This window comes from Populus alba, chromosome 17, assembly GCF_005239225.2.
Source record: "Populus alba chromosome 17, ASM523922v2, whole genome shotgun sequence".
Lineage (NCBI taxonomy): Eukaryota > Viridiplantae > Streptophyta > Magnoliopsida > Malpighiales > Salicaceae > Populus > Populus alba.
Window position 1 is genome coordinate 20,566,778 of NC_133300.1, and position 72,089 is coordinate 20,638,866.

General features: G+C 33.1%; 6 protein-coding genes across 8 annotated transcripts; 2 read left to right on the plus strand and 4 right to left on the minus strand.

Moving 5' to 3' along the window:
• Positions 1–25,248: 25,248 nt before the first annotated feature.
• Positions 25,249–29,059, plus strand: LOC118037149 (probable receptor-like protein kinase At5g24010). 2 transcript variants are annotated; one of them, XR_012168533.1, is made up of 2 exons: positions 25,249–28,017; positions 28,192–29,059. XR_012168533.1 is itself a non-coding variant. In XM_073405969.1 (1 exon), exon 1 carries the CDS (start codon positions 25,407–25,409, stop codon positions 27,909–27,911), a length of 2,505 nt encoding a protein of 834 aa, XP_073262070.1. In that variant the 5' UTR covers positions 25,250–25,406; the 3' UTR covers positions 27,912–28,125. The 2 variants fall into 2 exon arrangements, 1 of the variants encoding a protein (XP_073262070.1); XM_073405969.1 differs by lacking the exon at positions 28,192–29,059 and having other exon boundaries at positions 25,250–28,125.
• A 1,581-nt stretch (positions 29,060–30,640) lies between these two features.
• Positions 30,641–34,131, plus strand: LOC118037148 (uncharacterized). The gene is made up of 4 exons (XM_035043052.2): positions 30,641–31,068; positions 31,994–32,255; positions 32,943–33,010; positions 33,678–34,131. Exons 1-4 carry the CDS (start codon positions 30,934–30,936, stop codon positions 33,999–34,001), a joined length of 789 nt encoding a protein of 262 aa, XP_034898943.1. The 5' UTR covers positions 30,641–30,933; the 3' UTR covers positions 34,002–34,131.
• A 2,373-nt stretch (positions 34,132–36,504) lies between these two features.
• LOC118037147 (uncharacterized) lies at positions 36,505–37,570 on the minus strand. The gene has a single exon (XM_035043051.2). It carries the CDS (start codon positions 37,379–37,381, stop codon positions 36,740–36,742), a length of 642 nt encoding a protein of 213 aa, XP_034898942.1. The 5' UTR covers positions 37,382–37,570; the 3' UTR covers positions 36,505–36,739.
• A 12,788-nt stretch (positions 37,571–50,358) lies between these two features.
• LOC140954838 (disease resistance protein RGA2-like) lies at positions 50,359–53,588 on the minus strand. 2 transcript variants are annotated; one of them, XM_073405687.1, is made up of 3 exons: positions 50,834–53,588; positions 50,666–50,715; positions 50,359–50,566 (listed from the first exon to the last, which is right to left on the minus strand). In XM_073405687.1, the coding sequence occupies exon 1, from the start codon at positions 53,478–53,480 to the stop codon at positions 52,428–52,430; it is 1,053 nt and encodes a 350-aa protein (XP_073261788.1). In that variant the 5' UTR covers positions 53,481–53,588; the 3' UTR covers positions 50,359–50,566; positions 50,666–50,715; positions 50,834–52,427. The 2 variants fall into 2 exon arrangements, with proteins under 2 accessions (XP_073261788.1, XP_073261787.1); XM_073405686.1 differs by having other exon boundaries at positions 50,666–50,721.
• Positions 51,712–52,395, minus strand: LOC118037208 (disease resistance protein RGA2). The gene has a single exon (XM_035043126.2). It carries the CDS (start codon positions 52,393–52,395, stop codon positions 51,712–51,714), a length of 684 nt encoding a protein of 227 aa, XP_034899017.2.
• Positions 53,589–68,169: 14,581 nt separating the features above from the next.
• LOC140954852 (putative disease resistance protein RGA3) lies at positions 68,170–71,380 on the minus strand. Its single transcript, XM_073405753.1, has 3 exons — positions 68,807–71,380; positions 68,608–68,651; positions 68,170–68,364 (listed from the first exon to the last, which is right to left on the minus strand). The coding sequence occupies exon 1, from the start codon at positions 70,996–70,998 to the stop codon at positions 69,445–69,447; it is 1,554 nt and encodes a 517-aa protein (XP_073261854.1). The 5' UTR covers positions 70,999–71,380; the 3' UTR covers positions 68,170–68,364; positions 68,608–68,651; positions 68,807–69,444.
• Positions 71,381–72,089: the final 709 nt, after the last annotated feature.

Here is a 72,089-nt window from a genome sequence, read left to right on the forward strand (position 1 = left end):
TAAATTATTCATGTAAACATGGTAGAATTTTGCAGTAACAATTAATCTCACACAGGTCTAATGATGCTCATTATTGTGATTAATAACAGCAACACCTCTTGGCGAAGGATACAAGGGGGAATGATAATGCGCAAGAACAATAAGAATACACAGCAAGCTGTTACTCCCAAAACAAAGAAAATAAAAAATTCCAAAAAAATTCCAAAAATGTAAGCAATAATGGCAGGAGCAACCAAAGAACTCCACCCTTTAGCATTGGCCATTCCAGATGCGGTTGTCGGGCCTCCAATATTAGCATTTGATGCAATCAGCAACGGCTTTTGGTCGAATCGAAATAGCTTTCCAAGTCCGAGGATCGCAACAAGATGAATGGCAACCTGAACAAGAACAGATATCAAAATGCTGGGCCACAGGGGCTCTTTTAGCCGTTAGGGACCTTTTGTGATTACTTGACGCAGTTTGTTTTTAGGATTATAAAATATATTTGATGTATTCTTGAGATTATTTCGAAAGTTCTTCAAACCGCACTGTTTCAATTACAGTGAAACTTTTTTTTATATGTAATTGTTTTTGTTTTTCTGTTGTGATTAATAATCCTATCAGGTTGAGTGATCCTATGATCAACGGGTGATGCAAATGAACTAACTAAGTAGAAATCCTGTAAATCTCAGCTCACCTGCGTCAGAATCATAGCCAAAGCCTCACCAGATGGTGCAAGGAGATTGAACTGGGTTGGAAATGCAGTTGCTATAGCCACGCTATCCAGAATCGGTACCATCATACAGGCCAATAGTGTTCAGTGGCGGAGCCACGTGGGGACAAAAGGGAGCAATTGCCCCTTAATTTTTTTTTTTTTTAATATTAATATATTAGTTTACAAAATATTTTGCTGCAGGAATGAAAAAGAAAAGCTGTCAATTGTTTATAATTGTTGACTTGTAATATAATATAATATAATATATATACATAGCTCATTGCATAATTTTTTTCTTTTTTCCTTTTGTTTCCCTATTAAATTGAGGGTACCGGTTTTAAAATATAGAATCCCTAACTATCAAAAATTATTTTTTGTTTCCTATTTTTGCCACGTTATTTTTTTCATGAGTTGCTCTGCCGTTTTGTTTTTTTCATGAGTTGTTTGTTTTCTACCTCTCTCGTATGCAAATTTCTCATCAAGTATAGGTAATCAAATTAATCTTTTTTGTCTTTTGCTTTATATTTTAGGTAATTTTTTTTTATTTTTTCTATTTATTTCATTGTTTAATTTTAATTTTATTCTTTTATAATTAGTTATAAAAAATATTTGGGTTTATGATAATTTATAGATTTTGATATAAATATGTTCAAAATAAATGTTTAAATTTACTAATTTAATCAATTAAATATTTCTTTTCTTATTATAAAGGAATAGATTAATATTCATGTAAAACCACTATTATTGACATTTCTTGTATTGGCAGAGTAGTTTATTGAAATTTAATATTTTCATATGACTTGTTTGTAAGTAAAATATCAAGTAGAAAACATGTTTTTCAAGAATTGTTTCTTTTACACATACACTAGGCATTGCTCCTCAATTAAATATCTAGAAATAATTAAGTATAATTCAATCAACATACTTATTATATGTATATAGATATGAATTGAAATAGGTTTTGATTTTGATGAATTGATATGTATTTTGCTATGAATTTCATATGGAAGATTTAGAATTATTGTGTAACTCAACTGATTTTTATTTAACAGTGAATTATTATGTAGTTGTGTTAATTATTATGTAGACACTAATCATGAGAATAATTATAATGTAAGTTCTTTCATTTTGAAAGTATTTTTAAATTAATTTTACTTGATATGAATTAGTATATATGCTTTGAATTGATTTCTAATGTATATCTATATAATTTAGTATTTGTTAATAATTTGCCCCCTCATTAAAAAAACTCTGGCTCCACCATTCTAACTATTTTTCCAACTGCCACGCAACAAACCCCTCAAAACCCATCTTCTAATCAGATAACATAGAAAACCCGCAAACAAATTCCCATTTCAGAATCAAACCCAATAGTTTTTTAGCTGATTTTCATACTAAAAAAAAATCTGATTTTTACCTGTTCCTATCAAGAAAGCCAGAAGAAATATCCCAGTAGACGTAAACACGCGACGCAAATCAGCTCTAAACAGCAATAGTGGAATTGTCAATGGAAACAGGAACTCCAATTGGATAGAATAAGCAGGAGATTCAAAAGAAATAATCCCCAGACTACTAGCTGCTAGCCCAAGTAAAGCACTCACTGATGCACCATTCAATGCACTTCCACTTCCAATCTTGGTCCCTTCTGACCTGAAAAGAAACAAGAATTTAGACCAGATCTGAAGCATCCGATACTTTTGACAACAAAGCATCATCAACAGAGATTGGATCCACAGAACATTCAGATTGAAGGAAGTACGTGCTAGAAAAGACCATAAACCTGCCTTGCTTGGATTGGCAAGCCAGACGCCGAAAGCTCCAGTGGCGAAAAGAACAGTCCAGGAGCCCCATTGATCAGTACCTCAAGATATAATCTCGATCTAACACTCGCAGATCGAATTAGTGAACTGGTCAGCCTTTTGCTTTTAGTGACCGTGGACAGAAAGCATTGGTTCTAGCTTCTGTTGTTTGCTAATAATAATGTTTGTCTGGTACGGTTGTTGGTGGTTCGTGAGATTTCTGTAATAGCAATATTTTGGCGGGAAATGAATTTGGACCATTGGGTTTCTGGTGATGGTGCAACCGGAAAGTGGAGAATTTTTTTTTTTATATACTAAATTACTTGACTGGAGCAGTAAAAAATGTTGGTGTATAAAAAAGAAATTCATGGATTTGATTTACATAAAATGAAAGTCGGAATATCAATAGAGTTTTTGAAGGACAACTGATATATCACAGAAAAATTGATAAAAGGTAAATTGAAGCATTAGATTGAAAATTTTTTAAAAAAATCAGTGTGCTCAAAATGAAACAAAATTAGAATTCATATACTCGAATCGAGGAAAAATATAAAATTGATGCCCTAAGTGCAATTATCCCCATAACATAATAGGTGAAAGAAGTTAATTAAGACTAAAAACTAAACCCCCCAAAGAAAACCAACATGGGAGTAGATGATGCGCTCGAGTTTACAGAGACCGAATGTTTTGAGTATTCAGGTGAGAATTGTATACTATGAGATGAGAATTTGACTCAACAAAACTATGTAAATAGCTTAATACATGTTTGTTATGTATCAGTAAATATGTCTAGGTCTAAGAGTAAATCTAATCATTCTAAATTATATATACATTTTAAAACTGACATAATGAAAAGTTTAATAATTAGATCGAGCTTCAAATTTTCTAAGTAAATTTACAAATAATTTTCCCTACTTGTTTATTAGGCCGTTGAATCTTTTGAAATTAGGCCTATAAATTATCATTTGAGCCAATTTTATTATTTTCATAGGAGTTTTTAGATTATTTTTTAGTAGAGATAGATTTTTCTAGCTTATTTAAATGCTTGTAAAGCTCTAGAAAATCCGCCACCATTTATTTAAATTAAAAAAATAAAATTACATATTTATAATTATAACCTTTTTTGTCCATTAATTTTTTTTCATGTAATTGTTGTCTTATTAACTTCCGCATTTATTATTAATTGGGTTTTTAAAGTTGTGGTGCCCTTTTTACTATGCTTCTCTCTGTTTTTTCTTTTTAATTATTATTATTACAGTAAAATATTGATACCGTTCTCTTATGTGGAGATGAATAGTTTGGCTTCAGGTGGATTTTGTTTAAAATTCTTAACAATCCGGTACTGAAAACGACCATATTATTTTTATGGATAATATTTTTAACGAGATTGATTTTTATTTTGTTCCTAACTTTATTTTCCAGCAAGTTAATTTCTTATCGGCCATTCAAGTCACAATCTTCTAAATAACTATCTTTAAATTATCACACTTAATCATTATAAAAAAGAAAAAGAAAAAAGAGAAGAAGTTATTATCATCAGATGATCAGATCAATAGCAGAAGCTCTCGCAGATTTTTGCAAGTATGTTAAAGTTTAAATCTAATTCGTTTATAAGCTCAATATATATCAAGCTACGCAACATAAACGAGCTTAGTTCAAACATATTAAAACGTGACTCGAGTCATTTGCAGCACAATATGTCCATATCCAACGCGAGAGAGGAACCTCCCCATGCATGGCGATATCTAATGAAATAGTTCAAAGGCTTTTTTATTTCTTATTTCACACTTAACTAGTTAATACATCGGCGATAACAAGCACATGTCATGAAACTCCACACTTAACAAGCCACAGCACTTGAAGGGAAAAAAAGAAGAAAAAAGGCACACACAACTAGAAGAAGAAGAAAGCACAGACCACGAGAAACACAACAGCGCATCCCACCATGTTTCTTAAACCTTCACCACCCATCTTCTTCACCCTTTTTTTCTGGTACACAGACATTATCTTGTTGTTTTTGTACGCAAACGAAATTAGCACAACAAGCCTTTCTATCGCATCGTTGGCCATCATGGAGACAGCGTTCATTGATTTCATCAGCAAACATGATGTTTAAGAGTGGAACTTGCCTCGCAGCAACCGTGGAATGAGGAACAGTGGCCACTACGAGCAAGGCCACCATGAGAAGCAAACCAACCTTCTTGCACTCCATGATCTCTCCACTCTCAATCAATTAAAGTATCTGTATCTGTATGTAGTTATATATTATTGCATGGATGATACCTCTTGGAGAGCCTGCGTTTTATAGTGGTTGGAATCATGCAAAGACCCTATCTTTCTCATTAATAATTGCAAGGTCACTTGTGGTGGGAAAAAGACCACATCTTTGGCTTCTCACTAGAAAAGTCATGCTGAGGGCCAAGTCAAATTTATTTCAACATAAAAGAAATATTCATGTGATCAAGGTTGTTAAAATCTCGATTTTAACACGGCACGGAAAGCCTTACACAAACTCGGATCGTAAAATCGTAAGGAATTTTAAAATACATTAAAAAAATTCATGTTTCAAATAAAAAATTCATACATAGTTCAAGCACCTTAAAACACATGCTTCAAATAAAAATTCATACATATTTCAAGCCTTCAAATAAAAATTTAGATTATTTTAATTAATGAAATCAAGAGTTTAATTGAAGAATTAATGAGTTTGAGGACTAAATTAAACTTTGATTTAATTAATTAAAGGAATCAGGGGTGTAATTGAAAAAATACCAAAGTTTGGAGCTGATTCAAGGAAAAATTACTTGAAAATTAAAATTCAATGACCAAATTGAATAGTCCAAAAACCCAAGACTGTTGTGTAAATATCGCTATAACTCAAGGATTCAATTGAATTTAATCCAAGGGCACAATTAGAAATCAATTATTTCTGATTAGGGTCCCAATTGTTAAGTTTAAACTGTCTAGGGACTAAAGTGAAAAACAGCCATGCCCAAGGACACAACGACGCCGTTTTGGTTCATCGTCTCCTACGCTTGCGCCATCGTCATCGTCTTCGTAACAGAGGAGCAAGGGGAAGGAACAGGGAAGAACAACCCAGAACACAGAAGAAACAAAACCAGGGAGGAAACATAGATGAAAAACCAGAAGAATACAGGGGAAAAAGAACAAACAGCAGTAAAAAAAACAAAAACAAAAGGGAGCATGCAGCAGAGACAGCAACAGAGAAGGAGAGAAGTTAGCTTTGGCCAATCAACACATCTCCGCCATTTTCTTCGTCATCAAGCTCCAGCACCAGGCAAAAGCAGAGAGGAGACGAACGAACAGGAGGAGGAAGGAGAGACTGGAGTCACTGGACAAAGGAGAAGAGAACAACCCGCCACATTAAGTTAATTGCCTTCGATCTGTTAGAGCCAATAGGAGGGAGACACGTGGCAGAAACATTGAATTAAAATTTCCTGCGGGCAAACTCGTTCAATCGGTAGTGAAATCGCGATTTTATGCGATTTTACCCGATTTTAACGATTTTACCCGATTTTGACCCGATTTTACTCATTTCCGAGTTTTATGTACGATTTAGCACGTAAAGCCTATATTAACTCGTAAAAACGTACGATTTTACGAGTTGAATCGCGATTTTAACAACCTTGCATGTGATGATATTATGAATCAGCCCGAGATAATATTATTAATAAGCAATCTGGGATAAAATATTGAGATAAGAGCAAAAAAAAAAAAAAAGTGAGAAAAACCAGAAAACACAAGACAAGATTCAATAATTTAATATCAAATAATAAAATTTAAAAATATCAATTTAAAAAAAAAACAAAAAAAACACATTAGTCAACCCAGATACATTTAAATAACCCGCTAAACATGAAATGAGATTAAGATAAAAAAATTAAAATTAAAAAAAAATCAAAGTTAAATAAATTTAAAAAATGATAAAAAAAAAAAAATTCAAGTCTATCCAGGTTAACTTGACTAATTTTAACCCTAGATAACTTCATAGAAAAAAAAGTGAAAAAACTACATAACTCAATGATCAATAATTTAATGTCAAAGTATGAAAGTTAAAAAAATCAATTTTAAAGAAAATATTGAGAGAAAAATCTGAGTCAACATAAGTTAAATCAAAACCTATTACCCGAGACATGAGATAAGGATAACCCCATAAAAAAAAAAAGGACAAATCACGAAGTTCAATTCCAAGAATCCAATATCAAAAAATGAAAATAAAAATAATAAAAAAATCAATTCATAAAAAAAAACCTAAAAGAAGACCAAATTTAAACTGGGCTAATATTCAAAACCAATTACTCGAGTCATGAGACCAAGATTAACACGTAGCAGGCAAACATTAAAAAATAACAAAATAAAATTCCTAAACATAAAAATTAAAAAGCCAAACAAATAGCAATAAAAACAATGAGGGGTCAAATTTGATATGAAAACTAATTGAAAGAAAATAATTAGGAAATAAATTGAAAAACAAAAAAAATAAAAAAAAAAAAATGAAATTTACAATAAAAAAATGATGACCAAAATTGGATGCAAAAATAAAATAAAATGTTGGGTGGAAAAATAAAAATAATAATAATAAGAGGATAAAAAACAACAGTATATAAAAGAATAAGGACTCATTTGGAAACAAAAAACAAATGAAATAAAATAAACAGGGATGAAATTGAAAAAATAAACTTAAAAAGCATAAAAATCAATATGAATAGCAATCAAAATAATGAGTGCTAAAAATAAAATAAATACAAATTAAAGAGTATGTATTTTATTCTTTAAGTCATTTAAAAAAATGAAAAGACCATAAGGCCTTTATTAGCTATGTAATTCATTTTTTATTCTAAGAGTAAATTAGAAATTTCATTACACAATAAAAATATAAAAAGAATAATTTATTCAATTCAATTTGAAACACACAAATTGAACGATGTGAAAAAATTATTTTTTTTCATTAATTTTGTTATTTCTTAGAGGTCTACATGAAGGGTAAAAAAATTACAATTTATAATATAATAAGTTTTGTTCTATAGTGAAACCCTAGGCCCTTTAATTTGTTTTAATAATTATCTATCATGTAAAACAATACTACATGAACATTTTTGTTAGAATATAAGTGTGTTTAGTTATGCATGCATGGTGTTTTTGTTAAAGTATCTTTTAATTAAAATGATATTTTTTAGTTTTTTTTTATTTTAGATATAAGGATATATATTAAAATCATAAAAAAAATCTAAATATATCAATTTAATTGATTTACAATAAAAAATAATTTAAAAAACACTTAAAAAATGAATTTAACAACGTCGTTAGCCAACCTCACTTGTATTTATTGGAATTATACGAGGATACCGAGTAAATATAGCTTTCCACTAATAATAATAACAATTGCAAGCAAGATTGCATGTGATGGAACATTATCGCCATTTACATTTAGAGGAATATTTCAAGACATTTTTACAAATTGATTTCAACTGTTTTTTTTTTTTTTTTAAGTTTTGATTAAGAAAATAAAAATATAATTAAGCACGTTTAGGAACTATAAAACTCAAAATCCTCTCATATCATTAAAAAAAAAATTAAAAAAATCCACGTAAGAGCTGAATTTATTAGATGATTAATTATATTTCATAACATTAACATAATATCAATAGTAAATTTGATAGATCATCCCCTATTTTAATAGCAATTTAATTTATCCACCCATCCTTGAAAATCTTCACGAACTTTCCTCTCTTTAAGTCTTTTAGTAAATTCGTCAGAACTTGTTCTCTATTTTCCTAACCAGCTGAAAACCTCCTCCCCTCTCCTCTCCTCCCTTTCCATTTCTTTTACTTGTCGTTAATGTCCATGGCCAAGGCTGCTTACGCTGTCCATCAACAATGCACGATCGAGGGATCACAACTCAGTGGAGGGTCACAAACATCTTTTATAAAGTGTGCAGTATACTGTCTTGCGATTGGTTGTCAATCAGAGCTCGTCTTCTTCGATCCAACCATCTGCAGACCCAACCATCTGCTCGTGAAAAATGAACACCCTTCTAGATCAATAATTGTCGAACACCCTTCTAGATATTCAATAATTGGCCACAATAGTGATAATTTAATTCGAAATCGATAGTTTTTCATTACTCGTGCGAGATAATTATATATAAAAAAATCATCTATTTATGTCGGGTGTGTGTATATATGTATATATTATTTTTTTATTGAATATTAAATAATAGTTGAATAATTGATATTTATATGGATACTCAAAACTCAATAAATATAATATAAATATCTAATTTTTTTTTTATCTAATAAATAAAATATAAATCTAGAAAAACCCAAATCATGATGCCATTGCCATCGCTAATTGGCTGTAGTGGATAGCGAGAGCATTTCTTTGGCGGTCCCTTTTGTTAGTAGTTTCAAGTAAGCATGTGTAAGAAAATTTACAATCGTTGGTATTATAATTATATATCCTTTTCCAATAGAATTTACATATTAGATTAATATAATAACGAGTATTGTTTCACTTATAATAACCTGTATTTGTCATTAATCTTACAGTACTATTAATTAAGTTTGAATCTAAAATATTATTTATATTATTTTTAAATATACTAGCATCGGCCAACCCCCTCACGGCGGGCCTTTCCTTTGCCGGGGGTACGTAGTATGCCGCAGCGCTGGCTCTGTCAGTTTCGACAGAGCCAACGCCCGAGGTGAGCAGCACGAGAGCATATATATACCGTCTAGCATCGGCCGCCCCCCTCGCGGCAGGCCTTTCCTTTGCCGGGGGTAGCATGCTGCAGCGGTGGCTCCTCCAGTTTCGACAGAGCCAACACACAAGGTGAGCAGCGCGAGCGCGTCTTCTGTGAACGGAAGTTTTCTTTTTTTTTTAGTTTGAGGCAAGCTCTTGAATAGTAAGTTGGCCATCAATCCACCCAAGGGGACGAACATTATCTCGTTAGTGACGTCCTTTATCATCTTTTTAGAGTTAGTGTTATTGAATACCTTTATAAAGAGCTGAAAGGTAGACCTTTCCATTGATGATTGCAAGCCTGTCCTGTACAAGTATTCCATCTTTTCAATATCATATAATTCGATTCCGAACTATTAATATATAATATAAAATCATTTTCAAAAACCTTCTTAATAATTTAATTTTTTGTTAAAATAGTTATTTAATATGATATAAAAGTTTTATTAATCACGAATCCTTCCTATCATACAAATTAATACCAAGCAAGGATGGGTTTGACCAATTTTTAAATCTTTACTTTAAGGGATACGCCGAAGAATAGATTAAAATTATGATTAAAACTGCACTTAATATTATAATTTTCTAAGTTGAGAGGATTCTTTGGTAAATATAATAACCGAGTAATATGGTCAAGATAAGTCATAATAAATACTTTTATTTTCTACACAAAATCAAGTCAAGAAAGAAAAAAATAAAAAAAAAAATATCCAACAAATGTACAAAACATTTCAAAACAATAAAAAAATAAAGTTTTTTTTCCTAAAAAAAAAATTACTAGAACATTGTTTTCATGCCAGAAGTCTCTAATGAATTAAAAAGATTACTTTCATGCCATAAGTCTCTAAAGAATTTAAAAGATTCAAATATAGTCTCACTGTGGATGATATATAAACAGTTTAAGATTAGAATTTTTTTCTGGAAATGGGGTAATGATTACCCTATTAATTAACAATTAAATTTACGCTTAAATCCAATCCTCATAAACCTTTATTTGAGTTTTTATTCAAACAATAGAAGAAAAGTGGTTATCATTTTTTATGGGAAATTTTGTGTGAAGAACTCAAGCTAGCTAGATATATCGTAGCAATTGATCATAAATTCATCTTAAAATGATTATTTAGACGAGCCAAAGCAAAGCTCTCTGGAAGAGCCTTTGGGCCATGCCACCCTAAACTTTAAAAAAGTTTATGTTTTAGTCTAGCAACCTTTTGAATTAGACCATTCAAATCATGGATTCTTTAATCATGTTGCCACTCCACCGTCGCTACTCGGCCCCTTGACCAGTAGATAACATAGAAATAGAGCAGTAAGCACCCATGGCTAGGATTTAAAAAAAAAAAAAAAATAGAAAGTGAGCTAGCAGTTTAACTAACAATGAGGAGATGATTAGGAGGAAAAGATATTTCTAGTTTGCATATATATTACTACTTGTATTTTCTATCCTAGAAATGTGTAATCTACTAGTTAGATTAGTTAATTAGAATCCTAGTTGGTTTGAGGTTATAAACATAAAGGTCAAAATATGCAAATTGAAGATGATTTAATCAATCTATAAAATCTCAAGAGATTAAATATTTGAGTGTTTAGTGCTTTTAATAATTGGTATATATCAAAGTTTAGATACTTGAGACAGCAAGGAAAAAAAAAAATCATATGCAGCAGCAAAAACAGTAGACGAAGACGCAACATCCGTCTCACTGCAGTAGCAGCGACATAAATAGAAGCACTCTCCCATCAGCAGCAGCAACTTCCTTTCGTGTTTCTCCAAAAGCAGCTATGGCACTTGTTTCACAGAAAAAACAAATCAACGGTGTTGTAACCTATTTTTGGTGGAACATTTTCACCGCGACGCCGCATTAATGCGACAAGCGACGGTAAGCACCTCAAACTGACACAACAGTCGCTTCAAACAGCTGTAGCCAACGCAACAATACACACGAGCAGCAACAGAAATCAAGAAGCAACAGCTTAGTCTCTTATTCGCAACAGAAGCAGCACTGCAATAAATGGTTTCAACAGCAGCTAACAGTAGACTTCCACAACAATTTAGAGAAGCAGCAGTTGTGTAGTATCGTAGATTAGCGAAGCAAACGTAGGCTCTTTTGACACTGTTTTTAAACCTTTTTTTTTAATTTTAAATTTTTTTTAGTGTTTTTTAATCATTTTAATATAATGAAATCAAAAATAAAAAAATATTTTAATATATTTCTAAATAAAAAATATTTTAAAAAACAATCTCCACTATATTATTAAACAGTCTCATCAAAACAGAAATAACAACACAACCATAAACACATAAGCCTTCATGTAAACCTCAAACAAAAATTATATGGCATTTAGAAAATGGATGTAACAATTATACAAGTGAAGACAAGTTAGTCTTTTCTAATTTAAATGAATCTTATTAAGATTTTTATAATGTTTAATAACAAGTCTAAAATTTTTGTTGCGGAAAAAAAAATGATAGCAATTTAAATCAAGAAGAATACTATCCATACCATCTTTGATGGTTTTTTTTTTGTTACATAATTAAAAATAAATTTACTTAGCAATAATGGAATTCAAGAAAAGAGGTATATATGGAGTTTATATATAAAAAAAAAATAGAGTAAAATTGAAAATGACAGATTAGGCTTAATTTTTAAAGTTAACATGAGAATGAATCAATTGTTTCTTCTATATCTTCAAAACATTACTCGTTCACATTTTTCTATGAGGTTAAAGGAGGAAGCATGGCAACGACATTTTCGCTATGATCATTTTAATTTTGACGGATTGAAAATTCAGTGTTTTCTAACCCCATAACTCCCCGTTTCCATTTTCTTTTCTTCTTGTCGTTAATGTCCATGGCCAGGGCTTCTTAGCTTGCCCATAATCAAAGCTCAATCGAGGGATCACAAACATCTTTTATAAAGTGCGCAATATCCAGTCTTGCTATTGGGTGGCTCGCTATTGGCGCTTGTCAATCAGAGTTGGGCCTCTTCCCTTTCACTCAATCCGCAGACCCTACCATCTGTTCGGGAAAATGCCCCGCCGAACACAAACTGAATCTATCTATTTATATTTATTTTTATGTTTTAAAAATATTTTTAAAAAAATTAATTTTTTTATAATTTTGGATCATGTGATAATATCAAAAATAAATTTTAAAAACTAAAAAAACTTATTTTTAATATAATTTCAAGTAAAAAATAATAATTATTATACTCTCAAACACCCTTAAATTTTCCATCAATCCACCTAAGGATACCATTGTCGCGTTAGTGATATACATTATCTTTTTAGAGTTAGTGTTATTGAATACCTTTATTCAAGGAGCCGAAAGGGAGACCTTTGACGTGCATTACCTAGTATTATTAATTAATTTAAATTTTAAAAAAATAATAAGAGTGAACTCTTATCATTAAATCAAACAAAGTTATCATATTAAAAAAAAAACCCAAAATATAATTTATATTCGAATTACAACACTCAAATATCTATTACTCTGTCCAGAATCAAATTAAGGCATGCTCTTAAATTGTACGTTGTCCATCAATCCACCTAAGGTGGGGACGAACAACATTATCTTGTTAATTAGTGACCCACGTGCGTTATCTTTTTAGAGTTTGTTTTATTGAATAGAGAGGGAGACCTTTTCATTGATGATTGCAAGCATTTCCTGTACAAGGATTCCATCCTATCATATAATTCTATTCAGAATTATTCATCAATAAAAAAAATCTAAAAAAAATAACTCTTGATAATTTAAATTCGTGAACTAAGATTATTATTTAACATGATATAAAAGTTTTATTAATCACGAATTATTTCTATCATACCATTAACTGCAAAAGCAATGATGGGTTTGAACAATTTTTAAATCTGTACTTTAAGTGATATGCCAAAAATTACCAAAATTCGAGTTTTATTCAAACAACAGAAGCAAAGTGGTCAACATTACAATGGAAAATTTTATGTGAAGCACTCAAGCTAGGTATACAGTGCAGCAATTCATAACTTTATCTTAAAATTATTATTTAGACTGGCTCAAGCAAAGCACTAGGAAGGTTTTGGGGCCATGGCCCCGAAACTTTAAAAAAGTTTACGTTTTAGTCTAAAAACTTTTCAAGACGATTCACATCAAGGGATTATTACAAGCATTGTAACCAAGGACTTGTTAAAAGTGCAGGTGTCCTTCGTATAGTGCAACTGTTCGAGGTGTCATGAGTGTGGAAATATACGAAAGCTATAGATTTTTACCATATGTCCTTTTTTGTAAGAATTGATTTGCAATATATATTATTTTAATATATTTTTAAAAAATATTTTAAAAAATCACCAATAGTCCAATACCACCATAACAAACATTATAACTCGTTAATAAATGCTTCTCATAATGTTTATTTATGGTTATATATATATATATATGTTGCTTAACTTGGTTTTACAAAGAAAACTAACATTTTGAAATGGTGGGAAAACACTGTTTACTAGAAATTTATTTTTTGTATTATTTAATTTGATACATTAATATTAAAAATAAATTTTAAAAACTAAAAATATATATTATTTTAATATATTTTTTAAAAAATCACCAATACCACCATAACAAACAACATTGTAACTCGTTAATAAATGCTTTTAGGTGAGAGAATAATCATCCAATTCATTCTCGCACGTACAAACCTTGAGCAACAATTTGATGGCCCAACACAAAATAATTACCCTTTTTATTACACTAATCTTAGAAAGTTCAATAATCAAGTGGGTAAAGTACTTTTCATAATATTTAACCACATTATATGTATGTGGGTACGTAAACCATATAAAACAATCTATAAGTGGTTAGACAAAGCATGGATGCGTTTCTTTTTTAAAAAAATTGCTTGAAAAATTATTAATTCGTTCTTGAGAATTGAATTAATTAGTCTTTTTTATTATTTTTTTAAACCAGCTTATTGTGCTTAATCTAGTATTATTTTATTTCAAATTATATCTTATTTTCTCATCAAACTTTTCATAATATTTATTTATGGTTTAAAACTAAAATAAATTGGAAAAAAATATATAAAATGAATGGAAAGGTCTGACTAATAAGTTTTTGATTAATTCATTTCTCAAGATTAGATTAATTGTTTTGTAATTCACTCAAAATGGACGCATACATAAACTGCATCGACAATAATAATGCATACCACAACTTCTATAAAATCATTTTTTAATGAGAAAAATGTTAGCTTTCAAGTTTGCTAAACATAATTATTGTTGGGTTTAATTTTATGATTGCTTATAGTCTTTGTTTTTTAAATTATTTTTTATTTTAAAAATATTAAATTAAATTTTTATATATTAATATTTAAAAAAATTTAAAAATTATTTTAAATGAAAAAATATTTTTAGAACACACCAATTATATATTATCAAATGCACACAAAGTATCTACCTCAATTAAGAAACTTTTAAACAAAATGTTGAGAAGATGATTGGATAGTGGGCCGCAAAGTAGTCCAACTACTAGCCTCTATTCTTATAAATTGGATTTAACTAGGGGATGCACTCCACGATTTTTATAAAACCAAACTTTGCAATTTGCCTAGACGAGTTGCAAGGATGAATTATTAACAACCTTTAATCACTTTGATCTAGTACTATCGATCTTCCTTTCAGGTATAATTACTAGAAGGTATAATTTGTAAAATTATAGATTTTAATGTGTCAAACATAAACTAGTGTTTGTAATCTTCATCCTACCACAGCTATTGTTTTATCTTTTCCTTTTTATAATGGTTTTCCATCCACCTGATAGCCAGTTTAATAAATTTCCTTGATTTTCATAAATACTATATATATATATATCAGCTTGAATTGGTTTGCTGAGTACTTAGAACTTATTTGGTAATGTAGTTACGATTGTTTTTTAAAATATTTTTTATTTAAAAAAATACATTAAAATAATATTTTTTTTTAAAATTTATTTTAATATCAATATATCAAAACAATCTAAAATACTTAAAAAATTATTTTGAAAAAAATTAAAAAAAATCAAAAACGCTTTTGAAACACAAATATAAATAGACTCTTAGTAACTCATATAATTTAAAATATAATAAATTTATACAAATATATATGTTTTTAAAACTTGATATAGAAATAAACTAAGTGTGAACTTAGATAAACTTAATTCATTAAAATGTTATTTTTTAAAGTGTTTTTTTTTATTTGAAAATTCATTAAAATAATATAATTTTTAATTACTTTAAAGATATCACTAAAAAATTTAGATTTTGATAAAAAAAAAACAATCAATTTTAATACTGAACAAAGTTTAAGTCGGCTGAGTAAGAAGCTCATTTAATTAAATACTTGAAAATGAATTCATTTGTAAGCTTGTGAAAACTTAAAAGGATAGCCAAGTTGTATAAAATTTTATAAAATAGACTAATTTAATAGTTATTATGTGTGTGTATTATATGATAGAGTGAAAAAATATAAATATGTTTTGTTTAATGAAATAATTATGCTATTAAGGATTTTTATGATATTGTAATTATATAAGATTTTCACAAGTATATTAAAGTTTAAGCCTGATTTGTTTAAAAATACATTAAGCAACTTAAACGAGTTGAGTTCGAGAACTAACCACCGAACTTAAGCCTCGTGCTTTAAACTTGTCGTGAACACGAACTGAGTTTATAAACCGTGCTGAACTCAAATAAGCTAAGCTCGAACACATAAAAACTCAACTCAATCAAACGACGATGAGAGAATTAATTAACGAAATGGTTCAAAGACCTTTTATTTCTTATTCTTACTTTATTATTAATACATCAGGGCGGATATATAACAAGCAAATCTCATGAAAATCCATACATAACAAATTAACCACAACACTTGAGGAAAAAAAAAAAACAAAACACAAATAGAAAAGGAAAGCTCAGACCCGAGAATCAAACACGACATCCCACCAAGTTTCTTAAACCTTCACCGCCCATTTTCACTTATCAACGCAGACTCCAAATGGTACTGCGCAAATACCACAACAAACGACAGATAAAAAGCATGGGTATCCAGTAGGGATACATTGATCCCCTTTACCCACCAAAAGGATGTCTGAGAGTGGAACTTGCCTCACGGCAACTGCGGGATGAGGAACGGTGGCCACTACGAGCAAGACCGCCATGATCAGAAGCAAACCAACCTTCTTGCAGTACTCCATGATCTCTCCATATATATATATATATATATATATATATATATATATATATATATATATATATATATATATTATTGCATGCGTGATACCCCTTGGAGAGGCTGCGTTTCATATATAGTGGTTGGAATCATGCAAAGACCATATCGATCTTCCTCATTAATAGTCACTTGTGGTGGAAAAAAGACCACATCGATAGTTTCTTTTTATTTCTCACGTAGAACAAGACTCCATGAACATCTTCTTTTTGTCAGAGTATAATAACTCAACGAGCCAACTTAACGTAAAATATGTCTCTTGTTTGCTCAAGATAAGCATGTGTATAGTTTTTTTTATTGTTTTTTTTTGCAATAGAATTTATTATTTTTAAAAAAAAAAATAGATTAATATGATAGCAGAGTATTTATTTCTCTTCACTTGTATTCGCTATTGAGTTTAAATTGCTAAGTAAAACATTAAGATATAATTTATTTATTCTGTCTTATCTCATATCGTAGTGCTATCATTTCATCGATAAGATACTATATATATATATAAAAAAAAAAACTAAATCAATCTTGAAATTTGGGCATAATCCTAGCATGAAAAATTATATATTTTTTCTTCCGATGATTACAACACTCGAATTTCTCTTACTCTCTGTCCACATTTAAATTAAGGCATGCTCTTAAATGGAATGTTGCCATCAATCCAGTGAGGTGGGGACGAACATTATCTTCTGGAGATTGTGGGATAACATTATCCATCGGTTGCATGCATGATTGATACCTCTATTCAAGGAGGTGCAATTATAAGGGATGTTCTTCTTTGATGATCGCATGCATGTCCTGTTTAAGTATGCCATATTATCTTTTTTCACATAATTCGATTACAATTGTTAGCGTATATAATACATGTTTTAGGAATTTACTTAATAGTTAAAATTCTTAAATTAAAATAATTGCTTAAATTAAAATCAAGATTGCCGAACAAAAGCACAAAACATTTAAAAATAAAAAAGTACAAAACTACTGTACCTTGAAGAAAAATCTCTTTTGGATGAGGGTCAGCTCTTCATTTAATTTGCTATAAAGCCAAGTAATTAATTATGGGCTGTCTATATATATTTAAGTTGAAGGGTCCCAGGAATTAAATCGATGAGGATAGCGCCAAAGAATTAAAAAGAATCAAATATAGTTTTCACTGTGGATGATATATCAACAGTTTAAGATTTGAGATTTTTGCTAGCTAGAAATGTGATGAACGGTTTATATAATCATCTTATATAATTCTGAGATGAGCGGATGCAGCCAGGTATAATCTCCTCAAGGTAAACGGTTTTGAAGTCTCTTTAATATCTACACTTCTTAATTACTTTGTCCTGTAATAAATTTTAATATTACTATTCTCAATATAAAAACCAAAAAATTTAATTCACTTGAAAGAATATATAAATCATATTTTATGACTTTATCTACCTAATAGTTTGTGTTATTTATTGCTCAGCGTAAATTAATTATACAAACATGTTTTGTCCAAGTATTCCATCTTATCACATAATTTGATTCAGAATTATTAATAAATAATATAAAACTATTTAAACAAAAATCTTAATAATTTAAATCTTTAAATTAACATAGTTCTTTAATAAATATAAAATTTTATTAATTGAGTAGTTACAAAATATTCCCATAGTAGAATCTAATATAAATTAATCAATGATGGTTTGAACAATTTTTATATTTTTATTTTAAGGGACATGCTATGGAGTATTATTTTGATTTTTTGGGTTCATGTAATTTTTATTTTTCCTTTTATTTTCTAATGCGCGAAATCAAGTAATGAAAGAAAAAATAAACAAGATTGTCCAACAAAAGAACAAAATATTTCAAAATAATAAGAAAAAATCACGTTTTGTTTTAATAAAACTTTCATGCCATAATTAAGTCTCTTTCAGTTAGACGGGGGCAGGTGCAGCTAGCTCCAGCTACTCTGCCTTGCAAAAGTACCCCTTTTGAATTCACGTCGACCTTTCATTTTGCTATAAAGCCAAATAATTAATCGTGGTCTGTCTGTTCTTAAGAATCTAAGATAACTGGTCCCAAGAATTAATTAAATCGATGATGATAAAGCTAAAGAATTAAAAAGATTCACTACTAAGTAGTAATTAGCACTGTGGATCATATTGATATATCAACACTCCTCTTTTTTTATAAATTGCTAGGACCGGCTCACATCCAGGTCCTAAGGGAAGTTTGAAGAAAGCAAGAGAAATTGAATGCTGAGCAATATGTTCAGATATCTTAATTTATGAGATCCAATAGGAAGCTAAAGCTATCAGGTTGAAATTCTTTTGGGTTGAAGCCCTAGCAGCATTGATTAGAAAGAGGAGTGTCATTTTTTGTAGTAGATCTCTTGATTCTAGCCTCGGATATTGGGGTCATGTTCCCTGCTGGCAGTGGTTTCAGAACAGTAGTGATCACTGATCCGGCAGGAATAGACAACCTTCTTCGTGGTGGCCATGCAGATTTGTCCTCGCCGGACAAATCAAGAACACCCATTGATTTGGTGGCAGATCTTAATGGAGAGTTGTGGTTTATCTTTGTCCTACTTGGATATTGATTTGATGGCAGATCTTAATGGATACCTTGACTTGGATTTTCATGCTAGAACAACAGCAGACTGACTGCAGCTCTAATATTTCCATTTCCTTCTTGCTGAAGTGGTCTGCCTTCAGAATCTTCAGAGATTATGATCCCGTCATGAGTATCTGTTTTCTGATTTCAAATTCGATCCTGCCGTAACATGGAAGCTCCTCCTTCTGGACACTCCTTTTCCACTCATGTCCCTCTGCTGGCTTCTCCTTGCTTCATCCACAGCCTGCTTGCTCTGTTCTGCTCTGTTTTCAAACGCCTTCCTTGATCCTCATCAACTTGTCAAAACCCCATCTGGCCCCATAAATACATTTTAAAATTGCAGACGATGGATATGAATCAAAAATGATAATGAGATACTGAAAACTACTAAGCGTTTTTATTTGTTGTACATAATATCAAATCAAATTATCATAAGATAAAAAAAACAAATCGAGATTTCTCCGTCGATGACAGGGTGTTTGTCTTGTCCAATTTTTTTTATAAATTAATATTTCAAATGCGAATGTTTGTCTTGTCCAATTTAAAAGATTTTAACTTTTGTATCAGTTCCAAATGTCCCCGTTCCAATATCCCATTTCTGGGATTCTTGAGTCCCTGAACGCAGCGACTACAAACAAGATTGGAAACTGATTCTTTAAAGACAAAGAACCCACCAATGTACAGTGCCAAAAAGAGACCTGCTCTCCATTCCCTGCTGCATACCGTAAAGCATCGGAGATAATTGACAAGGGCGTGGATGAGTGTTGGATAGTTGTTGATATTGTCCTATTGAAATACGAAGATTTGTATTTTGATAGGAAGATCTATGGCATGATTCAGAGACCATTTTTCAAATAGAACAGCAACTAGAGATCATATGCCAAGATGGCCAGATTTTAAGAATTGTATAGTGGGCTTAAGAGGCTTCATGGGCTGAATAACCGTGTCAATACATGTTAGAAGTTTTTTCTTAATAGCTTCAACAAGAAGTGAAGTGGAGCTTTCTAGCATTAAACTACTTGTTTCTTTGTAGGGATACATAGGTTACTTATGGGGTCTGAGAGTGGAAATGGCCGCATAGCAGAAGCGGAATGACCACAAATGGCAACGAAAAGAAAGGCCACCACCAGCAGCAAACCAGCCTTCTTGCTCAACATTTCCATGATCTCTCCTGCAGTCAACACTCTCCATCAATTAAACTACTTTATTTTGTGTTTTTTTTTTTTAATATATATATATATATATATATATATATATATATATATATATATATCATATACCTCTTGCAAGAGCAGACTCCATTATATAGAAGGACCACGCGTGCTATTCCATTGATAATTGCAAGTGATGTGTGGTGGAACAAGTGCCAACACCGGGATTTTCTTTTCTTTTCTGTGGTTGCAACGCATTACGAAAAAATTGCCCCAATGCTAACATAAAGATCGGTTGGTAACATATTGAATAACGGTTGAAAAAAAAATTACTTAAACAAGAAACACAAATTGTTCAACCAAGCTACTAATTGATCTTCTTTATGAAGATTCTATTTTTGCTAAAATATATGCTACACCCTTAAACCATTAATTTGTGTTTTCTCTTATATATATATATATATATATATATATGGGGTCCAAAAATAGATCAAAACAAAAGAGAATAGATCTCATTAATTATTCGAGTAACCCTTAAGATTGCTAGTTCTCCATTAATAATTGCAAGTTGGGCACAACCCAAACTAGGGTTTTTCAATATTTTTTTTTTAATCAGTAAAAATCAAATACTAAATCAATTGAGAGATAAGCTATCAACTTAAATTTTCAAGTTAAATTAGTTTTTTAATATTATATCAGAAACTTAATAATGAAGTGATGACGAGTTTGAATCTTACCATTCCTATTTATATAATAAAAATTAAGTATAAAATAATACCTCACATGCATTATATTTGGATACCAATTTCACTTTTTTTATATGTATATTGTCATGAACATTCTTTTTGGAGGATGAAAATTATGAATAGAACTGAGATTTTGCTTCCCTGATCCAAGAACGCAGCGTTTGTCTTTGAATGGGTTAATTTTGCTATTTTAACAAACCTTGTTATCCATCTGTATACTGCATCAATGGTGACTCGAGAACACCTTGTTATCAAAGGGTGTGTTTGGTATTGTTATTGTAATTGTGGTTTTAAAAAAATTATTTTATAAAAATACTTTTAGTTGAGGTTAATTTGGAAAAATATATGTTTGGTTAAAACAGTGGTTGAAATTGAAGTTGAACAAAAAGTAGTTTAATGTGTTTGGTTAAAAAAAATACTTTGCAAATTTAGATTATAAAATAATTTAAAAATATTTTAAATTTAAATATTGTAGATTTAACTACTATTATTACATCATGAAATAAATAATATTGATATCAAATATTTTTTATTATTCAATTAAATTATATGCAATGTCATCACATACGAAATCTATCCAACAATGACTATATTTTTCATGGTTTCTTAAGCACGCAACAACAAAAATTGAATTTTTTTTTACGTCATCAAACGATATCTTTCTAATTTTTTAAATAAAACACAATTAAAATAAAAATAAAAACTGAATATTTTTTAACTTGGTCGAACCCGGCAAGAACATAATTGGAATTATGATCAAATTCCACAAATGTTACGTCATCATGTGATATCCTTCTAATTTATGTAGTGTTATTAAATACTAATTTTTCGAGTAAAACTCAATTTTCTTAAAAAAATTTTACAATTTCATTACGTTCAAAATTCATTCGATAAGAATTATAGTTTTCATGATTTTTTGAGCATGCAATAAAATTAGATAAAATATTATCAGGAGTAAAATTGAGATTACAGTACGAATAAATTTAATTCATTTTAAACTATTTTTTTAACAAACAAAAAAAAATATTGTTCACGTTCACGTGAATAATGCGAGTGAAATCAATTAATTGCATTGGTTTTTCAAAAAAAAAAATCTAAAATTTTTATGTGAACAGTGTAGCACACTGGTTTTTCAAAATTAAAAAAAAAAACTGTTCATTGAACAGTGGAGCCATGCTCCACTATTAGACGAGAAGCAGCAAAATGCTGCTTCTCATAAAACTCCGGTGCCATATGGGTCCTACCCACTAAAAACAATTTTCTTTGGATTACCAAACATTAATTAATATGGTTGCGAGTGAACCTCACCCGCAACCATGTTACCAAACAACCACTTAACTTGTAAAACAAAAACAAAAGGACAAGTTCATGCCATAAATGATTTAAATTTTAAAGCTGCTTTAAGCATCCAAGTGATTCCAATTCTTTGAAAAAGAAGATTAATTGCATGGTACCCATTTGTCAAACTTACTTGAAAACTGAAGTGGACTCATTTTTTAAGGAAGGTTGTCCTTCTTGCTCGTAGGATGGTGCTGCTGGGCAATCAAAGCTCCTTATTTTATACGTTGTATGTTCAAAATCAATTAGCTATTCCTCACCTATTAATTACTCTTTATAAGGAAACTATTCCCGTTTTTTGCCCTAGAAGTTTCAAGCCTTCATAGCCTTTTTCTTTCCTTTTTCAGAATATCAATAAAAGGAACAATTAATAGCATTAAACTATATAATGCAGCTTTAAGTAAAAAACTTAAATTTTTTGGAGGGGATGATCATTATTTTATATATAGGGCTAATAACATGTTTTCTCCTCTTAATTTTGATCTTTTATGCATTTTTCTCCATGTACTTTTGATCCTTTATGGATTTTGTCTTTGAAGATTTTTTATTTATTTTTTGGATTTAATACTTGTATCATCATAAATTACGTTAAAGTTTATATCTTTTCATCCAATCCCATCAGATTGAGTGCTGCGTGTCAAATATTTATTTATTGGACATAAAAAAAATTATATTTGCAAATTTTAAAAATAATCAAAACATTAAAAAACATATATGAAAGAAATTAAATTGCAAATATAGAAAAAAAGCGTTAGTTTTTTCAGAATTATAAATATACTAAAAAACTAAATTAAGTTTATAGGATAAAGAATTACCTTTTTTTCCTTTATCAAATATTAAATACTACTAATTTATGATATATGAGCTTGTTAGTTTGTTATTAAAATAAATATGAGTCTGTTAGTTTTTTTTTTTTTTTTTTTTGTGTGTGTGTGTTATCACACTCAATTTTTTTAATTTCTATCTTTTCTTTTTTCATGTACAATGTTTTTAAGCATATTTTTTTAACTAAATTCTCACTTTTATTCAATTTTAGGATAAATTTTTGTTGGTTTGGGGTTTTAGTTTAAATATTATGCAATTCAATATAAACACACATACAATTTCTGAAAGACTCTAATCCTGGAAATCAACATGGACATGATTTTTAATCAAACGGACTAACACATTATTCTAATTAAATTAAGCTTTGATTATTGATTGATTGACCAATGATATATTTTAAAACGCTTTTTTTACAATATTTTTAATATTCTATCATGGTTTTACAGGCAGATACATAAAAGTTAACATAACATGTTATTTTAATAAATAAATAAACAAACAAACTGTACATCTAATTGAATCAAGCTCTGATTCAATTAACCAATAACATATTTAATGTAGCTAGAAGTTCTTTTGCATTAATGTAGAACTCAAAGAGATACTTTGAGTAGAAAATTAAATAACATAACCTTTAATAAGAGGAATTACACATGAAACTAATCGAATCATTCTTTGATTGTCAGTTCATTAATCAATAATACATTTCATGAACTTTTCCAATATTTTTAGATATCCTATCATGGTTTTTAGACATAAATTACTACTTTTTTCTCTCGAAAATCATCGACGCAGAGCTTAATTCATGAATTGAGCTGCTGGTTAATGAAAAAAAAAATATTTTTTTTAAAAAATAAAATTAATTGGTTTGATTAAGTTGCGTGTAAATTTCATATGTATTCAGGCAACTGTGATTAACAGAGGTAAATTCATGGTATCATGATATAAGATTACAGCTCATACGTGTAATGCACCATGAAAAGGACAGCCACCAAGCAAAGCAAATTCAATCCATTTATGTACACAGTGATGCCACCACACCCACAAGCTTTAGGAGCATCCAGAGAGGCCACAACTATCAAGGCAATAAAGACACTTGATTCCCTGGCACCCCCTTTTGTCAAACCGTGTTTTGGACATAAACGGTGAGTTAACTCGCAGAAATTTCAGTTTTTTTTCTTTTTTACTTCAACTAATTTCATGAATTTTAAAATTAATAATTATATAAATATTTAATAATTATAAATATTAACAACCATAAAATTCAAACTTAAAATTATATAAAAATTTAAATCTATCAATCTCAAATTCTTATCACTTTCATTCTTTATTAAATTTAATAATAGAATTGCAAGTGGATTGATGATTTCTGTCATCCATTTTGTGAAAGCTAGTGCAGCTATCCAATTTGCTCATTGATTTCCCAAACCAATTCAATAAATGAATCCATATTTATTCAACATAGATAATCCACAATTTAAACCAAAAAAAAAAAAAAAATGTTAACTCAGTAAATCTAAGTAATCTAAGAAGTTGACGTGTGACCGAACCTAATACAAAATTAGCCGGTTCAATGCCAAAAATATTTTAAAAGAAATGACAAAGTTGAGAACTCTATGATTAGATATTAAAATATTTTTTTTTGTTTTATATATTTTTTTAATATGCACTGTTTCTTGATTCTAGTACAGTTTAAAATATTTTATACTAAAAAATATATCAAAATAATATTTTTTTTATTTTTTAAAAATTATTTTTAATACATCAAATAATTTTTAAAAAATAAAAAAATATTCAAAAACAATTTTTAAACACAAAAACTCACACTGTAACACTAGTCACCCGTGCTTGATTATTCATACCTTTCTATAATGGAAACACACCTAACTCAAAGCTTATCTACTTTCTGCAAATGCCAGAACAACATTTTGCATCCCTGAAAAAGGATCAAAAACTACTGCCAAAATAATCATTGAGGTTGCACCTTCATGTCGAAGATTGGGTTCTCAAATGTCAAACATCTACTTGGGACACAACTGATGCCTAATCTCAATCATACACGTGTGGCATGCCGATGTATATGTCAAAGTTCACATGCGCATGTTGCCTTGGACATGACAAAATAAATTAATAAACACTAGGATGACAGCAATCCTCGAAGTCAAGTTTCTAGTGACCCTGTTCTTACACAAGCAAAATCTATCTTCTACAGTTCACCATCATGTACTCTTCAGTCTCCATGTCTTAGAAGGTCTCTTTCTTTATTTTTTCCCTCTTTCTCTTGATGAACCCCAGGAAACCTCCTTCAATGGAAACCAACACCCTTCTTCTTCTCTCCCTAGCACTGCTGTCTCTCATCTGTTTCTCCACCTCTTTCAGTCCCGTAGACAACTTCCTCTTCAATTGTGGCTCGAACACCAACACCTCCTTCACTCCTACAGATAGCAGAATCTTTCTGCCTGATTCCACTGAACAAGGTCCAGTCTTTCTCTCAAAAGGCCAGTCCATTTCACTCAAGAACCAAAACCCATCTCCAAACTCACCGACTTTGTACAGCACAGCTAGAGTTTTCACTACTGCTTCAAGCTACCAGTTCAATATTAAGAGAAATGGGACTCACTTGGTACGTTTTCACTTCTCTCCATTTAAAGCTCAAGGCTTTGATTTATCAACTGCAAAGTTTAGTATTTTTGGAAATGGGAATTTGCTATTGAGTGATTTTAGTACCAAAGTTGTTGTGCTTAAAGAGTATATTTTGAGAGTAGATGGTAATGCTCTTGAGATTCTGTTTAGTCCTGTTGGTGAATCAAGTTTTGGGTTTGTGAATGCAATTGAAGTGTTTTCAGCTCCTAAGGATTTTATTCTTGATGAGGGAGCTAAATTGGTTAGTGCAAATGGAATTGAAGTGTACAAGAATCTTTCTTCGCATGTTCTAGAGACAATTCATAGGATTAATGTTGGAGGTTCGAAATTGGTGCCTTTCAATGATACTTTGTGGAGAACCTGGATTCCTGATGAGGATTTTCTTGTTTTGAAATCTGCTGCTAAACGTGCAGTCACTACTCATGTTCCTAATTATCAGAGTGGGGGTGCTAGTAGGGAGATTGCGCCCGAAAATGTATATATGACTGCACAGCAGATGAATAAGGATAATAACCCATTGCAGTCAAGATTTAATATCACATGGAATTTTCCTGTGGGTTCTGGTGGGGTTCGACACTTGGTTCGATTACATTTCTGTGATATTGTTAGTACTTCACTTAATCAGTTGTACTTTGATGTGTACCTAAACGATTACTCTGCCTACAATGATCTTGATTTGTCATCCCTTACATTCCATGTACTTTCATCACCAATGTACATAGACTTTATTGTGGATTCTAATGATTTAGGGGCTGTGCAAGTGAGTATTGGACCTTCGGCTGTTAGTAGTCTTATGAAGGTCAACGCCATTTTGAATGGGGTAGAGATCATGAAGATGGTAAATCCTTCTCATTTGCATGGTGGATCCAAGAAGAGAACGGTTTGGATTGTGGTGGCTTCAAGTATAGGAGGTTTTGTTCTGTGTTTGGCTGTCTTTGTAGGTATACTTGCATGTAAATGCAAGAAGAAGAAGCCGAAACCAACACGAGTAGAAAGTGCAGGTTGGACACCTTTACGTGTATATGGAGGTAGCACGCATAGTAGAATGTCTGAAGTGACTGTCAATGAATATCGAAGCTTGAAGATCCCCTTCGCCGATGTACAGTTGGCAACCAACAATTTTGATAACAGTCTGATAATTGGTTCTGGTGGATTTGGTATGGTTTTCAAAGGGGTTCTTAAAGACAACACCAAGGTTGCTGTTAAGAGGGGTGTGCCAGGGTCCAGGCAAGGACTCCCAGAATTCCAAACTGAAATAACAGTTTTGTCTAAGATACGCCACCACCATCTTGTTTCCCTCGTTGGGTATTGTGAAGAACAGTCAGAAATGATCCTTGTTTATGAGTACATGGAAAAGGGGCCATTGAAGAGGCATTTGTATGGCCCAGGGTGTTCTCATCTTTCTTGGAAGCAAAGGCTTGAGATTTGCATTGGCGCAGCGAGAGGTCTTCACTACCTGCATACAGGTTCTGCTCAAGGCATTATCCATCGTGACATCAAATCTACGAATATTTTGCTTGATGAAAATTACGTGGCCAAGGTTGCTGATTTCGGTCTTTCACGATCTGGCCCGTGTCTGGATGAGACCCATGTAAGTACTGGTGTAAAAGGCAGCTTTGGATATCTTGATCCAGAGTACTTCCGAAGACAGCAGCTTACTGATAAATCAGATGTTTATTCATTTGGAGTTGTGCTTCTTGAAGTTCTTTGCGCCAGGCCCGCTGTTGATCCACTACTTGCTAGGGAGCAGGTGAATTTAGCAGAGTGGGCAATGCAATGGCAGAAGAAGGGCATACTCGAGCAAATTATCGATCCTCATCTCATGGGACAGATAAAGCAAAATTCTCTGAAGAAATTCGGAGAGACAGCAGAGAAATGCTTGGCTGACTATGGTGTCGATAGGCCAAGCATGGGCGACGTGTTATGGAATTTGGAGTATGCACTTCAACTTCAAGAATCTGATTCTAAACCATCACGAGAACCACGTGACGACAGCAATGCAAATGCACCAGAGCTCACAACACCTAGAATAGCTCCCCAAGCTCCATCAATTAACACAGAGACTGAAACCGACAGCGGTGATGGTCCTTCAGAGATTAGAAACAGCCAAGTTTTTTCACAGTTGATGACCAATGATGGCAGATAGTTCTTTTGATTCTTACCTTGACATAAACAATCTACATTATGGGGATTATTTCAAAGTCACTGCACTATACCATGCCTCAAAAGTTCTCCTAGACGTAATTCCATAGGTACATTAGAGACACCTCCACTTACCTTTATTTTTCTCTATTTATACTTTTATGCTGTATTTTTTCTTGATTTCATACTGAATCTAAATGGATCTAGGTTATATATTAGTCCCTTGAGGTTAATATTTCTGCTGTATTTTAATCGTATGCTGCTAAATTTATACTATATACCAGGTCAACTGAATCAATGAATATTGGAATTATGTGTAAGGGCTTTGCTATAGCCTTATTCCGGGCAGCGTGCTTAGCCACCCTGGATTCTATCTTCACCACTACCTCTGTTATTTGGATGTCGTTGTAAAGCATAAGATAGCTTTTGGATGTTTTTAGTGGGAATGAGAAATAAAGTAGCTTAGGCAAGTGAAGTAATCTTCTCGCTTTCTACACCCCTTTAATCTCATAGGATTCAATGGCATTTTTACAACTTGAACCAGCCTTCACGGGCTGCAGGTCTGATGCAGTGGTACATGACCACATCTGTGCTAGTTCAGACATGAAGGAATGATACTGTATAATCCTTTTCCACTTTAGGAATGCAAATTTAGTTGCGTTGTCCAGCTGCATGACGCTGATTTGCTCAAGTTCATGATTAAAGAACTCAAAAAATCAAAGATTGATTGTTGTGCACTTCCATCTAGAGGGTTCTTGTGGATGATTCAGCCTCAAACTAATTATTAATTAGCCCACAAGTCAATTATGAAGCAAACAAAGCTGGCAATCACTTGCCTCTGTCACCATGATGAATTCCTGACATCATGGTTTTGGACATTTCCTAGCTCACGCTGTCAAGATACATCGAGGATCAAGGAGAATTTCAGGAGTGTTTTGTGTTGATATTAGAGGTGCATGGACTAGGCTCACTGTGAGCTCATGGCCATGGACAAGGCAAGGAGTCATCTTCTCTGTATCAAGATATTAATCAAACCCTAATAATGTCATAATTCTTCATAGCTATGAGGTAAGGTGGCATCTTCCATGTACCAAAAGTTGAAAAAGTAGCCATGGCAATACTTTTTTGAGAGTAAGATTATTACAGCACATGATATCTAATGATCATTTTGACCATCAAATATTTTGATTGGATGGATCTTCTCCCTTGCATCTCACTTCATTTCACTCCAAATTCCAAACATGGGGTATAACATTGCAATAAGAGGTGTTTTCCCTTTCCATCACAGTCGCATAGAATCCCTGCATAGCCATTCTTCAAGAAGAAATCTAACATAACTCGTATAAGCTCTGACTGTATAATTTAGATAAACCCTCTTGTTTAATTAACAGTATTTTGTCTAATTTCCCTCGTCTCAAAATTGATTCGAACGTCAACCTACAAATCAAAAGGTTGGATTAATAATTAAGAAAGTCGGTATCAAGGCTGGAGTTACATGTTCGATAATTTAAAATAACTTTGTTTTAAGATTTAACAAAAAAAGTTAAAATAATGTATTTTGAGTTTTCTTCTAAAAAAATCAAGTAGGATTTTAATAAAATTTACTAAATAAGATTAACCTCTTAAGTCAACCGGGTATATCTAGATTAAATATCATTTAATGTAATTTAAAATATAACTTTAATTAAATTTAAAATATATGAGTAAACAAATTAACTTTTCGGATAGATATTATAAAACAAATGGTTAATAATATCTAAATTTTATATCAATTACTAAGAAATAATATTATTATGAATATACCTAAGATTTTAATAATGACTTAAGGATATCTATTCTTAAAATAAAAGATATTTATTTAAATGAGTATATTAATATACCTATGTTTGTTTTTTTTTTTTTTCAAAAACAAACAAATATGAGTATATTATATTAGTATACCCATTTAACTATATATACTTATATTTGTTTGATACCGCTGCCTTTATAAAGAGTTATTTTTTCTATATATGGTTGAATATTCATAAAAAAAGCATTTATGAAATACAATTTTTACCCTAAAAAACTAACAATTTCATATTCTTTTCCATTTTTAAAAATTAATTTGATTGTTAAAAATGTTTATTATCTTCCTAATTTTATTCATTAATTAACATATCATTATGAACTTCATTCAATGTCCTTTTCAATTCACAACAATAAAAACCAAAATACATGTTTTATTTTTATTTTTTACTTTCTTAATTAAAAAAAAAAAAGAAGAGAGATAAAGGCCAGTTAAAAATTAAAATTCAAACTAAAAGAGAGGGCATTATCGTAATTAAGATAAAGACTGGCCTTGGAGGATATGATAAATGCCATTGCCATCATGGTGGGGTCCTACTTTTTCCCGATCCCCACTCTTCCTAATCATTACTGAAGGCTTCTCCACTAGTGGCAGACAGTTGTTAAATATAAAAAGAAGCCCTTCTTTTAGGGTTTAATTATAATTCTCCCAAATATCTGGGACCGATTTAACAAATCCAATTCCTTTCCCTTAAAAAAAAAATAGTTTGGATTAGCTATATATCAGTCCCCACTTAGTTAGCGTCATATCAAATCAGTCCCCGGTTAGACCTTTCACCTTTATTTATGTAGACAAAATAAAATAAAGTTAAAACTTAAAAGGACTAAATTGAAGCAGAGTTTTAGTTAGGGAATAAAGTTGAAAACCCAAAAACAAAAATCATGATGGTTAGGCACAATTTCTTAGATTCCCATAATCAAACTCTTCTTCCTTCATCTCTCTTCAAATAAAAAAAAAAAAAGGCAATTTTTTAGCATTTCGAGGCCAAAATCTAAAAATCCCGAATTCCTCATACACTCAGCGAGAAAGAGGGAGGGAGGGACAAAATTGAATAGAAGTTGAACGAGGCAGAGAGTAAGATCGAGAGAGAGAGTGACAGAGAGCTTTTCTGTGTGTGATTTTGGTGAAATTAGGGTTTGGGTTTTTGGACTGGATTGGACTGGTTAAAAAGAGGGAGAGGATGACGGAGGTGATATTGCATGTATATGACGTGACAAATAGTGGATCGGAGAAGACGAACAACACTATTTTGAACATCAACAAGATCTTCAAAGATACTATTGGTCTCGGCGGCATCTTCCACAGCGCCGTTCAGGTCTCTCCCTCTCTCTCTATTGTTTGTTTAATTGCAGCTGTGACGGTGGAGTTGATGTAAAATTAGAGAGATCCAGGGTTAATTAAGTATTTACTGAAATGGTTTGATTTAATGTTTTTCCAGTGGAAAGTGAGATCTGTGGTTTTGGTTTTGGTTCTGGTTCCAGTACTTAAATAAGTCACTAATTTATGGATTGAATTATTGTGTGGTAAAATAAGCAAAAAGTTTTAAACTTTGTTGGAATTTTTATTTTTAATTGAGAGGTAGTTACTGTTTTCTGGTCCCTGCCATTTATATGGTGGATTATTGGTGTTTTGAGGTCTCTGTGTTGATAGAACTAGAAGTCTTGACATTCAAGATCTGGAAGTTTCAACTGTGCTGTAAATTGGGTTTTCCCTGAACAATAATTACTTGACTGTGTTGAAGAGATTAAAGTCAAGCTGGGATGGGGGGAGGGGATTTGTTTTGACATGCAATATGTGGCGGGGACATTTTTCATAATCATGAATTTTATGTTTTTTGCTGCTTCCTTTTGATGTAGTTCAGTTTTCTGACTCAGCATTGTAAAAGGATTTGTCGTGTGATTAAGTTTTAGGTAAAGTTTCCTAGTATCAGTGGAGTTGTTTATGGAAAACCAGATGCTTGTGCACAGACTGAGTCCATTGATGTCTTGTGCGTGCAGTGTGACAAAGCTCTGTTATCTATAGCTAGTTCCCAAGTACTGAATTATGCAGTAAGGTGACTAGATATAGACAAATGAATTCATGTCTTAAACTAGACACTGAGCTCTTATATTTTAATACAATGTTGCACCTTTTACTTTCTTGTTGGTATTTTTTATTTTCAGGCTGTTTCCATTATTCTCTTCAGATGAAGTGAATATATGACTTGAGGGTAATAGGTCTGTTTCTTTTATGCATGTCAGGTATATGGAGAAGATGAATGGTCTTTTGGGTTTTGTGAACATGGAACTGGAGTTTTTAGCTGCCCTTCTGGAAAGAATCCAATGTATACATACCGTGAGAAAATTGTGCTAGGAAAAACCAGCTTTTCAATCTTTAAGGTGAATCAGATCTTGCGGGAACTTAGTAGAGAATGGCCTGGAAGTGACTATGACTTGTTGGCCAAGAACTGTAATCACTTCTGTGATGAATTTTGTGAAAGGCTTGGTGTGCCAAAACTTCCAGGTAAGAATTTTTAATTTCTGAGAAGAATATCTAAAACTTGAATCTTGATAAATTGGGCAGCTATTTATTGCGATTGGTGTGTTCTGCTTGTATGCTGGAACACTGTTCTCTTTCTGAATGTAATTGTCCAGTAGACTCAGATTCATGATCAAGAAATAGAGCAGTATGTGGAGACATTTATGTTTATTTTTCATGCTGTCAGATGTCCTCTTGAGTTTGACAATGTCCTTAAACCTGGCAAGATTTTTCTCTCGCCCATCCTCCATCCCATTCTCCAGGAAATCTGTGTGGAAAAGCTTCCTTATCCAAAAATCCTTTAAAGTTGCTTGGCTAAGCACCTGCACTATTAACCTTAGCGTCTGATGAGTATATGTAATTATGGAAGATCACAAAAAAGAGTCATTCTGCATTTTGTGCTCTACTCTGCCTTAGGGTGGGCTGGGCTCTGTTTCTTCATAGTGCTGCCCCATCCCTCTTGACAACTGGCCCTGCATTTTTAGTTGTAAACTATGGCTCCTTTGCCAATAATAAAGTAAATTTTGTCTATGAATTATAAGCTTAGCCCTTGTATCTTTGGGATTGTAACCATTTTTCACCTTTTTCAACTTAAGAAACAAACTTGTTGTGCCAGCACTTTTTATTTTTGCAATTTCCCTTAAGTGGATGTTCCTGTGATTTGTCTGACAGGTTGGGTCAATCGATTTGCCAATGCTGGTGATGCTGCCATGGAAATAGCAGGAAATACAGCTTTCCGGGTGAGATGGTCTCCTGTATTTCTTTTTCTTTCTTTGCCTGGATTGTATCCCGAACTTGGGTTGATTACCATTGTCAACTTCATGTAATTAGTGCCCTCCACATGTGCACTCACTGGAGCTATAGAGACCCAAAGTCCATATTCTTGTACACCCACCCTCCACACAAAATTCATAACAGGTGGTAATTCATTAATGCTTGTTTGTTTGCATGTGAAGTGCAGTCTGTGTTATGCTTCACTTTCCCATATTTCTGTGCTTTTCCCTGTTTATTTTTTTCCAAAGTTATTTTTTAGGATTTTTCTGTGTTTGAAATCATTGAGGATGTGAACGTAGTTCTTCCCATTTATCAAACATGCGGTATCTTCTTCTGCTTCAAACAATAGTACAGAAGATTGTGAATAAATCTGCACCACTGAAATCGCCCACAGTGCATCCAGTATATTTTCTTTGGTTCATCCCTTTTTTTACTAGTGGCTTCATGTTCTATTATCACCGTTTCAAAAATGGCCTGAAAGTGGTGATTAATCAGATTGGAACGTGGATGTTTGATCACCAAAAAGAAAAAGAATTTAGTTTGATATTCATTTGAACTGATGTAGGCTTTAGAGCCTGCCTATCGTGATTAGCTTTTCCCTAATCCCTAAATGCGTGGTTTTGCTAATTGCAGTTTAGACAAGCCAAGACTGAGATTGTATCCGCCAGCAAAGTTGCATATAGATTCCTTGCGGGTGTCACTTCCAGCAATGGATCTGCTCCTGAGTCCCCCGCAAACTCAAACACAGGAGTCCCTAGATTCCAAGCATCCTGGTTTAAAAACCTCATCACAAATGGTGCCAAACCTAGTGGCACAGAAGTTGATGATCAGGATGAAGATGTACTGCTTCAGCGGCAACTCAGTAAGCAAGGATCAGATCAACCATCTTGGCAGAACTCACAACAAGAACCAGAGCTACCACCACTGCATCGGAATTTTAGGCATCCATCTAGCTGATCAAAGATTCATTCATTGTGTATCGTTGTAAAATTGTTCATTGCTTTTCCAACTGAATTGCGTTTCTGATGGTGCCTCAAAGCACCAAAGCACGTTGAAAAGATTATCAATGTGAAGTGTTTTTCTCTCATCCACATCCATATGCCACCATTAATCCTCATGGAATCTGGACATGCTTTTCTGGTATAAAAAATACATGATCTGAGTGATCTCAACTCTTGACCTCAACCCTTGCCAGGGTTCTGTTGGGCGTCAAGACTGGGTCTTCTTCCACTAAAATTTTGCTGCATCCGCAAGAGCTTGAATTCGAGACCACGAACACCACTCAGGCCTATTCAAGTTACTACATTATTTTCAATAAACGTAGAACATGTTACGTTTTTTCTTGTAATTGTTACTTGTGTTGTAGGGTCGTGCTAAAATTCTCTTTACGTGACATGATGTGAGGGAGGCTAATAATTGTTGTTCCTTGAACTATAATTGTTAAGTTCCATCTATTTTCGGTGGATTCATCAAAGAAATCTGTGACTTATCCGACAAAAATTCTACAAATAAAAGGATTGAAATTGACTTGTAATTTGATTGATATAATTAAACCTAGTCTAAATTTGATAAAGTTAATATCATTAATTTTAATAAAAATAATTGATCTACATTAATTAAATAATCCAGGTTTTTTTTCAAGTATATCTTTGGATCGGGTCTGAGATGTAGTTGAACTAGTTTCAATATCTCCCTTCTTTTCAACATAGATTGATTTCATACCATTTTTTTAATATAAAAAAACCTGGAGGACCTTTCTATCAAGATCCTTAAGAAATCATTTGCCTTCCAACGTGTTTTCTAACTATATGGATTGTCAAATAAAAGATGGATGGCACGAGCGCAAGTTGAGATGGAGAACTGTAGTTTCAATCACAACTTTCATTATTATTATTTTTTAAAATTTTTTTATTTAGAAATATATTAAAATAATATATATTTTTAAAATTTTATTTTTAATATTAATATATCAAAATATCAGAAAACAAAAAACAAATTTAAAGTAAAGAAAAAATAAAAAAAATTAATTTTTTTTCAAAAACGTTTCCAGACATAAAAACAAAAATCTTGCCCACAAAATCATCAATGACAATTGGATAAGGTTTTTTTTTCCCTCTTATTTAAAGATTAGATAAATTCTCCAATCATTTTTTCCCCCTGATATAGACAATTCTTCTTCAGCTGGATTTTAGATATGTTATGATATTATTTATTTTTGTGTTTTAAAAATATTTTTGAAAAAAAAATGAATTTTTTTTAATATTTTTCTTTACTTCAAATTAATTTTTTGGTGTTTCATATCATTTTAAAAAAATAAAATAATCTTTATTCTAATATATTTTTAAATAAAAAATAACTAATAATATATCATTTTATTCTGATCGAGAAAACTTGTTTTTGGCAACCTCTCTTCGAATTCAAACCCAAGAGAAATGTGAAAAGTGAGTTGCCGACATTATACAGAAACCTGTACATTGTTATCAGTCACGTCTATCTTGTAGTAGTGGACAGTAGACAATTTGGAAGGAATTCATTGGTTGCCATGGAAGTTGAGCTACGTGCTATGCCTAGTTGTCTTCTCATCCAGCTCCTAACAAAGATCAACAATCATCATGGGAATCTTGTTAGCAATGTTGATAAACCTGGCCTCTGTCTCAAGAATTAGTTTACGGGTTGAATGGATAAATCCGGATAAATTAAAATTTTTATTTTTAAAAAAAGTTTTGACCTGATAATTTAACTGTAAATCGTTTTGCTAGGTTTATTGGATTGATACTTTATCTATTTTAATTTGAAACCCGAACTTGTTAAAAGATAAATTAACGAGTCGTTAACTTGCTAGGCCAAGTTTAATAACAAGGCTTGTCAAGCGAAGAGATGGTGAAGAAACAGAAGAGGATTCGAGTAAACACTCCGTGGGATTATAGAAGCAGCACCACCGGTCTCTTGCTTCGATACTTGAAGCAATGAATACTTCAGGTGCCATCCCGGTCTTCCATAGCTCACGTAGATGCTGGTGAGCCCCATTGGAGCGTGGCCCGGATGAAGATATCGGCATTCCGTTCTTGTTCCCAGCACTCGCCTTTCAGAGTGACTTTTACCTTCGATTCAACTATGTGTTCTTATCAACAGAACCACGAGTTCACCTTCATCTATACATTAACAAGAGAACTACTCATCAATATCAAGAGAAATTGCAGTGGACACTACACACACCCCGTGAGTGATGTGAGGCTACAAGCCTACAATGCCATACATCCAACTCATGATATAGATCACCGTGTGTCACAATTTTGATATTTTTTTTAACAGAGGATTGCGAATCAAATGTAAACATGATTCTAACGAACGTTGAACCAAAAAGAAAAGAGAAGAAAAATCTCAATAAAATGGACGTTATTGCATTAGCTGTCAACGATAAAGGTAGCCTGTTAGGATTAATAAAAGAAATCGTTCCACAAGGAAAACAAAGTACCAGTAAAATTATGTTTCCAGTAACAAAAAATTAAACATGCTTCTTGAGCAATTGACATGATGAAACACAAGGAGATAACAAGTGCAACATTTGTTCAAACCAGAAGCAGCAACACGCAAATCTGATAAATGACAGTAAGACATTCACGAATATATACAAAACCATTATTTTGGAACAATAACTGTGCCTCATTTTTGAAAGGCAGCGGAGAATTGCTTCTCTACCGTCTTAGCATTCCATCAAAGAGAAATGTATCCCCATGCGCATCCTCTGCAATCTGGAGAGAAGAAACAGCTTGTGCTGCAATAAGTCCTGCTGAGAACTCTGTAGTACCCCAACTGCCATTGTCAAAGTATTGCACTGGCATACTCCTTCGAAGAGACTCGTATGAAAATGTTAAGTCATTATTTTCCCTCTCCCCCCATTGGCATCCAGTTTCATAAGTACAAGGGACCCAGCCTATCCTTTCAAATGAATTCCCTGAGCAGTCCTTGTGAGGGAGAGATGGCCTCTTTTCACCCACGAAGAGGTCAATATTGCCAGCACAACTCCAAGTGTTGAAAACTTCCTCTTTGTTTAGCACAATTTTACATGAATCATCAGAGTCCTCGCCAAGTAAGACATGTAGAGCAACAGCCTCTGCAATTGCAGCACCCTCTTCATCAAGTCTCTGCTGTTCTTCCTTCTTTTTTTGTTTCTTCTTCTCTAGCTCAGATCGGATTGCCGCAGATGTAGCTAGAGCTTTCTCCAAACGCCTCTTCTTCTTCTCAGCCTGCCTGAGACGATCCATCTCACCTTTGACCTGCTTCTTCTTCACTTTCCTCACAACAGGTTGCACTTTATTACATGCTATGCTATCCATAACTACTGAACTCCAAATATTGTCCTGTTTTCAACTTATGAAGCTTAAAGAGAACTCCTCTAAAATGTGTACATTTCCCTATAACTTTCTTTTTTTCTTTATCTGTTCCTTTTCCACCCTTTGTTTACTACTAAACAGCACTACCTAATTTCAGTATAAAAAACTAATGAAATCTCAGAAGTTTGAGAACTACACCCACTCAGGTCTGAAGGAATACCTCATCTTACGGACAATACAATCCCAAACAGAAACAACAGGAGACAGTAGAAGAGAGAAATGATAGGCATCCACAGAATCATCCATTGACACCATTCTTCCTAATTTTCCACAACCCTCGCATTTGCCCATTTTGTGCACACCAATAAAACCACAAAGCCGATCAAAATTGCAAAAACAACAATCTCACTCCAGGACTTCAAACAGCTCACATGGCCTTCTCTCCTGCAGTCAAAAAGCTAAACAAGTCAAAAAATGAAGCCACACTAGAAACCATCCAAAAAACCTTAAACAAGCAATAATACACGGATAAGTCACATTGCACAGAATTACCAAACATAATCTAACCTCATTTAAATCCTTGTTTCAGCCACAAAAATAAGTTTTAAAGTATCTACCCTCTTAACTGTTTAATAATTCACAACAATTTAATTGTCAATTATATAACCCTAACCAACAAAACAGATCCTCACATTGATAAAGTTGTGTTCTGTGCATCGGTGCCAGCAGAAACTAATGCCATATTGATAAAAATATTAACTGGATCCTGTTATTAATAATCAAAAGTCCAAAACATACAGAAACTAAACCTAATCCTCACTCCCTTGATCAATTATCATGGCCATTCTTCAACTCATTCATTGTTATACTATCCTATATCAAGTCAATTAGAAATCACTCTTTCTTAAGCTGATTCCATGATTGAACATCACAATCTCTTAGTTCAGATTTCAGATCCCAAAAGACTCCAACACTTATGCATCCAATTAACCATTCAAGTAACAAATCACATCTAAAAATTCCAACCAGTTCCCAGTCTTCAACTTTTGAGACAGAAAGTAACATCATAATTCAAATTTCAATCCTTTGTTAGATCCCAGGCTACAACTCTTACCGATAATCATAATTCAAATCAAATCTTAGACAAACAAAACAAACCCACATCACCAAACTATTAAACATGCAATAAGAAACCAGTTAAACAGATACAATAACATTAGATCCAAAAACCCATCAAGCTAAAAGACACAAAATTCATTAAAAAAACATTAATTCAATAAAAACATACTAAAATCAATAAGCCCACAAATAAAAATTGAATATAAATCAGAACTTTAAAGGTATACAAAACAAACCTTTTTCACTGAGAGATTGAAAGGGTCTTCACTTCTCCCTCTAAAACTGAAGAGAAAACAGAGAAACAGAGAGAGAACTGAAAATATAGAGAACTTATAATGGAGTGTTTGGATCCACAGAAAGTAAGAGAAAAGGTGAGAGAAAATCAAAGGGAGAGGGATAAAATAACTGATCACATGAGATAGGTGACAAGAGAGAAAGGGTAATCCTGTAATTCTCAGATTAGATTAGGAGACGTGGCAATTCATGGGTTGCTGACAGGAGGGTGTATGGTGTCACTTATAATGTCATGCCACATGGCAGGTTTTGGTGAGAGTGATAAAGATTGGTGAGAGTGGGTCCCATAGATAATGCTTGCTAGACCGTCAGATTTAGGTTTCTTGTTCGGGAGAAATTAGATGGATGGTGTAGATTATTGTTGGGGGTGGTAAGTAGAGATCAAGTTGGTTTTGGAAATTGGGACTGACTTATCAAGTGAAGTGAAGTGAAGTGATCGACAACTCTCATGGACAAAACAGTAAAAACAAAATGATATTAATGAGTTGGGTTTTGGAAATTATTATTATTATTTTTAACATTTTTTTTTTAGATTATTATAAATACTCAGGTGAGTTAGCGTGTACCTCGACTAATCTCATAAATCTTGAAATTAATAATTATATAAGCTTCTAATAACCTTAAAAAAACTCATACTTATAATCATTAAAGAGCAAACTCAAAATTTAACTAATTAACTTATCTCTCAGCTGAGTTAGATATCAGTTTTTATTGTAAGCACTACTAAATTAAACCTTTTTATTTAACTAGGTATATATATATCAAAGTTATCAAACCTGATATGGCCACGATCTAATCTAAAATTCAGGTTATAAGTTAAGCGCATTGATTTAGGCTGATTCAATCAATTTAAAATAATGTTATATAATTATTTTTTGTTATAAATAATACAATATTATTTTGATTTTATTTTAATTAAATCGGACTTTTATCGAGTCAATTTCTATTTATTTATTTTAAAATTCAACTCGAGTTAAGGGTTGGATTGACGAGTTATCTGGTTAGCCTATTGACACGACCAAACGATTGATGTCTTCTTCCAAGTGCAGGAGTGTCGAAGTAATAAATAACCCAGCAAGACCGGGGTCGAACCACAGAGAGGTTAATTGTATAAATTATAAATAACAAGACGATAACAACAACAACAACAACAATAATAACAATAATAATTATTATTATACTCAGTACGTGGCGTTGTTATACCTGAGAATGATCTAAAGATCGGGTCACAGGTTTCCAGCCTATATACTGAGTTTATGAAAAGATCAAAGATATATATTATATAATATAAACAAAATGTAAATAATAATAATAATAATAATAATAAAAGCAGAAGATGAAGAAATTAATGAGAACTTTGAGATGAAAGATTAACGTAAGGATTAAACAATGATAAAAACAAATGTCAAGGTTAGAGGATCCACTAATGGTACTTCAAACAAGTATAGTATAAACTCTTATTACTCAATTGGAAACCACACATAAAGGAGGTTCCAATCAGATTATAAATTGTTAACATGATTACATTAGTTATCTTATTCGAATAAAGCTAATACTTGTAAATGTTGGCAGGCATTCATGATTATAACTTATGTTAACAACAAATCAAGTTCCTTTCATAGCTCAGGTGTCGGTTATACCATACAGTATGGGCTATGAAAGTACCAAGTATTTGTTGTACCAAGTGTTATACAACATAAATCTAGATTAACCATTTAATAAGCAAAGTATTAAAAGTGAACAAGATAACAAATATAAAACATGTTAGTATCCAACGTTAAGGTCCATGTTAAGTTTATATTATACTTATTCTTACACCATTAGTGTACCCTTTTCACCTTGACATAATTAACTTAGCTGAACATAATGAAAGAAAGAAACATAAATGAACAAGATAAGAACATAAATGAGAAAGAGGTTAACTAAGTAAAGGAAAGGAAATGAAGTGCATAAACTTGATATTAATGAAAGCAAGACATAAGCAATACAAAGAGAGAAAGCAATAGCATGATCTTGATCTGGAAACCAAGATGCCTCAATACATGGTAAGTGTCTCCTTTTATAGGCCAAAATTTGGAACTATTGATTTGTTAATTAATTGATGAGTGGGTGGCCACATCTTGACTTGGTGACAATCCTTATCTTCTTGTCTGAACAAGACGTCATTGCTAACATCATAATTTGCCCAGAATCCTCAGGAATGTTCTAGGAAATTGTCTCAGCTTTCCAACAAAAAAAAAGATGAGGTCATTTGGACTTCTAGAACTCAAGATATGGGCTGAACACTAAATAGTGTCTGGGCTGCAGGACAGCTTCGGACTTCTTCGTTGTTCCTTCAGTTTGGACTTCAAAACGGCCTTTTTAAATCTTGGGCTCCTCATGAAAGTTGTAGGCCTTTGTCTTACCTTTCCATCCATATAAAATGGACCTAAATTCGAGATCTAGAGCTCCAGATATGATCCAATTACCGAGCAATGTTCTGGTTTGGACTGCACCAGCATCTCTTTTCTAAGTTTGGCCATCTCTTTGTCCTTTCACTTTCAATACTTAAACTCATCAATCAATCCTTTTATTTAAGTGATAGGCCTGCATTTAAAATGAGCATTTACCATAAATTAAGGTATCTTATAGTATCAAACTTGTTATTATAAAACATGTTTTAGTGAAGAAGTTATTGATACTTCAAGTGCAAAATGATGATATAAAACCTTGATAAACATGCACTTTTAAGTACTAATCACACCCCCCAACCAGCTTATTACTAGTCCCTAATAATCTAAAGCGTTAAAATAGAGAAACAATTTGCAAGTTTCACAAAGCAAGGCATTCATCATTCAACTTCCATTAATCTATCCAGATAAACAAACTCTCATTAAATTTATATAACTGCTTCATACTTCTTAAACAAGATATTAATAAACCTTCTTTTTATGTGCTCAATATATGAAAACATAGATGATGGGGCTTTTGTTGGAAGAAAACAATATTATGTTCAAATGTTTAAGGTGAACTTCCTTGGGTTGGGATTATTATTATTATTACTTTTTTTTTTCTTTTCTTCTTTTTTATTTTTTTATTATTATTATTATTTATTTATATACACATACAACATAATGTATCTTTAACCCATGTAACGAGTTTTAGGCTAATGACTCCCAGACCAGTTGGTCTTAGGGCATTAGGTGTTGAGACACCCCTACGAGCTTAACAACTCGGGTTGTAGATACCGATACGTAGATAGTGCAATATTTGATTCCCTTAAGCTTTTCTCCTTAACCCATGTAACAAGCTTTGGGCCAATAGCTCCCAAGTCAGTTGACTTTAGGGTATTAGGTGTTAAAACACCCCTTCGGGCTTAATTGCTTAGGTTAGGGAGGCTACGAAACCAAACTTATCTACGTTTTTATTATCATCAATATTATCATCATTTTTTTTTTTTTTACAAATTATATACTAACCCTTACCCTTAGTTGTTACCTTCAACAAAAAAACATAAATAATGTAATAATCCAATGTGCAACCCACAATCATATGTTAAAGTGTGTGTGTGAAAATAAAGGTTTAATAATACTTGTTAAATGAGTATATGAGCAGAATCAAGTGATAACAATGCGAGAGTTTGTAAACCTGAATATTTCAAGAAGTATTCTAATAGGCCTTGTTATGAATATTGCAAATAACCATTAGAAAATTTTTACTAAGATGCGTCTCAAGAATAATTCCTCTTTACTATGTCATCCTAGTAATAACAGTTTTGCCAAATGGTTTTTTTTTAAAAACAACAACAGTTAGTTGGTTAGTTTTTTTTTTTAACTACTACCCTCTCCCCCCAACCAAAACGAGACATTGTCCTCAATGTCCTAAGGTAGAAAGATAGAGTATAGAAGACATCACCTGAAACAACGAACAATGACAAACCTGAAACACACTTAAACAAATATAAGAAGTAACAAAACAAAATAATATGTTATTAATAACACAAAAGACACAAGGTTTCACAGATGAAGGCTCAAATCTAATCTAAGCTTTTTACGGCTTTCCTTAGCTGACCAATCTAGGCGACTCATGCAAGGATCAATGATAGGGATGAAAGATTGTAGTTGGTCAATCAATTGTTCAGCAGTAGCAGCAGAGATTATGATTTGTCGTGCTGAAGATGTTAGAAATTCCTGTTCCACAGCTTGATCAAGGAAAGATAGCAACTTATCATAAAAACCATTAACATTTAACAAACCTATAGGTTTATGGTGAATGTGCAATTGGGCCCAAGATGAAATATGAAAGATCTCTTCCAATGTGCCCAGACCACCTGGTAAGGCAATGAAGGCATCAGCATGGTTAAACATGGTATTCAGTCGGTCAGACATTGTTGGGACCTGTAGTTCCTCTCCAATTGTTTTTCCAATGATGTCCCCATTTGCTAAAGCTTTGGGGACAACCCTCAAAACTTGACTGCCTCCTAAAAATGCAGCCATTGAAACATCTCCCATTAACCCAAGGCTGCCTCCCCCATACACTAAATGAATCTTTCTCTCAGCTAGTACCTGAACAAGATGATTTGCTGATTCTAAAAACTCTTTTTCTTTCCCAGGATTGGATCCACCGAAAACACAAATATTTTTTATGTGATGACTTGAGGAACCTGCCATTTCTACACACTTCTATAGTTGATGAATGTATGGGATGAGTAGAAATGAAGGGAAGGAAGAGAAGAATTTATAGATGAAAAAGTGAAAATGCAATCATACCACCTACATGTAGGCCAGCTGTAGTCTCACACTCTCTCTCTGTATTTCTTTATTTTGACAAAGCATGTATGTACAGGTAGTTGTGATTGTGGCTCACATCTTCCCTTGGTTTTACGTCCAAGAACGGCTTAAACGCCCTCTATGGGTCGAGGATAGGCTTCCCATCCAGTTTTCTTAAAAACTGGCAAACAGGGTCTTTTTTAGTCAGATTCCCAAGACTAAGTCAATCATGTTCTTTATGGAATTGTGGCCATAAATCATGAATTACACGATGCACATCTCCACTAGGATGCGTCTCAAGGGTCAATAAAAGATTATCTAAAGACCCCTTACTCAGGCCATCCTTAATGAATTGTATTTTATCTTCACGGTTTACAGATACCATTCCTAAAGAACGACATGTCGCATTACAAGTCCATCTGGCACATCTGTGACAGACTTTCAGTCGTTTTGCACGACGTTTCTTTGCAAAAGTGCTTTTACCTGTTCTAGGCATGTGTGAAATGAAAAAATTGGAGGACTCACCTGATAATCGGACCTTTGCTTCAATTAGCCAGCGAATATCTTCAGGAATTCCATGATTCATTAACAACCGTAATCTTTCACACCTAGCACGGTAAATTTTTGTAATCGCATTCTGAGGCAGAGCGGGAAAATACCTTTTCAACTTTTCAAGAGTGGTGTCCATTTTCAAAAGAGAATTGGAGACGAGATTCAAAGAAGGGAAAAAGAGCACAGAATTGTACAAATATATACAGATATCAGTTATTTGGGAAACTGAAAGAACCGACTTATGTCACAGAGTACCGTTATCCGCCATTTGACCGGGGTGAGAGAGAAACTAGCAAAACAAAAGATACACAAAAAAGGAACACAAAAAAAATGTGAGAAAAACAAAATAATCAACCTTTATCTACAAGATCATTCCAACCAATGGATTCATTTTCACTAGGAAACTCATCAAAGTAAGCTTTCAAACGATGTCCATTTACCTTCAAAAAGTTGTCATTCTTTGGATTCTCAATATCAAGGGTCCCATAAGGATACACATGTTTTAAAATAAATGGACCGCTCCATCTTGATTTTAGTTTTTCAGGAAATAAATGGACTCGAGAATTATAAAGCAAAACTTTTTGACCAGTATCAACTTTTTGACAATTTTCACATGTTTTGCAGAATGCATGTGTGTCCTTGAACATGGTGGGCCAATAAAATCCATTTTGTAAGATTTTTACAGTTGTCTCTCTTGATGAGAATTGACTCCCACATGCTTCAGAATGACAAAGTTTAATGACACTACTTACCTCATTGTCAGGAATGCATCTTTGAAATTTTTGATCAGGACAATATTTGAATAAATTAGGGTCATCCCAATAAAAGTTCTTCACTTCGTTCAAAAACTTTCCTTTGTCTTCAGTACTCCAGTGAGCTGGCAAATCTCCTGTTACAGGAAAATTAATATGTTTAGCAAACCAAGGCATTGAACTATGAGAAAGTAAGGATTCTTCAGGAAAGTAAGCATCAATTGGTGTGATGTCAGATGTCAAATCTGCTGTTACTCTTGACAAAAGATCGGCATTAATATTTTTGGTGCCTTTTTCATCCGTGATTTCTTCCTGAGAATAAATCATTTGCAAATCTTCATATTCATCCAACTCAATTTCACTCAAAGTAGATTCAAGTTGATCATGAACTAATTCTTCAATATGATCTACTTCTTGTAAATCATTATCATCTCCAGGCTGCTTGTAAATGTTGAAAATATTCATCTCCAATGTCATGTTTCCAAAGGATAACTTCATGAGTCCATTCCTACAATTAATCAATGCATTAGAAGTTGCAAGAAATGGACGTCCTAAAATAATAGGAAATGAATTACATGCTTCAACAGGTTGCGTGTCCAAGACAATAAAATCCACAGGATAAATGAATTTATCGACTTGTACTAACACATCTTCAATTATTCCTCTAGGAACTTTTACAGATCTATCGGCAAGTAAAAGAGTTACAGAAGTTGGTTTTAACTTACCTAGATTGAGACTTTGAAAGACTGAATATGGAAGTAAATTCACACTAGCTCCAAGATCAAGTAAGGCTCTTTCAATTTTATGTTCTCCAATAAAGCAAGAAATTGTAGGACAACCAGGGTCTTTATATTTCAAAGCATTATTGTTTTGAAGAATGGCACTTACTTGTTCAGCTAAAAAGGCTTTCTTTTTCATATTCAGTTTTTTCTTCACAGTGCACAGATCTTTCAAAAATTTAGCATAGGAAGGTACCTATTTAATAGCATCCAACAAAGGTATATTGATCCTTACCTGTTTGAAAATTTCAAAGATTTCAGAGTTGTGATTGACTTTCCTTTGTTTGGTCATGGCATGAGGAAATGGAAGTGCTGGCGGGGAATCAGCCTTCTCTTTGCAATGGTCAGGTTCAACCCCTTCCTTACCCTCAAAGATAGACTCATCATCTTTCTCACAAGGTTCAAGAATGGGTTTTTTAATAACCTTACCACTACGAAGAGTGATGACTGATTTGACTTGATCCATGTGTTGGCTTCCAGAACCACTTGCATTTGTATTGTATTGCCCCTTTGGATTTTGTTTTGGTTGAGATGGAAACTTACCTTTCTCTTGGAAACTGAGAGCAGATGTTAATTTTGCAAGAGCATCTTTAAAATCTGTCATGCTTTGAGCAAGTTGAGTGTTGATTGTCTCCTGCTTTTCAATGAATGCATGCAATGTTTCCTCAAAATTTCTTCTAGGAGGTGGAGCATAAGGAGGTGCATATCCATGAGAATTTTGAAAATTATGATGTGCTTGAAACGGTGGCTGTGAAGTTTGTGCATTGTTTCTATCACTCTTTCAACTGAAATTTGGGTAATTTCTCCAACCAGGGTTGTACGTTTGTGAGTATGGGTTATGGTTGGGTCTTTGGAAACTGTTTAAAGCATGGGCTTGTTCATGGAGGCATTCCTTAAAAGAAGGCAAAGTTGGACAATCATTTGTTGAATGTTCATTGGTTTCACAGATTTGACACACAATGTCTTGAACAGATTTTAATTGACCACTTTTTTTCAATTCAAGTGCTTCGACTTTTCTAGCTAAAGATGCAAACTTGGCTTGGAGGTCATGATCTTCCCTAAGGTTGTGCATACCTCCACTAGATGTATGAGGTTGTGTTTTACTTGGTGCCTCATAAGTACCTGTGGTGTCCCAATTTTGAGCATTTTCAGCTAGCAAGTCTAGGTACTCCATTGCTTCATTAGGGTCTTTATCTTCGAAAGTTCCATTGCACATCAATTCAACCATTTGCCTATCTCTAGGTGTTAAACCTTCATAAAAATGTGAAACCAATCTCCATGTTTCAAAACCATGATGTGGGCAAGTATTAAGCAAATCTCGATACCTATCCCAACATTGGTAAAATGTTTCTCCTGGTTTTTAAGTGAAAGTGATGATTTGTCTTTTGAAAGAATTTGTTCTGTGAGACGGAAAAAACTTCTTTAAAAATTGTTGTTGCATTTCATCCCAAGCACGAATGGATCCTGGTCTCAAATTTTGTAGCCATGTTTTAGCTTTATCTTTTAATGAAAAAGGAAAAAGCTTTAATCGAATGGTGTTCATGCTACAATTTGAATTATTATAGGTATTACAGACCTCCTCAAATTCCCTTAAATGCAAGTATGGATTTTCTAGGTCTAAACCATGAAAAGAAGGTAGGAGTTGAATAATGCCTGGCTTAAAATTAAAATGAGATGCATCAAGAGGGAAAACTATGCATGACGGTGCACTTGTTCTTGTGGGATTCATATGGTCTCTAAGTGTTCTCATACGGTTATTCTCATTATTCTCATTATGAAGTGATTGATTATCTTCTTCGGCCATATTTTCTGAAAATGATGAGGATACCCTACAAAGTCGACCACTTAATGTACGTGACCAAACTCTCTTGCACGTGTAAGAAGAGAATAAAGGGAAGAAATCAAAAGAAAAGAACAAGAAATAAAACAAAACAAAAGAAACAAGAGTTAGAAAAATAAAAAGTGAAAAGAGAAAATAAATAAATATTATAAATTATACAAGAATTTACCTCCCCGGCAACGGCGCCAAAAACTTGACACGACCAAACGATTGATGTCTTCTCCCAAGTGCAGGAGTGTCGAAGTAATAAATAACCCGGCAAGACCGGGGTCGAACCACAGAGAGGTTAATTGTATAAATTATAAATAACAAGACGATAACAACAACAACAACAACAACAACAATAATAACAATAATAATTATTATTATACTCAGTACGTGGCGTTGTTATACCTGAGAATGATCTAAAGATCGGGTCACAGGTTTCCAGCCTATATACTGAGTTTATGAAAAGATCAAAGATATATATTATATAATATAAACAAAATGTAAATAATAATAATAATAATAATAAAAGCAGAAGATGAAGAAATTAATAAGAACTTTGAGATAAAGGATTAACGTAAGGATTAAATAATGATAAAAACAAATGTCAAGGTTAGAGGATCCACTAATGGTACTTCAAACAAGTATAGTATAAACTCTTATTACTCAATTGGAAACCACACATAAAGGAGGTTCCAATCAGATTATAAATTGTTAACATGATTACATTAGTTATCTTATTCGAATAAAGCTAATACTTGTAAATGTTGGCAGGCATTCATGATTATAACTTATGTTAACAACAAATCAAGTTCCTTTCATAGCTCAGGTGTCGGTTATACCATACAGTATGGGCTATGAAAGTACCAAGTATTTGTTGTACCAAGTGTTATACAACATAAATCTAGATTAATCATTTAACAAGCAAAGTATTAAAAGTGAACAAGATAACAAATATAAAACATGTTAGTATCCAACGTTAAGGTCCATGTTAAGTTTATATTATACTTATTCTTACACCATTAGTGTACCCTTTTCACCTTGACATAATTAACTTAGCTGAACATAATGAAAGAAAGAAACATAAATGAACAAGATAAGAACATAAATGAGAAAGAGGTTAACTAAGTAAAGGAAAGGAAATGAAGTGCATAAACTTGATATTAATGAAAGCAAGACATAAGCAATACAAAGAGAGAAAGCAATAGCATGATCTTGATCTGGAAACCAAGATGCCTCAATACATGGTAAGTGCCTCCTTTTATAGGCCAAAATTTGGAACTATTGATTTGTTAATTAATTGATGAGTGGGTGGCCACATCTTGACTTGGTGACAATCCTTATCTTCTTGTCTGAACAAGACGTCATTGCTAACATCATAATTTGCCCAGAATCTCAGGAATGTTCTAGGAAATTGTCTCAGCTTTCCAACAAAAAAAAGATGAGGTCATTTGGACTTCTAGAACTCAAGATATGGGCTGAACACTAAATAGTGTCTGGGCTGCAGGACAGCTTCAGACTTCTTCGTTGTTCCTTCAGTTTGGACTTCAAAACGGCCTTTTTAAATCTTGGGCTCCTCATGAAAGTTGTAGGCCTTTGTCTTACCTTTCCATCCATATAAAATGGACCTAAATTCGAGATCTAGAGCTCCAGATATGATCCAATTACCGAGCAATGTTCTGGTTTGGACTGCACCGGCATCTCTTTTCTAAGTTTGGCCATCTCTTTGTCCTTTCACTTTCAATACTTAAACTCATCAATCAATCCTTTTATTTATGTGATAGGCCTGCATTTAAAATGAGCATTTACCATAATTTAAGGTATCTTATAGTATTAAACTTGTTATTATAAAACATATTTTAGTGAAGGAGTTATTGATACTTCAAGTGCAAAATGATGATATAAAACCTTGATAAACATGCACTTTTAAGTACTAATCACCTATCTGGGTGACCAAATTTAATAATAATAATAATTATTATTATAGAGGTGAGAAATAAATTTTATAATTTTTTTATATTTTAATTGTAAAATAATAATGTTGAAATAAATTATTACAATTATTATCATAAATAATAATTTGATAACACTTGCACTAACTCTAATAAATTTTAGATAAAAAGAAATTACAAGAAGTTTAATTTTAAAAAGGGAAGCATTAACATTAATATCAACTTTTATATATGTGTGTAGAGAGAGAGAGAGAAGTGAAATACACGCAATGCTCAATCTCATTGAATATTGGATTGAAAAAAGAATAATTAAAAAAAAATGATTTTAATTTGTGTTGTTTAACCATTATTCAATTCTGTCGTTTCATCTTTAAAGTATTTGGAGTGAATTTCGGACATTTCATATTGTCAAAAAAAATTACCTCGGTTTAACCTCATATAAAATTTGAATAAAATAGATATAAACAAATTCTAAATAATCTTTTCATAAAAAAACATAGCTAATATCTATTTTGTTGTCATCATTGCATTATCAATTCAAAGCGAGGGTGAGAAATATAATCAAATTATTTAGAATATTCATAAAAAACAATCTAAAATTAACTGAAATAATCAATCTGAGAATTCAAATCAAGAAAACTAATTAAAAAATAATTTTGTTAAGTTTTAGATTTTAGAAATAAAAAAACCAAAAATTGAGAAACAAAGTGAAAAAAGATAAGACTATAAACCTATTTGCAATATGCAGATAGCAGCAGCAGCAAACTTTTGGAAGCCTACATATGATTGCCTCAAATGGAAGTTTCTTTGATTTTTCATGTTTCTACTTGGAATAGAAAAGCTACTGAGCATGATAGCTAGTCACACAGACCTCTGATGGAGGTTTCTTTGATGTTTAAGCTTTTTAGTTTGTTTAGAAGGGACGAATTTATATGTTAAGCATAATTATTTAAATGATCAATCTCACACAATATTTTAAATAAGATAAAAGAGGCAAGCCAATAATTCACAGCAACCAAATGTTTATCAATTTATTCATGACAAGTCATCACACATAGCTAGCCAAGAAAATTACACAAAGCAGACATTCCGAGCCTTAAGTTGATCTTTGTAAGTGATAAACTGTTGTAGAAAATCTCAGCCGACAGGACCCTCACAGTAGTAAACCTGAAGAAAATAAAATTTAATAATAATGTATTAAGTTCAAAGAAATTTAAATTGCTGAATGAATTAGTCAACTTTGCATTTTATCATGACACGACATGCCTTGTCTTGTTCTTTTGCTCTGGCTAAATCTGATGGAGTTCCGCTTGAACCTGCCCCTTCAAAACACAAGAGGTTTTGTCAAATAAACATTGAAAATAATTTAAAAGGAAAAAAAGGATTTGAAGAATGGATAAAAATATGATATATTTAAATACTCATAAGCCGTACCTAATCAGATGTTTCTTCACCACTGTCATCATTGTCAACCTCGATTTTAGGGATATGTTTGATCTTGGGCCAATCTTCTCCTGTTTCCCTTTGGCATCTTTTACTCAACCTTGGACAATCACTGATCTCAAGATTTTGAAGTTTTTTTAAATTGCCGATACACTCTGGCATTTCTCTAATGTTTGGACAGTCTCTAATAATAAATGTTTGTAAGGATTCTGCAGGTCCTTGAAGAAACTGTTCTGGTAAAGCAATAGTTGATGGTAAGTTGTTAAATATTACAATACGAAGGGAAAGGGAAAGAGGTCGAATTTTTTCCTCATTCTTTTCTTCTATCGTCATCAAATTAAGTTTTGCACAATTTCCAATGCAAAATTCTTCCAGAGTAGTTAGGCATTTTATACTTTTTGGAAGAGAAATCAAGTTATCACATCCACCAATAGCTAATTTCAGAAGACTTTTAAGACCTTGCATATCTTCGCACAAATTTTCTAGATTTTCACACCCAACAATGAATAAAGTTTGAAGAAATTTCAAACATCCAATCCCATCTTCTGGCAACCGCTTCTGCTGAGTAGCTAGAAATAAAAATCTAAGACTGATCATGTACCTCACATCTTTGGGTAGCTCTTCAAATCCTTCACCTGTAAGCAGAGCTTGCAAGTTTTGCAATTTGAAAATAGATTTTGGGAGTCTTTTTATTTTTGGGTTCCCCTCAAAATTGAGATATCTCAAATGTTTCAAGGCGCCAATCCTCTCCGGAAAAGCCTCAAATTCAGAACCATCCATTAATTCCAAAGACCGCAAATGCTTAAATTCTAACAAACATTTCTCAAAGTCTTTTTTGCATATAGGCCCCACTATACTATCTGCAAAGACTATTGACCGCACTTGAAGTTGTTTGGGGACTTGGGGAGAGTTTTATGAAAAAATGAATCAGAGTAAAGGACTGACAAATGACGGGTCGTTTTGGAAATTTGGTGGTTTTGAGAGCTTATGATTGAAAACTCATTTTGAGCCATTGATGATGCAAGATCATGCATTAAATCATGCATCTTAAAGCCAGCTGCAATATTCAAATCCTCATAATCTTGGAAGAAACATCTTGAGATCAACTCGCGCACATAACGCAAGCCAACATCTTCCAAGTTCTCATTTGGATTTGATGATTGAAGAATGAGCCCATGTGCCATCCAAAATTGCACCAATAAGAAATCTCCGAACTCATAATCTTTTGGAAAAACGGAACAATAAAGAAAGCATCTTTTCAAGTGAGTCGGCAGTCTTTGATAGCTTATTTTCAAGGCAGGTAAAATGCCATCTCCCTCTTCTTCCCACTTCTCACTGTCTCTCACCGATTTCCACTCTTTTTCATCAGTCTTACCATAGAGTTGAGTCCCCAAGTTAATCACTGCCAGAGGAACTTGCTTGCATTTCGCCACTATTTCTTTCCCAATTCCAACCAAATTTGGATGCATTTGCCCTTCCTTGAATGCACACTTGTAAAACAACGACAGACAGTCCTCCTGACCAAGAAGACTTAGGTTGTACGCAGTACCCATAATCTCAGCAACACGTTGACTACGGGTAGTTACTATGATCTTACTTCCACCAGCACCTTTTGATAAAAAGGCTTAAACAACAACCATTTTTCAGCATCTTCATTCCAAACATCATCCAAAAGAAGCAAATATTTCCTACCATTCATAATTTCTTCAAGTTTTTTATTAAGTTCACCCCCATCCAAATCCGCATATCTTTCCCCAGTTGCAGATTTAATAGTTTTTTGTACCACTTGTTTCGAGGAAAAATCATCTGAAACACATACCTTCATCTTCAGATCAAAATTACTTTTTACATTCTCAGCATCACACACCGATTTGGCGAGAGATGTCTTCCCCAAGCCTCCCATTCCTACTATCGGAAGGACAAGGGGATGTGCATCACCAACCTTAAAAGGTGCTTCTAAAAGGCTGATGATGCGTTCTTTGTCTTCATCTCTTCCGATAAGACCGGAAAAGCTGTCAAAGGATCGGTTCATCCCTGTTTCCTCATGCAAGACATGGCTACAATCAGTAGCCTGCTCGCTGAGGTTGAATTCAAACTTAAGAGATGAAATCTCAGCTAGTCTTTCTATGATCTTCTTTATCTTATGACCCATTTTTAAACGGAATGGAATCGTATTAGAGCTTGAAAAGAAGCGCCGTACCTTTCTGCTGGTGCTCCCTGTTGTTTTCACCACCTGCCTTCGCAAAGTTTCGCACTCCATTTCGTCCAGCACGTCCTCTGCATCATACAAGACTTCTCTGAGATCGTTGAGCCAGATCCGAATCTTGTCATTCTTTGATTGTTTCTGCTCAGCATCGGACAGCACTGCGGCGATGGCTTTCAATTTCTTTTCAAGACGAGCAATGTCAGCTTCAAGTCCCCATGCCAAACAAAATTCTTGAGCAGCAAAAGAGCCTAACTTCCCTAGAAGGGATTTTGCAATCTCGGCAGCAAAAGCTTCTTCCATTTTCTTTTTGAGTGAGGGGAGAAGTGTTTGATAGGAAAAAATGATTGAGATAAGAGTGGAGTTCTGCTTTCTTTTCTGAGTGGAGAGGAGAAGTCGTTGAGTCTTCTTAATTAAAATGTAAAATGGCTCCATCCTCCATGGATCGCTTGTTTAATTGGTTGTTCCCCTGTTCTCTTTCTTTTCTTTTCTTCATTATATTAGCGATCCTTAATTGTTTTTTGAGTAGGTGACCAAGAAGCTATGAATCCACCCTACGTGTTATCTACTTAATCTTAATTTATTTACCAAGTTGAGGAGGGAAAATAATAATTAATAAATTAAATACATTATTAACTTATTTGATACATTATATTTGATATCAATTGAAATTGTGGCTCGGAAAACAGGAATATGTTTGTCATTTAATATCATGGCTGCCAACAGTTTCCACATTTCACACCGAGGAATCACTAAAATGCAAAATCCACATTCCCAGTAATTCTCAACCCGAAAGTTTCACAAAACAAGACCCCACCGTAAAGTATCCACGCGTTCAAATTGACTTCATTTACTAATCAGCAGGCATCTTCCCTCCCGGCTCCGTCGAACAAGTAAATGTACAGAGTCACGCATTACTAGGGGTGTTCACGGTCCGGTTCGGTCCGGTTTTAACATAAAAATTTAACCGAACCGGAAAATTCTATTTCTTATTAATATAACCCGAACCGAACCGATAACCGGTTCAAACCGAACCGGTTTTGTTCGGTTCGGGTCGGTTTTTTAACTTTAAAAACCAGAAAAACCGAAATCAATTAAATAAGATAAAACATGTCCTATTCTGTCCTGTCCTCTCCTCTTATTTAAGTGAAAAAAATTAGAGCTTTGGTAATAACAATCATCATGGTCCTGGATGTGGGACCCTCCTTCTACACTTGTGATGGACATTCCAATGCAATCACACGATTTAGAAATGTTTAGAGGGAAAGGTTGTGTGGGTGGGGATTGGGAGTGCTGGGTTTTATTTTGTGGGGGGAGGGGAAAGCCGGGAAAAGGGGAGGGAAAAGGGGAGGGGTAGCTGGAAAGGTTTTGGGAAAGGGGTATTAATTATTAAGTTTAGGATGTTTTTTTTAATATATATTTTTAGATTTAATTAAATTGGTTCGGTTTGGTCCGGTTTAATCGGTTTAAGCCTTCTTAAACCGAGACCGAACCGGACCGAGTGGTTTTTTTTAATTTTTTAATCGGTTTATTCGGTTTTTTCTACCGGTTCGGTTTTTTCGGTTAATTTTTTCTCGGTTTTTTCGGTTTAATCGGTTTGGTCGGTTTTTTTGAACACCCCTACGCATTACTACAAAGAAAAGCTAAATGACATAGGAAAAGTATTGTACTGTTACAATTTTTTTTACCTTGTTTTTTTTTTAATATATGATTTTTTTTTCTTTTTTGTTATGATTTTTTTTAAAATTATTTTTTTTATTTTTATTTTTTAATATTGAGATGGTTGAAAATTTAATTTTATATTTTTTTATTTTATTTTTCTATGAGCTTAGCATGATTTGTGAGTTTGTCAAGATAACACAAAATTGTGTCAGTTTATAGATTTAGTGGGTTTTTAATTGAATTTGATATTTTTTTTCTATTTTTCTCATATTGTTAAAAAAATAGTTTTGAAGAAAAATTATATTGTTAAATTTTATGAAGTAACAAAAATTAAAAGATATGAAGGAAACCATTGTTCTCCCAATTGTATTGTGGATTAAAATAGTAATCCATAGTGTTTTTCTTCTTTTTTTTTCCTTTGCTTTTTTTTTTTTAATTTTTGTTATAATTTTTTTTTTCAAAATTTTTTTGTTGATTTTATCTTTTAAAATTGACATTGTTAAGAATTTAGCTTCGTAATTTGCTTCTTTTTAGTTTATATATATATATAAAAGGTTAACCTTGTTTACGGGTTTGCTAAGATAAACAAGGTTGTTATGGTTTACAAGTTTGGTGGATTGTCTTTATTATTATTATTTTTTTTTTAATTTAACTTAACTTTTTTTATAGTTTATTTTTTCTCATATAGTTAAAAAGTAGTTTTAGAGAAAAGTCATGTTATTAAATTTTATAAAATAACAAAAATTAAAGGGTGTGAAGAAACTATTTTTCACCTACACACATTGCATTGTGAATGACAATAGTAAGCCACAATGTTTTACTTTCTTTCTTTTTTCTTTATGTTTTTGATTTTTTTGTCATGATTGTTTTTTTAAATTTGTTTTTCTTGATTTTTTTTAATATTGGGATGATTAAGAATTTGACTTCATAATTTATTTCTTTTTATTTTACATTTCTATAAGGTTGTTATTGTTTGCGGGTTTGCTAGGATAACCAGGTTACTTTGGTTTATGAGTTTGGTGGAATGTTTTTTTTTTTTTAATTGAACTTAATTTTTTTATCGTTTATTTTCTTCTCATAAATTTTTTTAAAAATAGTTTTAGAAAAAATTTATGTTATTAAACTTTATAAAGTCCATGAGCCTATTCACAGGTTTGGTTGATTGACTCGGTTAGCGGGTGTAGCAAGTTACTTTTTTTAAATTAGCTTTTTTTCATCCTTAAATACTAAATTAATTAAGAATTTAGTTTCATAATTGGTTTCATTTTATTTTTTATGATGTTATTGTAATCTTAAAAACATCTCAATATTGAGATTGTGTTTGATTCTATAATCATCTATTTTAGTTATTTGTAGTTAAATAAAAAATAGATTAAATATTTTTTTATAATCCTAGTGAAGTTTATAATCCAGTTCACAGATTTAACGTACTAACCTAACTTACCCGATTTATATGTTTGACAAGTTTATCCATTGATATGATATTTTTTTATTTTTTATTTTTTAATTATTTTTAATTTATTTTTTTCTCGAGTTCATCATTTAAACTGATAACTTGTTAAATTTATAATTTGAATTAAGATATTGAGATAATCTCATAAATAATTAATTTTTTATTATGAGTGCATTACAGCTGCCGAGCATCTTTCACCATTGTATGCCCTATTTTTATTTTTTTATTTTTTTACTCTAAATGGTTTGTGGATGGGTTCGTAGAATTTGGGTAAACCCCTAACTTTTGCAAAGACCAAATAGAGCAAACAATTGTTTTTCCGTGCTGTAGTAAGTTAATTATTGCCTATAAATCAATTTATTATTATTAGTGTATTACAACCGTGGATCATCTTTGACCACTGTGTGCGCTCTCTCTCATATTCTTATTTCTCTTTGTTTAAATTGGATTGTTTAACAAAAACCACATTCCCAATATTTCTCCTGCCGATGGGTCCCTTTGTGTAATTAGAAACCCTTAATTTTAAATCCTAAACAAATGGACATACATGTCATATTTAAGCATGTTATGTGAAATACACTTCATGAATTGCTTGTTTAAAAGGCTGTTTTCTTTTTCATAATATTAACGATTTAATCCTTAATTGTTTCTGTGTAAGTGGCCAAATAAGGTAGATACTGCTTTCAAGTTCTATATATATAGGAATTGAGGATCGGTCTTAGCTCGCTTGCTACCATGACAGTCTAATTCTTATGAACACGGCTCTATATGGTCCTTCCATTTCTGAATCATTTATAGCATTAATTTTACTACTCTTCTCAAGGAACCATAATTCCACCCGAATTTCAAGCTGCTGAAGAGGAAAAATGTTGTTTAATAAATTAAGTACATTCTTAATTTATTTGATTATTTATACTACGTAACATAACCATATAAAAAAGGTACGTAACGGTGAGAGTTTTTCAAGGTTTTGCAATCTCGGCTGCAAAAGCTTCTGCCATTTTCTTTTTGAGTGAGGGGAGAAGAGTTTGATAGGGATAAAATGATTGAGATAAGAGTGGAGTTCCGCTTAATAAAACTCACATGATCGAACTCATATGGGGACTGGGGGAGAGTTTGATGAAAAAATGAAATGACTGACAAATGACGGGTCGTTTTGGAAAATTGGTGGTTTTGAGAGCTTATGATCGAGCACTCATTTTGAGCCAATGATGATGCAAGATCATGCATTTTAAATAAAATATAATCTTGGAAGAAACATTTTGAGATCCACTCGCGAACACAACGCAAGCCAGCATCTTCCATGTTTTAATTTGGATTGGATGATTGAATGTCTCCATGTGCCATCCAAAATGGCACCAATAAAGTGGTATCAAAAAGTATTTTGGTGATTGTTTTGTAAAATATTTTTTATTTAAATATATTTTAAAATAATATTTTTTTTATTTTTATTAATATTTTTTACATTAACACATCTACACTATCTAAAAATATATAAAAATAATTTTAAATAAAATAAATAAATTTTAATAAAACATCTTTTGAAACGCCATTTCCTAACAACATCCTGGTTGCTATATTTGTCGCTGTGAATTATGAATTGGCTACCTGGGATGCTAGTTGGCTGGGAAAATAATATATAATAAATTGAATACATTATTAACTTATTTGATACATTATATTTGATATCAATTGAAATTGTGGCTCGGAAAACAGGGATATATGTTAATATCATGGTGAATTTTTTAATATGCCAATGATCCTTGAGTTTCGCAATTGTGTTGTAGCTTCTCCCATGGAATAGGGATCTTTCCTTTTTCATTTTCTCTCTTTTCCTGTAGTGATTTTGGAGGTTACATCTTGTAAATATTTTTAGTATTTTATAAATATTTTAATGGCAAAATATAATAAAAAATAATTTTAAAAAATATTATTTTAATATATTTAAAAAAATACCCTACATAAAAAAACTGCCGTATTTTATGTTATGTGTTTGAATTATTGTCTTTGGCATGGACCCTTATCTTTGAACATTGAAATTTATTTTAAAAGTTCTTTTTGGTGGAATTTATGTGCTTTTATTAAGAGCCTGTTTGGCATTGCTGCCAAACCGGCGTTTTGTAAAAATTCAAATTTTTTTTTTTTGCTAAAATTGAGTGATGGTTGTACTTTCTGGATCGTTTTGATGTGCTGATGTCAAAAATGATTTTTAAAAAATGAAAAAACATCATTTGCATGCTTTTCAACATGAAAAGCTATTTGAAAAGAAACCGCTACTACACTGCCAAACACGCTTTAAATGCATCCATTTCATTAAAGGAGCTTAGCCGGTGCACTTCTTTGGCTTGGACCCACATCTTTGACCATTGTTTGCTTCTTCTTCTTCTTTTACTCTAAAAATCAAGTTGGCTCACAGGGAAGCATGGATAAGCAAACCTGAATTAACCTATTAAATTCAGATAATTTTATAAATAATTAATTTCTTATTATGAGTGCATTACAGCTGCGGAGCATCTTTGACCATTGCTTGCCTTTTTTCTTTTTTCTTTTTTTACTCAAAATGGTTTGTGGATGGGTAAAATGGGTTCGTAGAATTTGGGTACCCCTAACTTTTTGCAAAGACCAAAGAGAGCAAACAGCTGTTTTTTCGTCTTGTAGTGAGTTGATTATTCAATAAATTTTTAAAGATTATTTGAGATTGAGATAATTATTTAGAAATATATTAAAATAATTTTTTTTAATTTTTAAAAATTATTTTTAACAATACAATTCAAAAACATAAAAAATCTCATTTTAAGATAAAAAAAAATCAAACACACTTTTATTATCAGTGCATTGAATGCATATTTGAATGCTTTTTATTAAAAAATATATCAAAAATAATATATTTTTTTATTTTTTAAAAATTATTTTTGATATTAGAATATTAAAATGATCTAAAAATACTAAAAAAATATTAATTTAAAAATAAAAAAATTAAATTTTTTTTAAAAATATTTTTAAAATATAAAAACAAACAAAACTAATGAATGTTGATACGAAGAGGAAAAACACCACACCCTTTACTTTATTCCGTAATGTAATTTTAACTTTGTATAAAGAAATTTGCAGTTAAAACACGAATATGTTAATCCCATGACTGCCCACAGTTAAAGTCTAAATTCTAAATTCTAAATTTATGAATATATATTAAAGTCTTTTACACAAGTAAATATGAAACACATGTCATCTTTAACCATGTTGTGTGAAATGTAGTTCATGAATTGCTTGTTTAAAATGCTGTTTTCTTTTTTTATAATATTAGCGATTTAATCATTATTTGTTTGTGTAATTGGCCAAATAAGGCAGATACTGCTTTGAAGTTCTATATATATAGGAATTGAGGATCGGTCTTAGCTCGCTTGCTACTGTGATAGTCTAATTCTTATGAGCACGGCTCTGTATGGTCCTTCCATTTCTGAATCATTTATAGCATTAATTTTACTACTCTTTTCAAGCTGCTGCAGAGGGAAAATATTGTTTAATTAATTAAGTACATTCTCATTTTTTTTTATTATTATTTATACTACGTAACATAACCATATATATAAAAAAGGAAACGGTGAGAGTTTTTCAAGGTTTTTGCTGGGATATTGGATTCATGGACTCTTAATAGGCTATGGGTCTAGTAGTTTTTGGGACGCGGGCCAAACTAGTCCTAAAATATTTTCTTTCGAACATGGCCAGGAAAGTTAAAAAATATAAAAATATATATCCTTTACTTCGTGGTGATTGAAGGAACGAATGTATGATGGTCATCAAATCTTTTACTTTGGAAAAAAATTCTTCTAAAGAATCTATCCTTTACTTAGAACTTCCTAAGCAGTAAGCACAATAGCATAAACAACCCTTGTAGAAAACCAAGTGATATCTCTCTCAGAATCTAAGATGCATCAGAGATCAAAGATGATCATGACCTATCCTATCTTACGTATTTTCTCAAGAGTTTTCAATGATGATGCTAATTAATTTTATAAAAATTAGATTTAAAAATATGAACAATACACAATTAATAATAATGGGTACGAAAATGCAAGAATATTAATCAATCACCGATAAATCTTGAACCCAAGATGCTTAAGAATAAAACTGATATGTTGGATAATTTATTGATCTCTTAGTTCAAGTAATCTCATTCGTTCTTCCTAGTCAAGATGTTTGATAACTTAATATGGAAAGCCTAGGGGTTGATAATTGTTGTGACCGATAGTTGTGATAATAGCATGTAGTGTCTAATAAGCCAAGTAACTTGTAACTAGTACCTGCAAAAGATCTTTTTTGATGGATATATGGACTCTTCAATGGTAAAGTCAGTAAATTTATAGAAAGAGAGTGCAATAACATTTTAGCGAGATAGACTCTGACAATATGTATGTTAAATGAAAAGATTGTGAATATTTGGCTTGAAGGATTCATGGTGTATTGATAGCCCATGAATTTTGTTCTTTTATGGAGAGAAGGGTTAAAGTGTAACTTTACCCTTTTGATATTTTGAGTTGCATTATACTCGAAGTAATATGTATATGATCAATGAAAAAGAAATTTTTTTTGATAAGTGTTGGGCTTAGACAAGGTGCTCGAGCTCATAAAAGATGAATAACTAGTCCAGACGTTTTGCTTGGATCCATGAATGTTGAGCTCGGGGCGCGAGACCGAGCCTAAGGGAGTGCCGGGGTGCATGCATAATACCCTTGTTGGGTAGCACACTCAGCCAAGTGGTGGGTGCACACCTAACACTAGGGATGAGCAAAAAACCCGATTAAACCGAGATAACTGAAAAAAATATAATAAAAAAAACAAAACCGTGAAAAAAAACCAATCAAACTTATTAGAAAAATTTAAAAAACAATTTGGTTCGGCTTCAGTTTTAAAAGGATCAAACTGAATAAACCGAATCGAACCGGTTAAAATATAAATAAATAAAAACCGGTGGTAGTGTGGTACTATAAATAACTTTCCATTCCAGACTCAACTATTTTTTAATTTCTTCTTCTAACCCTAGAACGCCCCCCCAACACACACACACACACACACACACACACACACACACACACCCACTCCCTTGTGTTCATCTCTCTATTAGAATCCAGAAACCCCCAGCCCCCCTCCATGCACAAGCACACACACAAACACTACTCGACGAAACCTCACAGGCTCCTTCTCAACTTTTTCTTCTTTGACGTCGAACTCGAACACACTAAATTTCAACTCAAACAAGCCATGACTCACTTGTAAGGAGCGTTTTTACTTGCTATTGAAGCTTTCATGGGGAAGAAGACAAGCTTGTAACCCCAAAAGTTGATGGGGCTAGTTACTATTAAATGGAATACTCCAAGCACAACAAGAAGGGAAGTTACGACAGCAAAAAAAACAAGGCAGTCCTCTACATGCAAAAGCTTATGCCATGGCTGATGTTTTAAGGAACTCAGTTTATGGTATTATGTCTGCTTTCCATGAAAAGATGCTCATGACCACCAAAACATGTCTTCTTGATAAGGATTGGGTTACTAAAAGCATACCCCCCTTTTGGAACCTAGAAACTGCTTGTACAAAAACTGCATCATTTATTAGATTTACAAGCTAGCTAGCAAATCGAATCAAACCGGTTTAAAAGAGAAAAAAACCAAACTGAAACTAGCCGGTTTGAATCAATTTTAGGTTCGGTTCGGTTCGGTTCCAAAAAAAATTTAAAAATAATTTTGATTTGATTATTTATTTTGATCGAGAACCGAACTAAATTGAAAATGCTCAGCTTTACCCAACACCTAAGGTGGTGGGATGCATGCACAACTCCCTTGTCGGGTAGCACACCTAGCCAGGTGTTGGGCGCACACCGACTACCTAAGGTGCTGGGGTGTAGGCTAAGCACCTGACGTGCTAGGCATATGCCCACCATTGGGCGTACGCCTAGATTGGTGCGCACCCATCCTAACAAGGGCTCTAGCTACATGCTCGAGCTCCTTTTCCTTGCCGCCAGCTGTATATTGGGCTTGAGTTTGGTAGCCTGAGCCCAATAAGTGTTTTTTGGGCTTATTTTGAAGGATTTTTTTGGATAAATCTAGGGCTTTTTTTTTTATATCTATTTTATTTGTATCCATCAACCACTAATCCGGCAAGGTTATAATAAAGTAACACTAGATGTTTATTTCACCCTAAAACCATAGAATTAAAATCATGTTGCATCATTAGATGCAAAAAGTTATCAACCAATTGTTCCTGCTAGGCTAGGAAAACAAGACACCAAAAAGTATCCAGTAGCTTTAGAACTGGATTGCTGAAGGTTAAGTGATGCAGAGTAAACAATCGTAATTGCTGCCCATCAACCCATGTTGTTAGGTGCATGACTTGAAAAGCTTTCAGATTGAGCACTTTGTATCCCTTAGTTAGATTACTTCCAACTCATGCATCAGAACTCAGAAGAGAAGACTTCTGCATATTCCAAATCCAATGGTGATATAGTTTTTATTAATCTTGAGCTCTGCAGTTTTAGTTTGTTTTGGCAAAACATAATTACCAAGTTCATTTACATTTTAAGAAACAATAGCATTACTGGGTTTTATAGTAGTAGAGTTCCTTTTATTTACTGGATGAAATGATCCGGATTTCTTAAGACTCGTGATAGTGTTTTCCTAGCACCAGCTCTGCTGTCTTTGTCTGCAAAAGAAAGCATCAAACTATCAGTAATTGATTCATAATTAACCAATTTACTTTGCTGTTTGCTATCTGTGAGTGTTTGTTTGAGTAAAAGAGAGGTCGATACTTCTGCTTCTACCAAATGATATCGTGGGATTCGAGGAAAGAGCCGACGAGGACTGTTCCTCAAAACATTTTTATTCTCTTAAGCTGTTATTCTACGCTTCTTAATGCTTAAAAAATGCACTGAAACAACTGCTGTAGGTTCGTCAAAACCATCATGTTCATCAATCCAAGGTAGCTCTGACTTTCAGTTATGTAACGTCAACCAAATTAACAATTTGACCCCAGAAGGCTTCTCGATTTTCTGGTGCCTGACTGTGACATCTTCATTATTGCCTCTAGCCCGTATAGCTAATTATTTCCATCCATGCCATAATGAAATAATCAATATATCTAATGCCATAAGTTAATCAAAATACCAAGCTGCTAATGGAAAAAAATAAGATGGCCAGTGGACGCCTTTACTTTAAGGGATGGAAGAAGTTCTGAAGCTGATGCTGTCCAGTTATCAAAATCATTTACATTATTACTCAGTCTAAAGGATAAATTAAGTACGGCTACCAAAACGTGGCGTCAGTCTCGCAAGAAGAGAAGCCTAATTGTTCAAAATGGTTCTTGTTCTTCACTGCTGGAAATGCAGAAAGTTAGAGAGCAACTATTTCTGCTTGACTGTGGACATTGTCCAGAAGAACTCATTTTACATTCAAGTTTTAAATTTTTGGGATATTTTACTGTATGTGCTTGTGTTAGTATGATGCGCGTCATCTGAAAAGACTGGTAGTTTTGTATACTAACTGTGATCAGAAACCGATGGAAGATCAAATGGAATTGCTGGAAGTCATCAAGCCATCAGATTAGTGCTACGCCGCTGATTCTTGATGACTGAAGCGGTATGTTTTTTTTTTTCCCCATCAAGAACCAGATTACATTTATAGTGCAGCTTTCAGGCTCTAAACCTATCAGGATGTTGCAAAATGAAGGTAGCAGCAGCAAACTTTTGGCAGCCTCCATATGATTGCCTCTAATGGAAGTTTCTTTGATTTTCGTTTTTCTTTTTGGAATAGAAAATCTACTCAGCATGATAGCTAGCTAGTCATGCAGACCTTTAGAGTTTAGAGCAACAGCATGTTCCCATGCATTATTCAGGTATAAAGAAAGGGTAGATGTTCTTGTATTATTAGAAACAAGTAGCTTGCTCCTTCTCCTCCCAACTTCAGCTTTTTAGTTTGTTTAGAAGGTCGAGTTTATATGTTAAGCATAATATTTTAAATAAGATGAGGCAAGCCAATAATTCAGAGCAACCAAATGTCAATCAATTTATTAATGACAAATCATCACACAGCTAGCCAAGAAAATTAAGACAGGGGAAATTACACAAAGCAGACTACTCAGAGTCTTAAGTTGATCTTCTTAAGTGACAAACTGTTGCAGAAGATCTTAGCTGAAAGGATCCTCACAGTAGTAAACATGAAGAAATTAGACAAACATAAAATTTAATAATGATATATTAAGTTCAAAGATGTTTAAATTGCTGAATGAATTAGTTAACTTTGCATTTTATCGTGACATACCTTGTCTGTTCATTTGCTCTAGTAACATTGAGTTGGCACGACTAGTAACATTGTGTGAAAAACTTTATAATTCTCATGATTATGCGGAATGAGGCGATGCTAAAATTATATTGAAATGTTTTTCTTTTGATTTTAACTACAAATCATACTTTCACTAAATTCTGGATAATTCACGTAGTTCTGCTCAATCGCCCATCACTTGCCTAGATTAGCTTTTTCTAATTTGAAACTTACCCTGATTACTTTAAATGATAATTTCCAACCGCCAACAAAGTAAGCAATTTCATATTAGCATATAAATGAAAATTGCCACTAGGATAGAAGCTAACCTGAAGAGTGTGGAGTCTAGATTCTAGTTTTCAACTATATATACCTTTCATCTTCATCCATCTGTAGAATGCACACCCTGCTGTAATAGAAGTGCTTTCTGCGTCAAAGATGGACAAGACGACAAAAGGCATATGTCAAATACCTACAGATCATCAAATTCAAGCTGGTCCATTCATTTGGTCTCTTCTTTTATTCTATCTCACTTAAGATTATCATTAATCAGGTGTTATTAAGGCTAAACATAGACTTCAAAACAGAGCTCACATCACCACCCCTGCCTCCTCTGCAACCTGCATGAGATAGAAAAGGAGGGGGGAGGAACTGGGTATTCCTCGAAATTCTTAAAATATATATTTTTGAAATATTTTTTAACTGAAATATTTTATTCTCGTTGAAATATATATTTTTAGATATTCAAGAGAGGTTAAAAATCGTGTTATAATAACATAAATAAAGAAGATTTGGAAAGTGGATGTGAAGAGGTGAATTTATCAAGGAAAGAGTAGGGGGTGGTTGTAGTGGTCTAGAGAGTGAAGGCGGCGACGTCAATGGATGCTGATGGTAGTAAGCGAAGAAAAGATTGAGGGTATGAATGAATCATGGTCATAAAAACAGATAAAGGAAAGAAAGAGAGGAAGAATCCCGGCATTCAGTCACATGCAGCTATAATATTGGAAGGTAAGCACAGATTCAACAACATAAATACACAAGATTTTGAGTGCTAAAACAAGAAGGTTGAGAAGTGCTGTTTCAGTGAAGGTGAAGACGACAGAGAATGTCCATTTCTTTAAATCTTGGCCTAGAAACATCCCATGGCCTAGAAGAAAGGAAAATGACATGAACGAAACAAAAAGGAGCAATCCTTGTCTTAAAGCAGGATAACGATGATTAGATAAATTTAAGCTGCTTGTTGCTGGTGGCACATAGTTTAGCAAAGGAAAATGGGACAAATGAAAATTTTCAAAACAGAGCTCACAACACCACCCCTGCCTCCTCTGCAGGCTGCAACCTGGTTTCGTTTAATATTTTAGCTATAAAATCCAGTGTGACAAAAACCAGGTCTGAGTAAATATATTACAAATGGAAGAGCACCATATACAGCTCCAAATTCTATCTGAAAATCTCTACCACTATCATATATTTGGGCCAAACACGCAAGGTATCAATTCTACATATAGTTCGTTTTTATATTTTAAAAATGTTATTAACAAATTTGAATTTTTATATTTTTTTATTATTTAAATTATTTTTATATTTTAAAATCGTTTTAATTTACTGGTTAGTAATAAATTTTTAAAAATAAAAAATATTATTTTCATATAAAAAATATTTTATCAAACATCCTTTTATTATCTGTTATATCCATTTGATTCACCATTTTCAGCCTAGATATGTTATTGCCAAGCAAAACTCAATCTTACAATAAGAGAACTTTTAGGACTCCTTTTGGAAATCAATTTCTTCTGATGCATGTTTTCTATATTTTTTCCCATAGTTTTGAAACCTGATCTGGTGGCCGACCCGATCTAATGACCGGGTCGCGGGTCAGATGGGTCGACCCAGGTCAACCCAAAAAAAAAACCCCAGCACAGTGATCATGAAACATACAATGACTTCTCGGTGGCGCTTAGAGCAAAGTGATCATAAAACATGTGGGGCTGATCTTTCATGTTCTCTTCCATAAGCATCTGGCTTATGTACTTGAGAAGCGGGTCAGTGGAATCACTATCCTCAAAAGGAGAGGAGGCTTCCGCCTCGGGACTCAAGCCTGTTGAGGGATCAAGTAACCCTCCATCCGGGCTCAAGCTCATTGAAGGAACAGATGACTCCCCCGCTGGATTCAAATTAAAGGATAGTCCAAAACTATCAGGATCACTATCAAGATTGATGAGGCTGAGATCAGGAGAAGCGGTATTGAATTCAAGTCCATGCTCAATGACTGGGTATTGATCTGAATTTGGGAACATGATCGTTTCATCATAGTTGGAATCATTTTGATAATCAGAGAGTCCTGTGTAATTACGATCCATGATCATCCTATCTATCCATCCCTCAAAAAGATCCCACACTGAAACACTCTTTTCTGTTCTCTCATTCCCCAGCACACACACACAGTAGAAAGAAAAAGAAAAAAAAATAGAAAATCCGGAGAGCAAGAGAGAAATTAATTAACTTTTCTCTCCTAGTCGCTGGTGACTTCTTCTTCTCCAGCAACAGCACCTTGGTCACATACCAGCTCAGCCATTGTGATCTCAAACGTGAACAGTTTCCTTCTTCAGCAGCAAGCAGCCTCTATCAACCGTGAGCTTCAATCACGCCAATAATAGCATGAGTTCATCCCCAAGCATCAACAACTTTGCTTTCAACTAAGAATCCCATCCCCAACATTGGTTTTGGTCAAGATTAGCAGCAGCTCAGCCTCAGCCAAAACGATGTAGTTTAATGTGTCTGTAAATTAAAAAGAGAGAGAGAGGGACCGGGTCTCAGCCAGGTTTGCCCGGGTCACCCGGGTTCCGGGTCGATCCGGCGGGTCGACCGGGTTTCAAAACTGTGCTTTTTTCTATTCTTTTAAATATTTTTTTATTGACATAATGGCGCCGATTTAATTAATTAAATTCACTCAAAATCAAAACTTTAAATTATTCGCTAAATCACAAATTAACACATAAATTTATAACAATAATAATGAAACTAACTTCATTTACTTCGAATAATTTCTGATAGTAAGAATCAGAGTTTACTGGTAGGTCATGAAGAGAGTTTGTAATCCGTGATGGTTGAAGCAATCTGTCAGCGAAAATGAAAATGATTAAAACAGGGTTAAATAATTAGCTTAGAGAAAGAGAGAGGGGAGGTTTTTACCGACGGTGGAGATTGCACAAGAAGAGCGAAGGAAGGTGTACTGGAGAGATGAATCTGTTAGGGAAGAAGTCGGGGCGGTTGTGGTGGTATAGGTAGTGAAGTCGGCGCTGCTATTGATTGCTGTTAGTGTTAAAAGTTTGGTTTTTCTGGTTGAAGAAAGCTAGAAGTTTTGTTTGAGGGTCATTTTATTTTGCAAGAAGATGGTGGTGGCTGTGGTTTTGACGGCGAGGTACGCGGTGCGATCGTTTGTTTGAAAAAAAATATGAAAAAACAGTTTTTCAAAAATTGGTTAGGATCAAGGGGTGGTTTTGGAGTGTGACGTAAAATATATTAAAATATTTTTTAAAAAATACTTTTTACAGTTATACATTAAAAAAATTAAAAATAATTAATTTAAGCAAAAAAAATTCAAAATTTTATGAAAAACAGAATGAAAATTTATAAACTTTAATATGTTATTGGATGTCTCTTCGTTAAGATCTTTGAAACTCATGAATGAGACATTGCAGTATTATTAGAAACACTTAGCATAATTATTTAAATAATTCAGAACAACCAAATATTTATCAATTTATTAATGACAAATTATCACACATAGCTAGCCAAGGAAATTACACAAAGCAGACACTTCGAGTCTTCAGCTGATCTTTGCAAGAGACTAACTGTCATAGAAGATCTTGGCCGAAAGACCCTCACATTAGTAAACCTGAATAAATTAGACAAACATAGAATTTAATAATGATGTGTTAAGTTCAACAACGAGGGAGCAAATGAACTGATTGGCAACCATTATGAACAAATGAAAAGCTAAGAACATCACTAGCAGGAACTACGAGCAAAGCACACAGAGAAAATTAGACAAACATAGAATTTAATAATGATGTATTAAGTTCAAAGAAATTTAAATTGCTAAATGAATTAGTCAACTTTGCATTTTATCATGACATACCTTGTCTTCTTCTCTTGCTGATGGAGTTCCACTTGAACCCGCCTCTCCAAAACACAAGAGGTTTTGTCAGTTTTTTTTTGGTTTTTTCAAAGCTAATATTATTTTCAGGGAAAATAATTTAAACGAAAATAGGAATTGAAGAATGGATAAAAATGTAAAACTAAATATGATAGATTTAAATATGGTTTGCTGCTACTACCTGCATGAGATGTCTCTTCACCACTGTCATCACCATCAACCTTAATTTTAGGGATATGTTTGATCTTGGGCCAATCTTCTCCTGTTCCCCTTATGCACCTTTTGCTCAACCTTGGACAATCAATGATCTCAAGATTTTGAAGTTTCTTTAAATTGCTGATGCACTCTGGCATTTCTCCAATGCTTGGACACTTTTTGATGATAAATGTTTGTAAGGATTCTGCAGATCCTTGAAGAAACTGTTCCGGTAAAGCAATATTTGATGGTAAGCTGTCAAATATTACAATACGAAGGGAAAGGGAAAGAGGTTGATTTTTTCCCTCTTTCTCTTCTATTTTCATCAAATCAAGCTTTTCACAGCCCATAATAAATAATTCTTCCAGAGTAGTTAGGCATTTTATGCTTCTCGGCAGAGAAATCAAGCTATCACATCCACCAATAATCAATTTTCGAAGACTTTTAAGACCTTGCATATCTTCGCACAAAATTTCTAGATTTTCACAATTAAAAATGATTAAAGTTTGAAGACACTCCAAACACCCAATCCCTCCTTCTGGCAACCGCTTCTGTTTAGTAAATACAAATAAAAATCTAAGGTTGATCATATGCCTCACATCTTTGGGCAGCTCTTCTAATCCTTCACGTATAAAACAGAGCTTGCAAGTTTTGCAATTTGAAAATAGATTTTGGGAGTCTTTTTATTATTTTGTTGTCTCCAAAAAGAAAGTCTCCAAAAAGAAAATATCTCAAATGTTTTAAGGCGCCAATCCTCTCCGGAAAAGCCTCAAATTCAGAATCATACATCAATTCCAAAGACCGCAAATGCTTAAACTCCAACAAACATTTCTCAAAGTCTGTTTTGCATGTAGGCCCCACTATACTATCTGCAAAGACTATTGACCGCACTTGATGGAAGTTGTTTGGGAACTCGGGGAGAGTTTTATGAAAAAATGAATCAGAGTCAAGGACTGACAAATGACGGGTCGTTTTGGAAATTTGGTGGTTTTGAGAGCTTATGATTGAAAACTCATTTTGAGCCAATGATGATGCAAGATCATGCATTAAATCATGCATCTTAAATAAAGCTCCAACAATCCTATCCTCATAATCTTGGAAGAAACATCTTGAGATCAACTCGCGCACATAACGCAAGCCAACATCTTCCAACTTCTCATTTGGATTTGATGATTGAAGAATGAGCCCATGTGCCATCCAAAATTGCACCAATACGAGATCTGCGAAGACATAATCTTTTGGAAAAACGGAACAATAAAGAAAGCATCTTTTCAAGTGAGTCGGCAGTCTTTGATAGCTTATTTTCAAGGCAGGTAAAATGCCATCTCCCTCTTCTTCCCACTTCTCACTGTCTCTCACCGATTCCCACTCTTTTTCATCAGTCTTACCATACAGTTGAGTCCCCAAGTTAATCACTGCCAGAGGAACTTGCTTGCATTTCTCCACTATTTCTTTCCCAATTCCAACCAAATTTGGATTCAACTCCATTTGCCCTTCCTTGAATGCACACTTGCAAAACAACGACAAACAGTCCTCCTGACCGAGAAGACTTAGGTTGTGCGCAGGAACAGTACCCATAATGTCAGCAACACGTCGGCTACGGGTAGTTACTATCATCTTACTTCCACCAGCACCTTTTGATAACAAAGGCTTCAACAACAACCATTTTTCAGCATCTTCATTCCAAACATCATCCAAAAGAAGCAAGTATTTCTTACCATTCAAAATTTCTTCAAGTTTTTTATTAAGTTCACCCCCATCCAAATCCGCACATCTTTCCCCAGTTGCAGATTTAATAATTTTTTTTACCACTTGTTTCAAGGAAAAATCATCTGAAACACATGCCTCCATCTTCAGATCAAAATGACTTCTTACATTTTCAGCATCACACACCGATTTGGCAAGAGATGTCTTCCCCAAGCCTCCCATTCCTACAATCGGAAGGACGAGAGGATGTGCATCACCAACCTTAAAAGGTGCTTCTAAAAGGCTGATGATGCGTTCTTTGTCTTCATCTCTTCCGATAAGACCGGAAAAGCTGTCAAAGGCTCGGTTCATCCCTGTTTCCTCATGCAAGACATGGCTACAATCAGTAGCCTGCTCGCTGAGGTTGAAGTCAGACTTAAGAGATGAAATCTCAGCTAGTCTTTCTATGATGCCCTTTATCTTATGACCCATTTTTAAACGGAATGCAATCTTATTAGAGCTTGAAAAGAAGCGCTGTACCTTTCTGCTGGTGCTCCCTGTTGTTTTCACCACCTGCCTGTTGGGTTATTTCCAGAACTCAAACACACACAATTTACGTGGTTCGGCAACTTGCCTACTCCACGGAGCTACTGGTTGTATTAATCAAGCTTACAAAGAAATAATACAACAACAAGAGGAGGAGAATGTTCTCAACTCAACTCTACACTCAAGCTCTCTCTTCTCTCTGTGTTTCACACTACTCTCTCTGTGTTTCTCTCGCAGCTTCACACAACTGCAACTCTCTCTGCTTCTCTTCACGTTACAATACGCAGCTCTTCACAAGACACATAATTATACAAGGATGAGGGAAGGACATCATCATTTATGCCCACCATTGCCTCCACTTTGTGTCCTCCACCATGTGCAAAGTGGGGAATTAGGATTCCCACTTGCACATGGTGGGGCTTGCTTGTCTCCAATAATTAACAATCTCCCACTTGGAGACAAACAATTAAATTATCTTTTATCCTTGAAGGCCAACTGAAGTTTTACACAACTTCAGTTTATCAAGTGTAACTCCTTTGGTTAACATATCAGCTGGATTCTTGCTTCCACAGACCTTTTCTAGCATTAGTTGCTCGTCGTCCAGCAGTTGTCGGATGAAGTGATATTTGATCTGAATATGCTTCGTCCTGGAGTGAAATGCTGGATTCTTGGCAAGGAAGATTGCACTCTGACTGTCGCTATACAAAGTACTTTTCCATTCAACTTGCCCAATTCTTCAAGAAACTCTACAACATACTATCTCTTTTGCAGATTCTGAGACTGCAACATATTCAGCTTCTGTTGTTGAAAGAGCAATGATCTTTTGCAAGGTAGAACTCCAGGAAACAGCAGTACCTCTAGAGTATAAACATATCCTGTAGTGCTCTTTCTGCTATCAACATCTCCTGCTAGATCAGCATCTACAAAACCTTCAAGTTTCAAACCCACCGGCTGTGAAAACTAAGACAAGTTTCTGATGAACCTTTTAAGTACCTCATGATCCATTTCACCGCCTCCCAATGCTGCTTTCCAGGATT

What these genes read in the sequence shown, in the direction of transcription:
- LOC118037147 (XM_035043051.2), bottom strand. Translation starts at nt 37,381, where the DNA reads ATGGATAGCATAGCATGTAATAAAGTGCAACCTGTTGTGAGGAAAGTG.
- LOC118037148 (XM_035043052.2), top strand. Translation starts at nt 30,934, where the DNA reads ATGACGGAGGTGATATTGCATGTATATGACGTGACAAATAGTGGATCG. An exon ending in TGGTGTGCCAAAACTTCCAG is followed by an intron (nt 32,256 to 32,942) that starts GTAAGAATTTTT and finishes TTTGTCTGACAG; the next exon opens with GTTGGGTCAATCGATTTGCC. An exon ending in CAGGAAATACAGCTTTCCGG is followed by an intron (nt 33,011 to 33,677) that starts GTGAGATGGTCT and finishes TGCTAATTGCAG; the next exon opens with TTTAGACAAGCCAAGACTGA.
- LOC140954838 (XM_073405687.1), bottom strand. Translation starts at nt 53,480, where the DNA reads ATGGAGCCATTTTACATTTTAATTAAGAAGACTCAACGACTTCTCCTC.
- LOC118037208 (XM_035043126.2), bottom strand. Translation starts at nt 52,395, where the DNA reads ATGGGTACTGCGTACAACCTAAGTCTTCTTGGTCAGGAGGACTGTCTG.
- LOC118037149 (XM_073405969.1), top strand. Translation starts at nt 25,407, where the DNA reads ATGAACCCCAGGAAACCTCCTTCAATGGAAACCAACACCCTTCTTCTT.
- LOC140954852 (XM_073405753.1), bottom strand. Translation starts at nt 70,998, where the DNA reads ATGGGTCATAAGATAAAGGGCATCATAGAAAGACTAGCTGAGATTTCA.